The sequence below is a fragment of the Pongo pygmaeus genome, chromosome 7, assembly GCF_028885625.2.
Source record: "Pongo pygmaeus isolate AG05252 chromosome 7, NHGRI_mPonPyg2-v2.0_pri, whole genome shotgun sequence".
In the NCBI taxonomy this organism is placed as follows: domain Eukaryota; kingdom Metazoa; phylum Chordata; class Mammalia; order Primates; family Hominidae; genus Pongo; species Pongo pygmaeus.
This window is the reverse complement of record NC_072380.2, coordinates 155,721,420-155,790,201: the sequence shown is the minus strand read 5'-3', so window position 1 is coordinate 155,790,201 and position 68,782 is coordinate 155,721,420. Positions and strand designations below refer to the sequence as shown.

The 68,782-nt window shown below is 56.4% G+C and overlaps 3 protein-coding genes across 5 annotated transcripts; all 3 read left to right on the top strand.

Moving 5' to 3' along the window:
- The first annotated feature begins 43,924 nt into the window (after positions 1–43,924).
- On the top strand, positions 43,925–47,501 carry LY6D (lymphocyte antigen 6 family member D). The gene is made up of 3 exons (XM_054498825.2): positions 43,925–46,022; positions 46,695–46,793; positions 46,927–47,501. Exons 1-3 carry the CDS (start codon positions 45,533–45,535, stop codon positions 47,160–47,162), a joined length of 825 nt encoding a protein of 274 aa, XP_054354800.1. The 5' UTR covers positions 43,925–45,532; the 3' UTR covers positions 47,163–47,501.
- Positions 47,502–55,481: 7,980 nt separating this feature from the next.
- On the top strand, positions 55,482–61,639 carry LYNX1 (Ly6/neurotoxin 1). Of its 2 annotated transcripts, XM_054499122.2 has the most exons (5): positions 55,482–55,650; positions 56,059–56,158; positions 56,627–56,815; positions 57,027–57,128; positions 57,358–61,639. In XM_054499122.2, exons 3-5 carry the CDS (start codon positions 56,764–56,766, stop codon positions 57,552–57,554), a joined length of 351 nt encoding a protein of 116 aa, XP_054355097.1. In that variant the 5' UTR covers positions 55,482–55,650; positions 56,059–56,158; positions 56,627–56,763; the 3' UTR covers positions 57,555–61,639. The 2 variants fall into 2 exon arrangements, with proteins under 2 accessions (XP_054355097.1, XP_054355096.1); XM_054499121.2 differs by lacking the exon at positions 56,059–56,158.
- A 1,330-nt stretch (positions 61,640–62,969) lies between these two features.
- Positions 62,970–68,471, top strand: SLURP2 (secreted LY6/PLAUR domain containing 2). 2 transcript variants are annotated; one of them, XM_054499123.1, is made up of 3 exons: positions 62,970–63,043; positions 67,669–67,773; positions 68,068–68,471. In XM_054499123.1, the coding sequence occupies exons 1-3, from the start codon at positions 62,992–62,994 to the stop codon at positions 68,202–68,204; spliced, it is 294 nt and encodes a 97-aa protein (XP_054355098.1). In that variant the 5' UTR covers positions 62,970–62,991; the 3' UTR covers positions 68,205–68,471. The 2 variants fall into 2 exon arrangements, with proteins under 2 accessions (XP_054355098.1, XP_054355099.1); XM_054499124.1 differs by having other exon boundaries at positions 68,222–68,467.
- The last annotated feature ends 311 nt before the right edge of the window (positions 68,472–68,782 follow it).

Here is a 68,782-nt window from a genome sequence, read left to right as displayed (position 1 = left end):
CAAAGGGCCTTTCAAATGTGACTTTTAACTCTGGATTGATTTGCCCGGTTGTCACATTCTGAGCAGCCACAACCTACTGCATCCCTTGTAGAAGTGGAAGTGACCTGATTTTTTCCTGACTTTTCAAGGCTGTATGTTTACATTTGCATCCAATCATTCCTATATGGGAATTCCTTGGGAATCTAACTTGGAGATTTTGTTTCTTCTGCCTTTGCTCCTGGGGGCTTAATCACTTCTGTGCCTCTGGTTGTCAGTGGCACTTTTGTATTTGTCATTAGTCAACCGGAGGCTGGGGTTCTGAGTGGAGGGTATGTCCCCCTCCAATGATGGTTTCTGTTGGCTTCCCAGGATGAGGATGACTCGTGACCACTTGCAAGTGGTTTTTCTGCCTGGGGTTTATGATCAGATAGTCATATACGTTCTAACTCCAGCCTGACTGATGATTCTATGGGCTTATGCTTTGCCTAGTATTGGAGGTGTAAAAATCTCTGGATGCCTGATCTAAGGGGCCTGAGGCAGGATGTCTTTATTTCCAAGGTCAGAAGACAGGATGGGTTGCCAGAATAATCTTTATGTGGAATTGTTGTAATCTAGAAGACACAAACTTTACCATTAAGTTAAACAAGCAAAGGCCAAAGATTACTAATAATGAGATAAATATCAAAGGTCCTAGGAAGGGCAAAAACCAAGTAAGACTCAGGAGGATGGTTTTTATAGTTGAGCAGCTGTAGTCAGGATCACAGCCTTGGTTATATTTATGCAACCGGGCAGCTCGCTCATATATTTTACGTTCATCTTCTTCTATTTGACCTGAGGTGTTTACGTAAGTGCAGCAGGTTTTATTGCTTACAGTGCATACTCCTTGTTCAACCAATAAGTATAACACTCTCATGCTAATCTATCATCAATTATTATATCTGCAAAGGAATCAAGGGAGAGTTTTAATGTTTCTAAAGTGTCTCCTGTTTTATGAGACAGTGCATAGAATGAAGAAGTAAAGTTTTGAAGAGTTGCCTCATGATAGGTAAATTTTCCCCATGGGGTTGGTAAGCCAATGGCAGCCTCAACCCCAGCCAATATAAGGCGAATTGCCCATTTAGCTCTCAGGTAAGTGATGTTATATAATTGTACATTATAGGGTGTTGCCTGTCTTATTGTACATTGACCCCTGAACCAAATGTTATCAATACGCTGGTAACCATTGAGTTCATGATCCCAAATGAGAGACAAGCTATTTATATGCTGATTAAATAGGTGACCACATGACCATAGGTATCCACTGGGGGTGCAAACCTGTATGGGATGAGAGTTGTTAAGGAGGCTGAGTAGGAGGGAGGGACTAAGCCTGCTAGTCATCTGTTTATTTCCAAAACAACAGCTTTAGGTATTCTAAGAGTTCACAGGTGTTGGCCATGGTATCTTTCTCAGGTGCCTGTGGGGACTCATAAGAAATGGGCTTAATCTTAGACAGGTGTACCCAGCTAGTGAGTCCTTGAAGTTTAACGGCAATGGGGGAGCTTAACAATACCTGATGAACCCCTCCATCTTGGCTGTAATTGATCCTCAGAGGATCCTTCTTTCCAGGTTTTTAATAAGATGAAGTTTTCTGGTTGAACAGAGGAGCTATGAATATTCATGGAGGGGTCCTGACGCAAACATATTTAAAAACGTTCCTGTAACTTACACCTCTGTCTACCCTGGGGTGCAGACTTCGTCCCTGCCTGGCAGGGTCTTCGATCCAGTCTGTTTTGTCAGTCTTATGACCTCTGTTTTAATTTTAATGCTGGTCAGTTGTGCCTGAATTCCAAGGTGGGGGAAAGGTATAGTGAGGCTTGTCCATGCCCTCCCCACCCCCTGACTACCAGCTCCACTTCCCCTCCTGGCCTAAACTAGTTTTTCAGGTTTTTGGCCTAAGGGGGCCCCATTCTGCTGGGGATGGGGTGCTTAGGATTTTATTTATTTATTTACATGCATTTTCCTCCTTTTTTGTCAAGGTATGCCAGAGGCAGTGTCAACGGCCACGCTTCTATTTTGTCCCATGTGGACACTGGAGTGGGAGTGGTGGACAACCTGCCCTGGGTCCATCATGCCCCTTGGCAGAATTCCTGTGGCCAAGGGACTTTGAGTCAAAAGACTTAGAGCCAATGAAGTACTCTAGGCCAGATGGGACTGTAGGTGGGCAGGCACTCATTAAGCTTAAACCCCCTTCAGCAACATAAGAACCAAAAATCAAAAGCCAAAAGGCAAGGTTACAAAATTGGCTTCTTTATACATTCTGTGTATGAGCTACTGTCATCATGGTTTGTGGCAATTAGCTACACAAAACACAAGCACTTTGTTCAGCCATTTAGGCATTTGTGTGCTTGTCCTTTATTTGGAAGCTTTGAACTCATTTTATTCCTCGAAACTGGCCCTGAAAACACTTACGACACTCCCTGGGCCTGGTGGGAGTAAATTTTGGAGGTAAAAGAAAATATAAAGAATTAAAAACATTTTAAAGAAAAAGGTCATAAGCCCTATCTAATTTTGAGAATGCCAGGAAATAAGTTAAACATTTAAATTATTTAGTGTAAAGGCATAGAACAAATTATATTATTTCAGATAAAGGCAAAATTATTAAATGAATCATAATGTTTTTGAATACAGGCCTGTCCCTGTGTCTCATGAAAGCCGTTTACTTTGTCCCCTTTGCCCAGGTCTAAAGACGAGGCTTTGATTAACTTGAGTTTTTGTCAGATACTGGTGGAAGTCAGTGCCTTCTTTAGACATGTGTGCCCAGGAGTCAAGGGCCTACAACAGGTTATTAACTGAGCACAAGGATTAGTTAACAACTCCTGATAAGGGCAGTTTCAAGGGGGCTGAAGGGAATCCTTTAACTAATTTTCTTCCAATATATAATTATCAGGCTGGAGGTGGTGATACTGGAGTTCATGGTCTACCTGGAAGCTATACAAAGATTTTATAACCTCACAGAGATTAATTTTTATAGGTTTAATAAGCCCTAGCAAGGACACTAAATTGGAGACTTAATTTAGGATTTTGATTTTGAGAATATTTGTTAAAGATGTTAAAAGGCTCAAAACATTTGATCAAAACAGAATCACAGGTCATTGTAACAGTTATTCATTTTGAAGGGGTGGCCTGCCCCTCCACACCTGTGGGTGTTTCTCATCGCATGGGATGAGAGACTGAGAAAAGATAGAGACACAGAGACAAAGTATAGACAAACAATAGTGGGCCCAGGGGACCAGCGCTCAGCATACGGAGGACCAGCACCGGCACCGGTCTCTGAGTTCCCTCAGTATTTATTGACCATTATCTCTACCATCTAGGAGAGGGGGATGTGGCAGGACAACAGGGTGATAATGGGGAGAGGGTCAGCAGGAAAACATGTGAACAAATGTCTCTGCGTCATAAACAAGTTTAAGAATAGGTGCTGTTCTTTGATGTGCACATACACAAACATCTCGGTGCATTAAAGAGCAGTATTGCCACCAGCATGTCTCACCTCCAGCCTTAAGGCGATTTTCTCCTATCTCAATAGATGGAACGAACATACAATCAGGTTTTACACCGAGACATTCCATTGCCCAGGGACTAGCAGGAAACAGATGCCTTCCTCTTATCTCAGCTGCAAAGAGTCCTTCCTCTTTTACTAATCTTCCTCAGCACAGACCCTTTATGGGTGTCGGGCTAGGGGACGGTCAGGTCTTTCCCTTCCCCCGAGGCAATATCTCAGATTATCACATGGGGAGAAACCTTGGACAATACCTGGCTTTCCTAGGCGGAGGTCCCTGCGGCCTTCTGCAGTGTATTGTGTCCCTGGGTACTTGAGATTTGAGAGTGGTGATGACTTTTAACAAGCAAACTGCCTTCAAGCACTTGTTTAACAAAGCACATCCTGCATAGCCCTAAAACCATTAAACCTTGAGTCAACACAGCACATGTCTCTGTGAGCACAGGGTTGGGGGTAGGGTTACAGATTAACAGCATCTCAAGGCAGAAGAATATTTCTTAGTATAGAACAAAATGGAGTTTCTTATGTCTACGTCTTTGTACATAGACACAGTAACAGTCTGATCTCTCTTTCTTTTCCCCACACATTTAACCAAGAGTAATAATAAAAAAGACATTACAAGCAATACAGAAAGTCATATGGATGTAAAAATCTTAAGCCTTTTAAATTTCAGGTTTTTTTTTTTTTTGCAATAGAAAACCTAATAAAGACAGCATAGGAATTATCTTGATAAAATATAAAATCTTGCATTTTTAAAAAAGCCAGCTGATAGGCTGGATGTGGTGGCTTACACCTGTAATCCCAGAAATTTGGGAGGCTGAGGTGGGCAGATCACTTGAGGTCAGGAGTTAAAGACCAGACTGGCCAACATGGTGAAACCCCATTTCTACCAAAAAATACAAAAATTAGCTGAGCATGGTGGTAGGTGCCTGTAGTCCCAGCTACTGGGGAGGCTGAGACAAGAGAATGGCTTGAACCCGGGAGGCAGAGGTTGCAGTGAGCTGAGATTGTGTCACTGCACTCCAGCCTGGGCAACGAAGTGAGACCCAGTTGCAAAAAAAAAAGTAAAGCCAGCTGATAAAAAGGCAGAGAAAACCTTCTGCAGTGAGACTGCTTCTTCTTACAGGAAGCCCATTTAGATAACCTGGAAGACAAACTTGATGAAAGAAGTGCTTGAATGCAATCAGACACAGGAACAGTGTGTTTAAGGTTATGAGCATATGTGACTCTTAGGAACAGCATAAGAAGTTTTCTGATTACACTGAAAATTTAGACACAGCAAGAAAAGCCAAGAATATAAAATCAAGTTATACTAGAAGAAAACATTGCTTTTCTAGACCTTCAAGATAAAACATTTTAGCATCAGGCCATTGCAACAGTTAAAACTGGAGGAAAAAAGGGGTGCAGGAGCTGACAAAAAAGGCTGAAGGAGAAGGTCATCATCTCAGGCCTGCTTAAGGAGAAAAAACTGAACGAGAGGGTCATGATCTCAGACCTTTTCAAGGAGGAAAAAGCTGAAAGCAGTGAGACAGAAAAAATGGAATGTCTGAAATATTGAAATATGGATCTGAGAAGTTTTCGAGAGAAACAGTTTATAAAAGTGAAAGTTGGCCAGATGCAGTGGCTCACACCTGTAATCCCAGCACTTTGGGAGGCCAAGGCAGGTGGAACAGGAAGTCAGGAGATTGAGACCATCCTGGCTAACATGGTGAAACCCCGTCTCTACTAAAAATACAAAAAATTAGCCAGGCGTGGTGGTGGGTTCCTGTAGTCCCAGCTACTCATGAGGCTGAGGCAGGAGAATGGCGTGAACCCAGGAGGCAGAGCTTGCAGTGAGCCGAGATCGCGCCACTGCACTCCAGCCTGGGCAACAGAGCAAGACTCCATCTCAAAAAAACAAAACAAACAACAAAAAAAGTGAAAGTAAAATTTCTTGTAATGTCATTAAGAGCAAATCAGTGCCTTAAGAACATTTTGTTTTAACATAGGAGACCAATTAGAAAGACTATTATAAGTGGCTTCCTTTTAATAATAACCAACTTAATTACATACGAAATTTCTTTCATAAATTCCCCTTCATGAACTTGACCCTGACATACACAGACCATTGAAGACATGCTTGGACTTTCTGCCTTGCCCAAACTTTCCCTCTTTCCTAAATAATCAGCCATTTTATTTTAGGACAAAAATTTACCATACAAGATCCTTTTTCATACAACGTTATTCTCTTTTCTTGATAACCTTCCTTACCAAAAATACATCTTCATATCTATAACTTTTATTCACATCTCTCACTCCCCTACTTACTGGCTCTTTTCTAACTTGTTTTGTAAGTAACTATTTTCAAATTCATCATTTGAATTGACCTTTAGATAACTTCTGAATTAGACAAAATTATTTTTCTTCTCAATAAGACTAGTTCCTGGGAGGCTTTTGGCCTCCAACATTGCCCAGAGAGATGCTGAATTAAATAGCCCAAAGAATGAAAATCACCAGGACCAGAAGGAAAATGGCAGGTGTAAACTTCAGAGCATGCAAGCTCAGGATGACTGATGTCACTAGTGAGGCACAGACAGCAAATACGCAGCTGACAAAGGGGACAAGAGGGACCTAGCAGTATGTGCTGACAAATATCCCTCTGAGACTCAAACGGGCTCTCCATTGGGGTGGCACTGCAACCCTGGGCCCCTAAAGGCCAAAAAGCCCCATGCAACCGGGTAGTGGCTGACCTGGAGGATCCCTGGCTCCAGGCTCCCCAGCAGATAGAACCCAAAGGACCTCACACGTTGGGGTGAGGTCTGTTAACCCCTAGTCCCTAGGGCAACATAAAGAAGCATGAGAATCCCTGCTTCTCCCGAGGCTCGGAAGGCTGAGCACATTGCACACGGGAAACTGGAGCGGGAAGGGACGGGAAGGGACAGCTAAGGGCACTCATTCATCTGTGAGTCTGCAAACCGAGGAAGCAAGAGATCCTACACTGTTTGCCAGATGTTAGCACTTTATAGATAAGACCCTTCCACAATTATAGAAACATGTTTCCCACAGCATAAACTTTTCTTAATTGACCCAGACATACAACAAGCAATCCAAGGAAAGCTGTGGACCAAAGTTTTGGTAAAGTAGTCTTTAAGGAAGTTTGGTTTAAAAAAAAAAAAAAACCTTTCCATCATTTTTTTCTTCAGTTTAAATGAGTTTTTAATGTATACATTTTAGCCAGAACTGGCTGAACTGTACAAGAAAAGACAATCTCCAGGTAGCCTTGAATTAGTAATACCAAAAACAGTGAGTCTCACCTCAACACCGTGAGATAAGCAGAGTTGCCACTCGGCATCAGATTAGTAACAGCCGATCCAAACAGGCAGAAAAGAACAGAGAGAAACACATAAAGAGCATTAGAAGCCACCACTGGAAGGCGGAAACTTCTGGGCCAGCCATTCGGGGCTGCCCCAAGGCTGCAGTACAGCAAAGCAATGAGCTGGGAAATGATGAGACGTAGAGCTTTCCCATCCCCAGCAGAGGGCACAAGGTGGATTAGTTCAGATCACACACTGACAAACATCTTGCAAAGAGACTTCCATTGTTCCAGATATACCCCAGGGCATCTAACCTTGTGGGCCAAGCCTCTAACCTGAGTTTCTAGGCGAGCATCCTTGTCTAAGCATGACATAGGATGCCAACAGGATCCCAACCCACTCCTCTTATTGCTAGCCTCTTCCTAGCCACTTTCTTCTAGACGAAGAGTTAAATCAGGCTGTAAAATACATCATTAACTTAGGACAAGTTCAGCAGGCCATCTTCCAATATGATAATAAGATGTGACCTCAGCTGGGTCATGGAGTTTCAGATCATTCCCCTGCTAGCCCAGGTGCACAGGTCCTACTCAAGACATGGCAAAAAGGAAGCCCAGAGGCTCAGTTCACTGAGAAATGAAAGGGTCCATACCAGGTTTCCTTGGCCACTCCATCAGCTGTACAGTTGGAAGGACTTGTCTGTAGAATAAAACCTTTTGCTTCTCCTGATGGACGACAGGCCTGCTTGGAGAAAACAGTCTACTCCCATAAACCTATAGAGGACCTCAAGTATTTGTTCAAGAAGCTGCCTCTGGAAGACAGCAATAGTTAAGTAACATCCTTATATAAATGATATATACCAGGGGATATGCAGACTATCTTCAGGACCCTGGCTTGCTACCCCCAACTGCACAATTCATAACCTGAACCTCTCCATTCTCAGTGACACCAGGGGACATTCAAATTTGGGCTCCTCTTGGAATTGTTTTCCCTTGAGGCCACCCTAATAACCTCCTGTGGTCCGTTGCCTGCTTTCCTTATACTTTTCCTCCGTTGGCTCAGGCCTATTCTTGTAGAGACAATGTGTGATTCACAGGTGAATGTGCCTTGGGATCGATGGGGATAAATGGAGTAACCACAACTGCACCTCCCAACATCAGGCCACTATCTGAGCAAGGTAAGGCCCTGGCATGGTGCTAGCAGGAATAGGCCTGACTATTGGCCTAGCAGCCCCTTGGGGAGGCCTGACATGGCAGATTGGTGATGTAGTGGATCAGACTGGGCAGGCTTTAGAAGGTGTGAAGCCTTCCCTCAGTTCTCTCGATAACGTGGTGTTGGATAACCATTGGCCCTTGATTACCTAATGGCAGAACAAGGAGGTGTATGCATAGTCACCAACACCTCCTGCCATGCTTAGATAAATACTACAGGGCAAGCAGAGGTGAACATCTAAGCAATCTACAATCAGACAATATAGCCACACTCTCTGGGTAAAGGGGGCCCAGCAGAGGAGTCAGTTCCGAATGCTGCCTCATCACCTCTCTCTCTACAAGTTGGTTTCTTCCTTCCTTAGGACCATCAGCGGCTATCCTTCTTTTGATTTTTGGACCATGCTTGTTTAACTTCCTGGGAAAACTTTTGTCTTCTAGATTGCAACAATTTTACCGACCGTGCAGTGCTTCCAGTGTGTTCCAGAAGCCCTCAGCCCTAGCACATCGTCCCCTTAAGCTGAGAGGAGTTCCATTCCTCTCAGGTAAAGGTAAAGGATATAGGAACGACACTCGCCTCCAGCAGGAAGTAGCTCCAGAAGAGACCTTTGCCCAAAACCCCTTAAAATGAAGATGAAATCTCTCGGGGGAATGAAGCAGGCTGGCTGGCTTCCTGTGGTGATCTGGTCTAGGGGAGAAAAACAAAGCCCCTTACTCAAGCTCTAGCTCACCTAACTTTCAGCCAATCAACCCCCTGAAGCAGGGGGCTAGGGACTTCCCTGAAGCCCCACATGTGTAGTTAGACTTAAATTTCAACCTGGAGTTACCCCTTCCTCATTTTAATGGTAAAAATCACACACAGAGGTGGAGATTTAAATTGCTAATGCCACATGCCATGTATGAAGAAGCATGCCAGCCACTGCATCAGTGCTAGAAAAATACCTACCTTGCTGGGAGAAGATGGAATCCAGGCTGAGAGCAAACTCCAGCCAAAGATGTGCAGCCTCCAAGCAGGCACAGGCATGAGGTAGCCAGGCAGGGGCACGGACGGTGTCTGCTGGCATGGTTTTATTAGATCTGCATGAGTATTGCCAAGGTTGGCTGCCCAGGGCCCCTGTGGTAGGGAGGATGACAATGACATGGACGGCAACCAAAGACCTCACACTGGGAGAGCACAGCCAGGCTTAGGAGCAGGATTCTGTTTCGATGCTCATCAGTAGGTCTTCTAAGCTGCCTGGGACTACGGGAAGCACGTTTTCTGTGCAGGAGCCATTTCCCACCATCTCAGGCCTACATTCTTGTCACCCCCATGGCCCCCAGGCTGTGTGCCCTTCCTGTGAAAGCTGCTGGCCCTGTGGACGCCAGTCAAGGCCACTGTGGCAAATACCCAGCACAGTGTCCAGCATGTGGGAAGTAAATAAATACTTGCAGAGCAGATGAATACATGAATGCTTTACCTTATACAACCTCATACAGGCTGTAGTGTGGAAGCCTTACCTGCTTCCTGCTTGCAACCCCAGGGTCCCAGTGTTAGGACAAGCCCCAGCCCACATGCCAGCCCAGCCTCTGCGGCAGAATCAGCAAGGTGGTGCTTTCCACAGGCATTCCAGCCTCCAGAGGCGTCTACAGGCCCCCCCTGGGCCCACAGGCTCACAGAGCCCTCCAAGCACCAGGCTCTGGGCTGAGTCCTGCAAGCTCGGGGAAAGCACTTCCTTTCTGCTGAGTGGACTCAGCACATTGTGGGTGGCCTTCCACTGCGAGAGGTGGAGCAATGGGACCTGAGGCCACCGGCATGTGTCCACTGAGAAGCAGCCTGCCTTCTCCCTTGCTGACTGGGTCGGGTGCCTGAGCTCACAGATGCAGAGCTCTGGAAATGGAGACCCTCAGAGCCATGCTGGTGAAGCCACCTGAGGCCCTCCTCAATGCCGGCCCCTGCTGGCATCCTCCAAGCTGCAGGAGGAAGAGATCCAAGGGTAATCTCACACCTGCTTGACCCGCTTTGTCCCCAGCCTATGCCCTCTCCCAACCTGGCAAAGGGGTATGAACTCAAGGTCTAGGCCCAGCAGAGGAGCCCCACACCGCCCGCAAGTATGACCTTGCCTGTCCCTTTGCTCTCCCAGGTCCCAGTGAGGCTCTGCACCTGGACTGGACAGGAACGGCCTTGTGCAGGCTGGCCTTGCTGGATGGACCCGCACCCTCCCTCTGGGCTCCTGCACCCTACGCTGCTGCCCCCACCTGGGCTGTAAGCCCCGCCCCTTGTGCCTCTGCTGTCCCTTCTGACCGACCTTGCTGTGGGCAGGCTTTCACGGGGTCCTTCTGCACATGCAGGATTTGGCCCAGCCCCGGCACAGGGCCCAGCCAGCCTGTCTATGACATGGGGCAGCAGGGAGGGGAGGGAATGAATGAATGACTGAACCAAGGACCCATCATGGGCAGGACTAAGCTGTAGGGAGGCAGCACTGCCCTGCTTCGAGGGATCTTAGGCTCCAGAGTCAGGTGCAGAGCCTGCAGGGCGTCTTGGTTTCTGACCCTAAGGGATGCAGGTGTGGCCTTCCCTTCATGGGTGAGGTTGTATGTGGAAGATACAGCAGAGGTTTGCAGGGTGGGCCCTAAGAAGGCCATTGGGGAGACTGGGCACCAGTCCAGCTTGCACCTAGGGACATGACAGCTCCACACCCACTTATCCCCAAAGCCAAAAGAACCCCAGGAATTCAGGGACAAGAGGGCTCTGGGTGGAGTCACGGGAGGCTTCCTAGAGGAGGCAGAGGAGAGAATCTGAGGAGAGGGTAGCATGAGGGAGACCTGCAGGCAGGGCACAGCCAGTGGCAGTGGCAGGCACCTGATCTTGGCCAGCATCCAGGCATGGGTGCTGTGGGACTCACTGTAATAGGAGTGTGTTCGGGCTACCTGTGAGCCAGGCTTTTCTGGGGGTGGGCTGTGGGAGTGCCTGAAGGGGTCCCAAGGCCCATGAAAGCTGGAGGCTGGGGTAGACAGGCTTTGTGGCGTGAGCTGGTGAAGAGGCACCCCTGCCAAGCTACTCATGGCTCCACACTACCTCCTGCCTCAGTTTCCCCAAGGTGCTCAGGACAGGAAGCACAATTGCTCGGAAGAAAGCCCTCCTGAGGTGGTTCCTCTGTGAGCAGACGTGCTGTCAGGAAGACCACATCCTGCCCTCAGGGCCCTCGGCAAACAGGGACAGCTCTCCAGCTGGCAGACCCAGCCCAAGTACCCACTCGCCAGCCCTGGGTCACACCCTTGGTCCAGGGGGTGTGCGCCCGGCCTCCCCTAGATGTTTTGGCTTTGCCTACAGAGGTCACAGTCCCTTCGGGAAACTCCTGAATTTGTCGCAGCTGGGTAGAGTCCATCTCTGTACTCTCCTCCCACCAGTGGGCAGCATCCCACCTCTGCCCCTTCTGTGAGTCGTACCTCTGGCCCTTCGGTGAGTTGTGGCCATGGTCCAGCTGCCCGTGTGGCCAGTGACGTTCATTCAGCAATGGTGACAGCTGTGTCTGAGGGTCCCACAGAAGTGTGAGGGGGGATGCCACTCCAGGGGTCCCCAACAGGCAGCAAGTGTGGGTGGCCTCACAAAGCCTGTTCAGTTTAGGAAATTCTCTCCGGAATACTCCTGGAGAGGCCACAACTCCCACTCCAGCTCTTAGCCACGTCCCCCTCCTGCCCACCTCCCCCAGGGCGTCCCCTAGCCAACCTGTAAACAAGGACTACAACTCCTGTCTCCTGGCCCAGAAGGCAGCTGGGGTCTCTGGGGACAGCCTGCTGGGCTCTGCCTTACCCTCCCCAGGCCTGTGAGGGGCACGGGGACTGTCCTGGCCCACCCTGGGCTGTGCCTCAGGCCCCAAGACTGTGCAGCCTCTGTGGCTGCCTGCTTCCCTGAAGGGTCTTTTTTAGCTGGGCTACGGGGAACAGGACACTTAGCCATTTGCTTCCCAGAAGCCCAGCAGAGGCTTTGGGGCCCAGCGCTATCAGCAGCTTCCCCCTCAGTACAACTGCCCCTTGGCACCCAGCCCCTCTCTGTTCTCCCACCCCCTCTCGCTCCCAAACTGCGCAGCTCTTGGCACCCCCTTCTTACCACCCCAGCACTTGGCAAACACATCTAGAGGAGGCCTTTGCTAAAAGGAGAGTCTGGGCCATGGGTCGGCACGGCCCTGTGGCGTCCTCCAGAGGAACCCTGGCTGTGGGCTCCTCTCCCTCTTGCTGACTTCTAGACATCTGGAGTGAGGGTCTCCAGGGAGGTCATGCCCTGGCAGGCCAGAAATTGGGAGCCTCATGAGGGACTCTGAGAGGGTTGAGTGGTTCGCTCAGGCCCCACATCCACAGGACGGACTTAGACTTGAATCCACTGCCCTGGGCTTCACCAGGCAGGTCCCCTTCGGGGAGCGACAGCCCCACCCCAAGGCTGAGCCAATGAACTCAGGATCTGAGTGGACCTTGGGACCTGCCCTCCAGACTTGGGCCTTCAAATGTTTCAAACACTTTCCAGCCTATGGGCTCTCATTTCACCAACAGAGCCTCCGCGGCTGGCCAGTAGAGCAGGCAGCATTTACCTATTTTCCAGGCAAAGTGAGCCGTGGAGAAGAGTGGAAGATGGGAGACGGGCCAGATCTGAAGCCTGTGGGCCCCAGAACCACCGAGACCTCAGGGGTGCCTCCTGCCAGTCAGGTCCCCAGGAGGACCCAGCATGGACAGGTTGCAGGTTACTCTCTGATGAAGCTCGTGGTCCCCACAGTCTGCTGGGCCCCATCACAGACCCCACAGCGTGCCAGGGCCCGTGAGCTGTGCTACACTCTTCTAGATGTGTTTGCTGGGTGCTGGGAGTGGTACGAAGAGGGTGCCGAGAGCCGCGCAGTTTGGGAAGGAGAGGGAGAGGCGAGCGGAGGCAGGTGGGATGGTCCCACCCTGCAGGTGAGGGAACTCCAGGTCCTGCCCAGCTTTGGCGAGCAGCGGACGGGTAGCAGAGGAGGCTCTGCCCAACATCAGGGAGCAGCGGGCGGGCAGCAGAGGAGGCTCTGCGGGGTGCCCAGTGCAAGCCAGCCAGCCACAGACCTCCTCCTCCCCATCCTGCCCGGCTCCGCAGCTCCCTGGGCCTGGGTCCCTCTTGCCCCTGTCTTCCTAGGTGACTTGGATCAGGCCCCCACAGCCAACACTTCCTCTTCACAGCACCGTCCCCCTGTTTCTCTGGGGTTTTCCTTGGTCCCAGGACTCTGCCACACACACACATGCCCCTTTAATTCTGGGGACAACTTGGGTCTGGAGGGATCATGATTCCCACTTCATGGATAAGGAGGGATCATGATTCCCACTTCATGGATAAAGAATGTTAAGGAGAGGAAGGAGATGGCCATGCAGCCCACACTACAAAAACCTGGTCTGCCAGAGCCCAGAGCCAGGCACCTCAGCACACAGTGTGGTCGTGGCAGGGGAGCCACAGGCCCTACCCTCCTCCCGCCTGGTCCGTTGAATCTGACTCCCCGAAGCCGCTGGGCCTCCCTGGCCCTGCTCTTGACGAGACGCAGCGGAGCGGCTAAGCTCTGGAATGGCCCTCATCTCCCCTCCGGAGGCAGGACAGCTTCCTCCCTCCCTCCCACACCAGCCTCGGTCAGTCGCGGGGGAAGCACCGGGGGGCTGGACCAAGCCTGGTGCACTCTGGGGTTGGTGTGTGAGTGCAGTCCGAACGGTGTGCAGGTGCGTGCACAAGTGTATGTGTGCTTACAGGTGTATTCACACGCAAATTTGAGTATGAATGTGACTGTGAGTAAATGTAAATGTGTGTGTGAGTAAATGTAAATGTGTGTGTGTGCAAATGTTTGAGAGTAAATGTCAGTGTATGTGTGAAAGAGGATGTGTTATGTGTGAGTGCACATGTGAGCCATGTGTGTCACTGTGATGTGTGAGTGTACTTGTGTGTGTATGTGTGTGAGTAGATGTACGTGTGAATATGCTTGTGTGAGTGCTTGTCTGAGTGTGAGTGTACTGTATGAATGCATTGTGTGTGTGAGTGTGCTTGTGCAGGAATGTACCTGTGTGCATGTGTATGTCTGTATTGTGAATGTGTGTGAGTGTGCACGTGAGTGCAGTCTGTGTGTGTTGTGTGTGTGAGTGCGTGCGTGTGTCTGTGTGTGTATTGTGTGTGAGTGCACATCAGTAAGTGTGCATATGTGTGCACATGTATGCATATGCTTGTGAGTGCATGTCTGTGTGTGAGTGTGCATGTGTGGGAGTGTGTGTACATGTGTGCGTGTGCTTGTGTAAGTAACGTCTATGTGTGTGAATGTGTGTCTGTGTGTGTATTTTGTGTGAATGGGTGCATGTGTGCATGTGTGGGTATGTGTGTACGTGTGTCCTTGTGCTTGTGTGTGAGTACACGTCTGTGTGTCTTGATTGTGTATGTGAGTGTATTTTGTGTGTGTGAGTGTATTGTGTGTGTGAGAGTGTGTGTGTATCGTATATGTGTGTGAGACAGGAAGAGGAGGAAGAGGTGCGGGGCCGAGGCCGGGGGCGTCTGCAGAGCAGATGGGGGCTGTCGTGTAGCGGGGCTTTGGGTGTACTGGATGCTGTGGTTCACACCGGATGCCAAAGCAGGATTTCATGTGCAAGAACATTTTGCCAGAAAAGCCTGTGAAGGATGAGAGGGAACAGGAGTGGGAGGCGAGAGCTGTGGGACTCCGCATAGCTCTGACAGTTGCAGAAGGAGGGGGGCCTCCTGGGTGGCGGGGCCATTTCGAGATGTCAGCCAGCCTCAGAGACATCCCAGCCAAAGCTGCCCTAAGAGGAGGCCACAGAGGAGCAGCCCCCGCCATGCCCCGTCATTGGCTGGGAGCACCATAGGGCTGGCAGGTGGGGCCAGCTCCTCTCGGCTGAAGGACCCCGAGGGTGCACTGCCGGGGCTGCCCAGCGGGGGTGCTGGTGGTTCAGTTTTGAGTTTGGCTCCGTTCCCACCCTCTGCTTGGCTTCGGACTCAACTCTGCAAGCCACATTTCCACTTTGCCAGCAGGGGCTGCAAGAGGGAGCCTGAGTGATGGTGACGTGGAGGCTGTCCCTGGGCACCGCCTTAAACAGGGCAACTCATCTATCTCACGGCCAGGCTCTGCTCAGGGGGGTGCTGAATTTCCACCCCACTTCGTGGGCAGAGAACTTCAAGGCAGTGTGCTCGGAGACGGAAGCCCTTGCAGATGTTCCCTGCCTGGCTGGTGAGCTCCTAATGACCCTTCCTGGGCCACCTTCAGCGCCCCCAGCTGTAGGCTCTGCAGGAGCAAGCCACGGCTCAGCCCTAGTCTGCAGGGAAGGCAAGCTGAGCTGTCCCGGGTGAGCCCTGAAGCCTGCTGGGAGCTGAGAGAGAAGCCTAGACACCCTTGTTTATCCACTTTGCCACCTCCTTGCTCCTGGAAAATACCAGCCACACCCCAAGCTCAGGAACACAGGCATCCCTGCATCCTGGCTCCTGGCTGACCAGATCAGCTCGAAACATGTGCACCCAGCCTGCCTGGGAACCCAGAGTGAATAATCTGTGTCCTCCACCTCCCCGCCCCAGTCTCTGCTCCCAAAGGAGCCAGCACAGCTCAGGGAGGGGCCAGCCTGGACATGCCTGGGCAAGCGTTCATGGTGCAGCTGTGTGCCACACTCAGTGAGCCTGGAGCCCAGAGGCTGGGATCCTTCAAAATGGGTTTCCAAAAGCTGGTGTACTCCCTGCTCCAGGAGGCCAGAGGCAGCAGGGAGAAAGGGGTTGCAGGGACAAGGTTCTAGGTGGGAAGGAAAGAGGGGAAGAAGCAGGGTGGCCAAGAGCAGGTGCTGGGACACCTTGCAATGCCCAAATTTTTACTAGTGCCTCCCGGCTCATGCCCTTTTAAGAGCCCCATCAGCCTGAGCCCCCAGCTGCTCTCTGATCCCTTTGTGAAGTGCTCTGTGTCTCTGAGCAAACTGTCATTCCTTTGCTTCCCCCAAACTCTGTTCCTAGATCCTAATACATCTTCCAATCACTATGACCAGGGCCAGGGCTGAGAATGTGAGCCGTGGCAACCTGAAATAATGGAAAGGATCAGAATCCAGTCTAAATTTATTCAAGTGCAAAGCTGAGAATGACCATCCAGGTAACACACACCCCAGAAGAACGAGGTCAGTGCTCCGAAGCTGGAAAGTGAAGGTCTTGCTTTTCTATACAGATAAAACAAAGACATTTAACAGGCTTACCTTTTTTTTTGTACAAAGCCAGTTTATGAGATTATGAGATACAGCAATTTGATTACAACTTGTTTTCCTTTTCCAGTTTAAAAGTATATTTAACATTCCATCTTAGACAACGTGATAGTCGTGAAGTCTTTGTCTAGGAGAAGTAAAAGGGAAGTCAGTCTATAATGAGATCAACAGTGAAGAGGGAAAGTGGTCTTCTTTGGCACCCTGTTGTCTTTTACAACATACTGCAAAATGATGTAGGTAAAGAAGAGGCTAATCCATAATGAGAAGAACAAAGGTTACAGCTGCCTGTTTACATGATTCAGGTCCTACAGTCACACTCCTTTAAGTCTCAAAATAATTTAAAGTTCCAGCAGCTTTGATTTTGAATTACTTAATTTTTACAGCAGGATCAGCATTAATTTATGTCCAGAGTCAGGTCACAGTGTGGGGTCACACTCAGGACGCAGCTGTGACCAGAGTCAGAGATCAGTGTGTGTCCAGAGTCATACATAGTGCAAGAGCATGACCCAAAGTGTGGAACGGATCTCAGTATGTGATCAGAATCCTGGCTCAGTGTCAGATCAGGGCTCAGTGTGTGACCAGGATCGGGGCTCAGTATATATCCAGGACCAGGGCTCAATGCATGATCAGAGTCAAAACACAGTGGAAGTAGGTTCAGGGCTCAGTGTGTAGCCAGGGTCAGAGCTAAGTGTGTGTCTAGGGTCAGGGCTCAGGGTGTGACCAGGGTCTAGGTTCAAGGCATGCCTGTGAGAACATCTACTGTGGAATGATGACTGAAGGGCATGAACTATGGCCTTAGCTTCATTATCTTGGCATTTTGTCTCCTGAGACAAGCCATTCCCAGGTCTTCTTCAAGCTACCAAAGACAGAATGTTACTGCCTGCATGGCAAAACAAGACCCAAGATGTGGCCTTCTGGGGACCAGGACAACAGCTGCTCTAAGCATGTGGCCTAGGAAGTGTGGCGATTGCCCTGAAGAGCTCTGCCAGCCACACTAACCCCACCATCGAGCCCCTCACTTCTATAGGCATTGCCACATTTTTTATAGAAACTTATTACTTTTATAATTGTTTTAGATTTACAGAAAAGTTGCCAAAGATAGTACAGACAGTTCCTATATTCCCCACACCCAGACATCTCTATTTCTTTCTTCTCCTTCTCCTTCTTCTTTGACAAGGTCTCACTCTGTTGCCCAGGCTGGAGTGCAGTGGCGCAATCACACCTCACTGCAGACTCAACCTCCTGGGCTCAAGTGATCCTCCCGCCTCAGCTTGCCAAATGGTTGGGACTACAGGCATGCACCCCCATGCCTGGCTAATTTGTTATTTTTTTGTAGAGATGGGATCTCACTATGTTGCCCAGGCTTGTCTCAAACTCCTGGGCTCAAGTAATCTTCCTGCCTCAGCCACCCAAAGTGCTGGGATAATGGACGTGAGCCACCTACCCAGCCAAAATCCCTGTTTCAACATCTCATATTCCTGTGGTCCATTTGTTACAATTAATGAACCAATATTGACCCATTATTATGAGCTGAATCCACACTTGATTCAGATTGGCTTCATTCTCCCCTAATGTCTTTTTCTCATCCATTACCCTCCAAGAGCCTGTGTGGTACACACTCATCATGTTTACAGAGGCTCCTCTGGGCAGTGACGGTTTCTCAGACTTGCCTTGTTTTTCATGACCTCAACAGTTTTCAGAGGTACTGGTTGAATATTTTGTGGAGTGCCTCTCAGTTTGCCTGGTGTTTTCCTCGTGGTTAAACTGGGATGGTCGTTTTGAGAAGACTGAAGCAGAAATGAGTCACTGTTTCTGTCACCACATCAAGGGTAGGCACTGACATTGGGATTCACCACTGTTGATGCTGACCTTGACCACTTCCATGGTGTCGTATCTGCCAGGCTTCTCTCCTGGTAATGTTTCTTCCCTGATACAGTTTCACTGTGTCCCCACCCAAATCACATCTTGAATTCCCACGTTGTGGGAGGTGCCTGATGGGAGGTGATTGAATCATGGGGGCAGGTCTTTCCCATGCTGCTCTCATGATGGTGAATAAGTCTCATGAAATCTGGTGGTTTTAAAAATGGGAGTTTCCCTGCACAAGGTCTCTCTCTTTGCCTGCTGCCATCCGTGTAAGACCTGACTTGCTCCTCCTTGCATTCTGCCATGATTGTGAGCCCTTCCCAGCCATGTGGAACTGTAAGTCCATTAAACTTCTTTCTTTTATAAATTGCCCAGTCTCTGGTATGTCTTTTTAGCAGTGTGAAAACAAACTCATACATTCCCCCACCCCATTTCCATGCTGTCATGGTTGGAAGGAAGTCGGTAAGTGCAGCCACATCTGAGTAGTGGCAATTTAAGCTCCACTTTTTCAAGAAAAGCATCTATGTAAATTATTTGGAATTCTTGTGCAGAAGATTGGTCTTTTCTCTCCAATATCTTTCTTTCTTCAATCATTTATTGATATCATTATGGGCTTGTAAACATTTATTTTATGTACAGGATTATAATCCAATACTGTTATTTATTTTGCTGCTCAAATTGTTCCAGCTCTGGCCATTGGAAGGGTTTTCAGCTGCCTGATCTATTCCTTTCACAATCTGCACCATTTGGGGTCTTATTTTTTTAGGATTTTCTTCTTTTCTGGCCCCACATGGTCTTCCACAACCCAAATGTCCTTCAACTGATGAACCAATAGACAAATGTGCTCTATCCACATGGAGTACGTTCCGTGGAATCAAGCACTGACATAGGCAACAACGCAGTGAGCCTTGAGAACTTGTTGCTCAGGGACAGAAGCCAGGCACAGAGGCCACATAGTGTATAATCCCCTTTACATGAAAAGTGCAGAACAGACAAATTCACACGGAGGCAAAGTGAAGCAGGGGTTGCTAGGGGCTGGGAGCAGGGAAGCTGGCACTGATGGCTGATGGGCACAGGTTTCTTTTTGGAGTAAAAACATCCCAAAATTAGATCGTGATGATGGTTGCACAACCCTGCGACTATGCAGTACTAAAACCACTGAACTGTTCACTTTAAATGGGTGAATTTCATGACATGAATTATATATCAATAAAGTTTGGTTTTGGTTTTGGTTTGTTTTTAAAGGTACTTCGGCCGGGCGCAGTGGCTCACGCCTGTAATCCCAGCACTTTGGGAGGCTGAGGCAGGTGGATCTCGAGGTCAGGAGATCAAGACCATTCTGGCTAACATGGTGAAACCCCGTCTCTACTAAAAATACAAAAAATTAGCCGGGTGTGGTGGCGGGCACCTGTAGTCCCAGCTACTCGGGAGGCTGAGGCAGGAGAATGGCATGAACCCAGGAGGCAGAGCTTGTAGTAAGCCGAGATCACGCCACTGCACTCCAGCCTGGGCGACAGAGCAAGACTCCATCTCAAAAAAAAAAAAAAAGTACTTCAGGCTCATCTTGTGTTCCCCCATTCCATCCCTAGAATCAGCCCTTTCTCCAGGTAGTGCTCATTCCTGTGAGTGGAGAAAGATGTCAGGAGTCAAGATACGGGTGCTGGGTGGGTACTACTGGTTGCTGGGTGGGTACTGCTGGTTGCTGGCTGGGTTTTTGGCCTCCCCATCCACTGCTAAGCCCACCCCAGAGCAGCCTTCTGTGCTGGTCAGCATCGCTGTCACTCTTTTTCTTCAGACAACCAATTGCAGGCTTGGAGAGATTGAGGGGCTGGCCCAACACCCCACAGCATGGGCATGAGTGGGGCTGAGACCTGAACCAGGGCTGGTGGCTGTAGATACCTTTCAAGATGCCCCCGTCTCTCCCTGCAGAAGGAACTGGGATTCCTTGTGTCCTCTCTCTCTGGTTCGAGCCCAGGCCGTGAACTCCCGAGTGACCCCACATTCCCCTGGCACAGGGGCCCTCATGGGGCACATGGGCATGGGAGCCCCACGCCAGCATCCGAGTCCCCAGCACAGCTCCTTTCCTGCGCTTGCTGCCGGCCGAGGGGCCTTAGTTGAAATCCTGACTCCTCCACCTGCACCTGGACTCAGTTTTCCCTGTGTGAATTGGGCAGGGAGGTGGCACTGGCTACACTCCCAGGATCCTCCTCTACTCGGACAAGCTCACGCCGCTAGGGCACCACTTGGGCCTCACCCACTCTGGGCCAGTGACTGGGGGGCTCCAGAGGGTGTAAGGGGCCCTGGGCAGTCTCAAGGGGGTTTTGTGGGGCTCTGCGGGCATCAGGTGGAAGAGGAGTGGCCCGAGTGGGCCTTGAGCTGTGATCTATGAAGTACTTCCTCACTGTGAGGCCAGGACAGGGATGCCCTCCACCCATTGGTTAGAGGACAGGACAGGGATACCCTCCAACCATTGGTTAGAGGACAGGACAGGGATGCCCTCCACCCATTGGCTAGAGGCCAGGACAGGGATGCCCTCCGCCCATTGACTAGAGGACAGGACAGGGATGCCCTCCGCCCATTGACTAGAGGACAGGACAGGGATGCCCTCCGCCCATTGGCTAGAGGCCAGGACAGGGATGCCCTCCGCCCATTGGTTAGACGACAGGACAGGGATGCCCTCCGCCCATTGGCTAGAGGCCAGGACAGGGATGCCCTCCGCCCATTGGCTAGAGGCCAGGACAGGGATGCCCGCCACCCATTGGCTAGAGGACAGGAGAGGGATGCCCTCCGCCATTGGCTAGAGGACAGGACAGGGATGCCCTCCGCCCATTGGCTAGAGGCTGCCGTGAGGTGAATGCAGGTTTCCAGCTACCGAACTGGGCATGAAGAGAACAAGGTCCTGAGAATCTCTAGAGACTCAGTGTGGCTGGCATGTGCCCACTGCAATTCTGAGGCCTGGGTCTAATGCCCCTCCAGCACTTGTCCCAGCACTGGCTAGAGAGAGGCAAGGCTGAGAGAAAGGGAAGGATGGAAGGAGGGAAAAAGGGAGGGGTGGAGGGAAAAAAAGAGGGAGGAAAAGAGGGAGATGTGGAGAGAGGGAAAGAGAAAGAGAAAGAGGGAGGGGTGGAGGGAGGGGTGAAGGGAAGGAAAGAAAAATGAGTGGCTGGAGGGGTGAAGGGAGGGAAATAGGGAGGGGGTGGAGGAAGGGAAGGAGGAAGGAGGGCAGAGAAAACTGGAGAGTGAGAAAGAGGGAAGGGTGGAGGGAGGGAAGGAGTGGGAGTGGAGAGAAAACTGGAGGGTGGGAAAGAGGGAGGGGTGGAGGGAGGGCTGGAGGGAGGGAAGGGCTTTCAGAGGGAGGGAGCGGGAGCAGGACTCATCCATTCGTTCACTGAGAGGTCTAGGGCTCCTAAACGGGGTCCCAGGTCCCTTCCTGGAGGCGGGATTGAGCTCCTCCGGGCTGGCAGGTTCCTTGCTGGGATGTTGCTCCTGCAGGACCTCACCCATGCCCCTGTTCCTTCACCTGCCCTGCTCATCCCTGAGTCCCCTCTCAGCCACCCTAGGGAGCTGAGTCCAATGCCAGGCTGGGGAGGCCCCATTAATTATGGCCCTGAGAGAAAGCCTGGGCTGTATTTGGAGAACACCTAGCTTATAAAAGAGTCAGACTCAGCTTGTAAAATGCCTGATTAGCTTAAAGAGGAATGGCCCAAGCCTTCCCCCAGGCAGAGGAAGCCAGGGCAGCTGGCAGTAGGGCAGCAGGCAGTGGGCAGCAAGGCTTCATTCCAACGCCCACCCCCAGCCCAGCCCAGGGCAGCCCCTGCCCTCAGCTCTTCCCTTGGAGCCTTCCCTGAGAGCCCAGAAGGATGGCCCTTCTCCTACACGCCCACCTTGTGGGGGCTGCAGAATCTTGGCTCCTAAAAGGCCTTTTGAGAAATCATTGAGTTGAGCATTTCTCAGAGCCTTCTGCTGAAGGAGAAACAGCCTTCACAGACTCCCAAGAATATAGACGACAGTTTGAAAACTGTGCACGGGTGCACGTGGTGTGCACGGGGTAAAATCCAGCTGATGCCCATACTGAGTTTCTGGGATTCACTACGCCCTGGCGTGCCATCTACACAAGCTAGTCCTCTACTCTCAAGATCCCGCCTCTGTGCTTGTACTTCAAAATGCAGCCCAGCCCACCTGGCCTTCTCCAGGAAGGGGTGGCTGGCCCTGCACAGCCAGACTGCAAACTGCCACCCCACTGGTGTCATCTGGCTGTGACAATTTATGCTAATGTGGGTCCCACCACACACTCAGACTCATACACTCGCACACACTCACACACACTCATACACCCTCTCACACTCACACTAACACTGTTTCTCACACACGCACTTATACACACACTCACACACATACTCTCACACTTAGTCACACACTGTCACACACACAGTCTCACATACTCTCACATCCTCATACTGACACACATACACTCACTGACACTTTCACACTCATATTCAATCTCACATACACACTCATACACATGAACTCAACTCACACTCATACACTCACACTATACTAACACTCACACTCACTCACATACACACACATGCACTCACACTCGCATCCTCACACTCACACTTTCACACTCACATTCATACACTATGCTCACTCACACTCACCCTCACACACTCACACACACTCATTCACATTCTCACATGCATACGCACTGACACACTCACCCTTTCACACACATACACTCACCCTTTCACACACATACACTCACCGGCACACTCACCCTTTCACACACATACACTCACCGGCGCACACACCCTTTCACACACATACACTCACCGGCGCACACAGCCTTTCACACACATACACTCACCGGCGCACTCGCACTTTCACACACATACACTCACCGGCGCACTCGCACTTTCACACACATACACTCACCGGCGCACTCGCACTTTCACACACATACACTCACCGGCGCACTCGCACTTTCACACGCACTCACCGGCGCACTCGCACTTTCACACGCATACACTCACTGGCAAACTCGCACTTTCACACGCATACACTCACTGGCGCACACGCACTTTCACACACATACACTCACTGGCGCACACGCACTTTCACACATTCACTCACATACACTCATACACATGCACTCACACTCACTTATACACTCACACTAACACATTCAACTCACACACTTACATTCATACACACACACTCATACACTCATTCACACACATATTCGTGCACAAACACACTCACACATAGCATCACACAGTCTTACACACTCAGTCTCACACACTCATTCACTCACATACACACACTTAAACACATGCACTCACACTCACACATACACACACTATACTAACACACACACTCTTACATCCACACTCATACACCTTACACTCACACACTCATACACTTATTGTCATTCACACACTCATACACTCACACACCTCCATACACACACACACTCAAGCTCATACACTAACACACACTCACACACACGTTCATTCACATACTTATACACATGCACTCACACTATACTAACACACACTCTTATGTCACACACATTCTCACACTCACACTCATACACTCACTGTCATTCACACTCACTCACACTCATACACACACACATGCTCATACACTAACACAGTTTCAGACTCTCATACACTCACACTCTCACAGTCTTACACTCACACAGCCTCACACACAGTCACACTCACACATGCACCCATCTGCCCCAGCCCCTGTCCTGCCTCTGCAGCGGAAGGGGCCCAGCCTTGTGTGGATTGGTTACTACTCAGGGCAGGGGGAGCCCAGCACCGGGGATCTCTCCCCAGCCCACTGCTGCTGCTGTGACCCTGCCCCTTCTTAGCTTTCACAGACTCAGAGCCTTGTGGCACTGGGATGGGGGGAGGAAGGGCACGTCACAGTCTGTGCCATCCACGGTGGCACTGGCAGCTCACCATGCCTTTCTTCCTGGGGCAGGGCCCTGCAGGGAAGCTGGAGAAATGCTCCCTGCCTCAAAGTACCCATAAGGGGCCTCCTGGCAGGTGTGCATGGAGCCCCTCTCCCCCTCCCTCAGAGGCTGTGTCAGGGCCTGCAACGCCCAGCCATCCTGTTACACCATGGGTCTCGGTTCCTCCCACCAGCCCTGACTCTCAACCTCACCAAGGGGTGGGTGAGGAAACCTTCCCAGGCCTGGGCTGAGGACTGAGGTTGTGTCTGCAAAGATGCCCGCCCCAGAGTCCAGTCCCTGTCCCACGGCAGCTTTGCAGCTCACACGCTGCCATGACCCATGGCCAGGAAGCCGCTAAGCCCAGAGGTGACCTGGAGTGAGCAGAGCAAGAGGAGCTGAAAGGAACGGATCCTTCCTTTCCATTGGGGGTCAAGGCAATGGGAGCCCACATGCCATGTGTCCCCAAATATGTAAGTTTCCAAAGGAGCTAAAAAAAACAGTTAAAATAAAATACTGTTAACAAGTATACCATCAACGCCACAAGGAAAGCCTGGTGTTCATTCAAATTCTAGACTCCTTGGCCTTCATGCTGGGAGATGGCTGCAGAGAGAGCCAGTCCCAGCCCTGGAACTTGCCTGCCCCCCCCACATCCTGCATGGCCCCCACCTGGGCATCCAGCCCCACCTTCCAGCCTTGGGGTGGGTGCCCAGCAGCTTGGCCTAGCTTCCGAGGGTGGATGGAGAAGAGGGCCCTTGGGCTCTTGGGTCTGTGCAGAAGTTGGGAATGGGATTCAGGCCTTCAGGGGCACCTCTAGGGCACAGGTCCAGACAGACAGAGGGGATACAGAGTGCTCCAGACAAGGAAATCTTGCTGATGGCGCAGCAGGGGAGAAGCGTGTTCAGGGTACAAGGGAAGGCCTGGGAAAGGCTGAAGGTGAGTGTAAGTGTCTCATGCAAGGGGTAGAGAGGACTGGAGCCAATCCCAGTGGGGAGGGCAGGCAGGGTGAGGAGGGCGAGGTGGAAGGAGACCAGAAGGGGAGCCATCCTGAGGCAGGGAGACATTGGGGGTTGGAGGAGAGACTCCCAGGGGATGTGAGCTTGTGAGCTGCTGCCCCTCAGCCTCCAGAACCCGAGAGACCCTAAGGATAGAAATGGGGCCAGCCCCACTGTAAACAGGCCATGTCCTGTGCCCCTAGAATATCCCTGTCACCCCACAGTCCCCCAGGCCTGGCCTGGGGTTGGATGGGCAGTGATTCAGACATGGCCGGGCTGCCCTGTACACCCTGGCTCTGCCACTGGCCCAAGCTAAGCCTACCGTAGATAGGCAACACCACCCCCAGGAGCCTGCCAGGAATGCACCATTCCAGGCCCCACCCAGATCTCCACAGCTAGCATTTCAACAGGATCCTAGGTGATTTGTGTGCACACTAAAGATTAAGAAGCACTGGCTCAAAGCTTCCAGCATTCAGTGCCTCAGTTTCCCCATTAGAATGGGTTTGGTGACCCCTGCCCTAGTGCAAGGCACAGTGCAGAGGGGAGGGGGCCATACATACTCAGAAGCAGCGGGGAGGGGGCCGTACATACTCAGAAGCGCACTGGGCAGTCCCCCCAGGCTGCAGAGGTAGAGCCATGGCCCTCTGAGAACACCCAGGACAGGGCCCAACCTGCAGGGAGTAGGGGCCCAGAGGCTCAGGACCAAGGGACAGCAGGGAGGGGGGCACAGGTGCCTTCTGAGAGTCCTGGAGGTGGGGCAGAGTGAGGCCTGGTGGCATGAGTCAGGCCTGCTCTGCTATCCCCAGCGCACCTTCCGGCTAAATTACCAGGTCTGGCTCAGTCGCCGGCCACCATATAAAGGTGCCTTCGCACTGTGTCTCCCAGTCCCTGGTGGAAAACCCCGCGATGAGGCTTCTCCTGGTGCTGCTGCTTCTGGCTGCTCTGTGTGCTGCCCTGGGTAAGACACTGGCCACACCAGGGGAAGGACAGGGGCAGGCGGCTCCTGGGCTGGGCACTCCAGGGCCGGGCGCTGGAAGGGCAGGCTTTGCCAAGGATCATCAGCCTGGACTGGGGGCTGCAGGGAGTTGAGGGAGGCCTCTTCCTATGGGCACAGCTTCTGGTGTCTTTGTGGCTTGTGTGGGTAAAGCCCCGATGCTGGTCCTGGGTTCCAGCCTGGGTTCCATCCCCCTTTTCCCAAGACAGAGGGGAATTCTTGGGATGTTGGACTCTCAGTGCTAAAAAAGAAAGTCCTAAGAAGACCAGGGCTAGTTGGTCACCGCCCTTCTAGCCCCGCTCTGCCCTGACCTTGATGACCTGGCTTTGGGGCCTGAAAAGAGGCCGGGAGGCAGGAGGTGTGGGTGGGAGGGACAGAGCATGTGATTCTCAGCTGAATAATTATCATCTAGCGATAATTAGCCCCATCAGCTTCTCCTGAGCGTGGGGTGAGGGTAGGGGGGAAGTGGGAAGGGCTGGGGACTTTGGAGAGCAGCCCCAGCTTGAGGAGGGGCCTGCAGTGGGAAGGCTGGAAAGACAGATGGAGGGGGCATCAGGAAAGGGCAGGAGTCAAGGTCAGGCTGCCCAAGCTGATCAGATCCCTCCAGCCCCTATACGGAACAGCACAACCCTTCCATATATCAGGGCACAACCATGGGAGAGAAGGGGCCAAGGGTGCTGAGTCAGGACATGGGGACACTGGCCTGGGACGCCTGTGCTCTCTGGGGCTTACTTTGCTTTTCTGGGAAGTTGGCCCATATGATGCTGACGGTCAGACAGCACCTGCTGGGAGCTGGTCACTGCTCCCAGGATCTAATGAGGGTGACCCCTTCATTCCCATCACAGCCCGAGGGCGTAGGGACTACCAGGATCCCTACGGAGAAGTGGCGGTAATGTAAGGTCCTTGTTCAGAGGAACCTAGGAGTGTTTCCCGGCCCCACCAGCACCAGGAACCCAGCTGTAGGCAGGGAGAGCAAAAACAGTCAGGGTCAGACCCCAAGAACATGGATATCAGCTGCACAGGTGCGGAAGATGCCATCACCCCACACAGCAGGCACCCACTCTCAAGTCAGAGCAGGTGTGCTTTTCCCAGGGAACTGCTACAGGACACCCCCATCAAGACCACTCTACAGGAAGCCTACAGGGCACCCCTTACAGAAAACCCCTACAGAACATACCTAAAAGACACCCCTACAGAACACCCCCTAAACAACATCCCCTACAGAATACCCCATAAAGGACACATCTACAGGACATTCCCTACAGAGCACCCCCTACAGGACACCCTTACAGGACCCCTGTACAGGGCACTGCTACGGGACACTCCCTACAGGACACCCCTTACAGGAAACCCCTACAGGACACCCCTGCAGAACACCCCTAGAGGACACCCCTACAGAATATCTCTACAGGACACCCCTACAGAACACCCCCTACAGGAAACCCCTTCAGGACACCCCTACAGGACCCCCGTACAGGGTCACTGCTTCAGGACACTCCCTACAGGACACCCCTTACAGGAAACCCCCATAAGACCACCCTTACGGGAAACCCCTAAAGGACACCCCTAGAAATACCTCTTACAGGACACCCCTACAGAACACCTCCTACAGGACACCCCTACAGGATACTCCCTACAGGACACCCCTTAAGGGAAACCCCCACAGGACACCTCTTACGGGAAACCCTTAAAGGACACCCCTAGAGAACACCTACAGGACACCCCTACAGAACACCTCCTACAGGACACCCCTACAGAACAACTCCTATAGGACCCCCCTACAGGGTACTCCCTACAGGGCACCCCTACAGAACACCTCCTACAGGATAATACCTACAGGATACTCCCCACAGAACACTCTCTACAGGACACCACTACAGGACACTCCCTACAGAAAACCCCTACAGGAAACCTCCTACAGTACACTCCCTCTAGGACACTCCCTACGGGAAACCCTCTACAGGACACTCCCTACAGGACATTCCCTACAGGAAAACCCTACAAGATACTCCTACAGAAAACCTCTATAGGACACTCCGTACAGCAAACCCCCTACAGGACACCCCCTACAGGACACTACCTACAGGAAACCCCTACAGGACACCCCTATATGACACCCCTACAGGACACCCCCTATAGGACACCTGAACAGGACACCTCCTACAGGACACTCCCTACAGGACACTCCCTACAAGACACTCTTACAGGAAACCTCTACAGGACACTCCTTACAGGCTCCCTACAGGAAACCCCTACAGGACCTGCCTTACAGGAAACCCCTACAAGATGCTCTTACAGGAAACCTCTACAGGACACTCCCTACAGAAAACCCCCTACAGGACACTCCCTACAGGACACCCGCTACAGGACACTCCCTACAGGACACTCCTACAGGACACCCCTACTGGACACCCCCTATAGGACACTGTACAGGACGCCCCCTACAGGACACTCCCTACAGGAAACCCCTACAAGACACTCCCGTAGGAAACCTCTACAGGACACTCCCTAAGGGAAACCCCCTACAGGACACTCCCTACAGGACACCCCCTACAGGACACCCCCTACAGGACACCCCTACAGGACAACCCCTATAGGACGCCTGTACAGGACATCCCCCACAGGACACTCCCTACAGGACACTCTGCAGGACATCCCTACAAAACACTCCCTACAGGACACCCCCTACAGGACACCCTTACAGGACACTCCCTATAAGACACCCCCTACAGGACATCCCCTACAGGACACCCCTACAGGATACCCCCTATAGGGCACCTTTCTCGCTACCTCCACCCCTAAGTCCTGGTACAAAAGGCTCAAAGATGCCTTTCCAGGCAGCACAGCCTCCACACCAGGATGTGGTGTTTCTGGCTTCTCCACCCACTGTCACGCCCTGTCACAGCTCCTGGGGCCTCACACCCTGAACAATCTGGCCTTCCCTCTTCCCTGCTGCACCTTCTGTCCAAATGTCTCTCCTCCAACTACAAATAGAAATCCATCCACCCACGTCCCTACAGGGCCACCGACTCCAGGAAGCCTTCCCAGATCTCCCTGCCCTCTATCAAAACTGTGTTCCCTCTTGGCCAAGTGTCTCCCCAGGGCATCCATTGTACCTTGCCCTTCTTCCATAGGTCCCCATGACTGTACATCTCAGCCTTGTCCATGGAGCCCGTGGACCCAGTTCTCAATGTCGTTGGAAGCTGGGGGCAACCACACAGCACACAGGTGCCAGCCAGGAACACAGCCCACCCATGTTCCTCCCACTTGCAGCCTGGACCAGGGCCTGGCTGCAGACCCCTACATGGCTGGGGTATGGGAATCACCAGCAGGCTTCAGGCAGATAGCCCTCTCAACAGCCCTTAAGCACCTTCTGTATGTGAAGTCCCCAGAGCCACACCTGCCCTAGGTAAGGCAACCCAGCTGCCTCTGGCTTCCCTGCCTGGAGCTTCCTGCAATCCTTTTCCAGTAAAGAAGGGTGGGGCAGGGGCCAATGTTTTGTGCATTTCATCATTTCATCCTCCCAAAAGACCACAGTATGGGCTGTTATTACTCCCATTTAGTAGGTGAGGACACTTTGATTCAGACAGAAGATGGGGACAGTAAGAAGTATAACACAGGTCACCTTGAAGTTACCCCTCCTTGTATGCGTCGTGCTGCCCCATCCCTTCTGTCCGCCATTTGCCACTCTACCCATGCATCCTTCCATCCACCCACTCGCCCATCCACCCACACACCCAACCACCCTTCCATTCATCCATCCAACCATCCACCCACCCACCCATCCAGCCTTCCATCCATCCATCCACTCTTCCATCCTCCCACCGATCCACCCATCCACCCACCCATCCACTCATCCATCCATCCACCCACCCCTCCACCCTTCCACTCGTCCACCTGCCCATCCACCCACTCACCCACCCACCCACCCACCCATCCACCCTTCCACCCATCCATTAGCTCTTTCATCCATCCACCCACCCACCTATCCACCCACCCGTTCACCCTTACATCCATCCACCCACCCATTTATCCACCATCCACTCTTCCACTCATCCACCCACCCATCTACCCTCCCATCCACCCATCCATTCACCCATCCATCCATCCATCCACCCACCCATCCATCCTTCCATCCATCCACCCACTCAGCCATCCACCCACCCGTTCACCTTTACATCCATCCACCCACCCATCCATCCTTCCATCCATCCACCCACTCACCCATCCACCCACCCACCCATTCACCCTTCCATCCATCCACCCACCCATTCATCCACCATCCACTCTTCCACTCATCCACCCACCCATCTACCCTCCCATCCACCCATCCATTCACCCATCCATCCATCCATCCACCCACCCATCCATCCTTCCATCCATCCACCCACTCAGCCATCCACCCACCCATCCACCCTTCCATCCATCCATTTGCTCTTTCATCCATCCACCCACCATTTACCCTTACATCCTCCCACCCACCCATCCACCCACCCTTTCACCCATTCACCTGCCCATCCATCCACCCTTTCACCCATCCACCTTTCCATCTACTCACTCACCCATCCACCCTTCCATCCACTCACCCACCCATTCACCCTTCCATTCATCCACCCATTATCCACTCTTCCACTTATCCACCCACCCATGCTTCTGACCATCGATCCATCCATCCACCCACCCTTTTATCCACCCACCCACCACCCACCCATTCACCCTTCCATCCATCCACCCACCCATCCACCCTTCCACTCGTTCACCTACCCATCCACCCACCCTTTCACCCATCCACCCCTTCAATCCACTCACCTACTCATTCACCCTTCCATTCATCCACCATCCACTCTTCCACTTATCCACCCACACATCCACCTACACTTCTAACCATCCATCCATCCACCCACCCACCAACCCATCCACCCACCCATCCACTCTTCCATCCATCCATTCACTCTTTCATCCATCCACCCACCCACCCATCCACCCACCCATTCACCGTTCCATCCATCCACCTACCCATCCACCCACCCATCCAGCCACCCATACACCTACCCATACACTCTTCCACTCATCCACTCACTCATCCACCCACTCATCCACCCATCCACCCACCCATCCACCCACCCATCCACCCACCCATCCACCCACTCATCCACCCACTTCCAGCCATCCACCCTTCCATCCACCCACCCAACCATCCAGCCTTCCATCCATCCACCCACACATCCAGCCTTCCAGCCTTCCATCCATCCATCCACCCGTCCACCCTTCCATCCATCCACGCATCCACCCTTCCACCCTTCCATCCCTCCACCCACCCACCCACCCACCCACCCACCTAACAACCCACCCCTTCATCCATCCATCTTTCTCCTGATTTAGCTGATGCGGTTCCACTACATTCTCTAGCATCCCCAGTCCTCTACCCAGTGGCAGTATCAGAGGGCAGGGAGGCAGATGTGTGCATGAGTTTACAGGTGCTAGGGAAGCCGTGGGAAGAAAAGTGGCTGGGAAGACCCTTCGCAAGACCTGGGGCAGCCTACACCTGCCCCACACATATCCCTCCCTCATGCTGACAGCCTGACATTCACACACACAGGACAAGAGGGGACAGAGGGAGTGGTCACCACCACAGTCCCCAGCCCTTTGGCCCATCCCAGGGGACCCAGAGGGTCCCCTGGAGGGAGGGTGGAGGAGGTGGCTCAGAGGGGCAAAGCTGGGTGGGCTGGGAGCCTGGCGCTCAGCCCCAGCCCCAGGTTCAGACTGAGGGGCCTGTGCTTCCTCCCCCAGCACAGGCCCTGCACTGCCACGTGTGCTGCGGCCACGAGCACTGAGAGTCCCTGGTGGAGTGTGCCCCGACCGACAAGTACTGCGTGATCACACGGGCCAGTGAGTACCCGGGCCTGGCCCGCCCACCCAGCCCTGCCCCACTGGGCACCTCCCCACCTGGGTGCCCCTGCCCTGCCCTGGTCCAGACCCCAGGACACCACTGCCCTCCCAAAAGGATCCCACAGCATCCACACCCTGCAGGCCGTCAGTGGCAGCAGCTAACGCACCTACGTTCATCATCGCATCTTTCTGCGAGTGTTAGAGGAAACCCCACAGCTCCCCAGCAGTATTCTCATAATAGAGCCAAGAGGGGGCTTTACAGTTTAAACCAAAGGGTGCCCGTTTAAAATACTAGGGCAGGAGAGAGCACGTGGTGTGTATGCGGAAGCCTGGAAAACGCAGCCCTCCTGGGAGGTGCCCCCATGTCCCTCTCCGCCAGCCTCTGCCTTGGGTGCCTCTAGCTGAGCCTGGAGCTCTGCCCTCCTGACAACACACCCTTTCTTTCCTCTGGCCTCCTGTGGACACTTCTTCATTTAGGTCTGGTTCTTCTGAGCTGCAGGCTGAGCGGGGTCCCAGAGCTCACATGTAGGGCAGTGGCAGTGACAGGCAGGGTCGGTATTCAAAGGCTGGAGGAGCCTGGGGCTCATATCTGAATCCTGAGGACCTGGGGAGGGTGGGAGGGAGGAGGCTCTCTGCAGAGGCAGTGGAGACCCTGAGAGTGTGAAGCCTGAGAAAGGGAAGTGGGGCCGGAGACAAGGAGGACCCTGAACTGAGGAAGGTCCTGCCCCTGAGAAGGAAAGAGGCCGGGGATATGGTTGGAAGGGGCAGACTGATGGGCTCACACCCAGGACGGCCACATATGACCTGTGAGACCCTGGAGGCAGAGTCACCCCTGAGCCTCAGTGTCCATGTCTGGGAAGGGGATGAGGGATCTCTCTCCTGGTGGGTCTCTGTCACCATTGGGATCATGTCTGTGGGGGCCTCTAGCCCCCATAAATCACAGCTGTTGTGGTTCTTGCACAGCTCTCCCAGACTCCCTGTTCTGTGCAGGGGAAGGGGTGTTAGGGCAGCCTCCCTGTGTGGTCCTGGGGACCCATCCTCTGGGCCAGTTTCCTACAAATCCCAATGACCACAAAGTCCCCTCCAGCTTAGACTCTGAGCCACCCCATTTTATGGGGAGACACAGCGTCCCTCCCAGGGTGCCAAGGTGCCTGGCCCTGCCCAGAGACCCCAGCTGTTGCTCTCAAGGGCTAGGGGTCGCTCCCTCCCCACTCTGGCCACACCTGACGCAGGGGGCGGCATGGCGAGAAGCTGCTCTTGCCTCCATCCCCCAACAGCTGCCCGTCGAGCGTCTAATGTGGGCCCCACACTGCAGTGGGCACTAGGCAGGAACAGGGAAGCCCAAAGCCCTGCCCCGTGGAGGGCCTGCTGTGGGTGGTGGTCAGAAAACAACCCCCAAGCCACAGGCAAAGCCAGCTGGAGAGGGGCCAGGGGCACTCTCCTCCCCGGGCGCCCCTCGCTGGAAGCCTCAGCGCTCCTCCCATACCCCCAGGGCTGCTGTCCCCACCCTGTCCCTCCTCTAGCTGGCCCCTCACTGTGCCTGCTTCTGTCTGTCCATCTGTCTGTCTGGCCAGGCAGCGTTTCCTGACAGAGATCCCCAGGGCCCATCCTCCAGGGGCCTCAGAGGTTACAGCCAAGCCTGACATGGGGTAATGGGGTGGCAGAACTGACACATGGGGTGGGTAGCCGGGAGGACAGCATGGACAGCATGCCCCAGGGTCCGAAAGCCTCTGGCAGGCATGCATCCAGGCTTGGGCGGGCAGAAGAAATCTACCAGGTGCCCTTGTACCCACCGGCAGTGACTTCAGCCGGTGACTCCGGGCCCTCGATCTGCTGGAGTCACTCCATGTGGGTGGAAGAGCAGGGGCTGCCTGGCCCCCTGAGGGTTCGGGGGCAAAGGGGGAAGGGCCTCTGGGTTCAACACCAATGGGTGCCACTACCGACCACGCAGAGCGCCAGGCCCCGAGTGGTTCTGTCTGACTTCTATTTGCTCCCTAGCAAGCCGGCTGAATGTCCCTATTTCACAAGCGAGAAAACAAGAGCCTATGGCCCACGCTCTGACGAGGCCTCACTCTCCCTGGAGCCCAGGGCCTTCTCTCTCCAAACCATCTGGCCAGTGACTGGTGGCTGGGCCCGTCCCAGGTCTCCCCAGGGATTAATCAGAGACGGGGCCAGCTAACGCTGCCTCTACTCCATTTTACCCATAAAAATGAACCTCCTTACTTAAGAATGGAGGGTAGGTTCACTAACCATGGGACTTACGTAAAGAACTGCACACCGGACAAGAGGTAAGGGGTCCCTCTGTGGAACCCCTGCCGGCTCTGATGCTCTCTTCAATCCAGGAGCAGCTTCCTTTCATCCAGACCTGGCAGCAGCTCTGTCTCTCTGCTTTGCCATGGCCAGGAAAGGGCTGGACAGAAAGTGGCGCTAAACCCTGCTACTAACCACACACAGCTATGACTGCTGTGCATTCGGCATCGGCCGTGCAGCCCCACTGCTCTGAACACTCGTCAGGAATTTATTCCTTCAACCGAAAACAGTGGCGATGAGGAAACAGAGGCATAGAACTATCAAGCATCTTGAGATAGAAGCCCCCATCACCACACCCAGCTTTCAACAAGAAGATCCTTGGGTCAGGGTCACAGCTTCCAGAGTGTTCTGAGCAGTGCAGGTTCAGGGAAGCAGCTCCCCTTTACCCAAGGCTGCTGGGCTCTGAGTGGCCCCCACAGCGCAGGTGCAGAAGCTGGGGGAGTCTCACACAGGCAGCAGTGCTGCCTGAGGCCGCAAGCCTGCTCCTTCTCACCTGCTCCCTGGGGCCCCTGGCCGACCCTGCCTCCCTTTCCCTTTGGGACATGAGCCTCGGCAGCTGAGCAGCCTGCCCAGTCCTCATCCCCCGCCATTTCCCGACTTGGACGAGCATGGGACCTGGGCTTTTCTTCTGCTCCCTGAAACTCTGCAATGAGACTGGGGAGGGAGGAGCCACTCAGTTGCTCCTGGCCTCAGATGTCACGGAGGAGCCTGGTCTGAGGAGAGACAGGTCCCCTTATGCCAGAGGAAGGACCTCGCCCACAGCAGAAGGTCTCTCTGAAACCCACTCCTCCAAGCCGCCACCCCAAGCCCCGCAGGCAGGGGCCTCCCCAGGGTCTCCCAGCACGCACAGGCTGTGCCTGTGGTGCTGATCGATGGGTCCAGGCTTTGGGCCTTCCCGGGGCCGGGCAGCCGGCACACAACACAGGGTACCCACAGAGCCTCCTCCTCTCTCCACAGCCAGCCCCGGTGGCATCCTGGTCATGAAGTCCTGCTCCCCGACGTGCCCCAACAGCACTGTGTCCTCCGACAGCCGCGCCTTCTCTGTGTCCTGCTGCCAAGGTAGCCAGTGCAACCACAGTGCAGCCGCAGGCCCGGCGGGCAGCCCCGGGACCCTGTGGGCCAGCATCGCAGCCAGCCAGCTGTGGGCCCTGCTCCGGGCAGCCCGCTGAGGCCTTGCGCCTGGAGCTCTCAGCGTGGGTCCCCTCAGCCTGACCAGCTCCCACACACCCAACCCGGGGCAGCAGGGTCCTAGTCTCAGCTGCCACGCCCCCTCCCTCCTTTGCCCAGGCCACATCCAGCACCCCCTTGGCCCTGGAGAGAGAGGAAGGACCCCACCCCCTTGGGCTCCTGCCCTGGTGAGGGAGCTCTACCCCCGCCCCAGGGAATTGCTGATGGGATGCCTCAGAGGGGACGCCTGCTTCAAGATCAACACTTGCAGAACACTTTTCTGGGTTCCTGGGACCCCTGGCCAGCTGCGAGTGGGAAGAGCCCCCCAGTTCTCTCCAGCACCCTCTATCGCTATTTCAGAGGCTAGGGGTTAAGGGACTCGAGCCGGGGTTTCTCCCCTCTCCCACACCCAGCCTGACAGAACTCCCCCGTGCACACACAGCCGTCAGACCCTTTGGGCCTCCTCTTCTGCCCACAGCGGCGCTGGAAGAAAGCACACGGCTCAGGGGTTCAGGCATTGCATCCCTTTGACTCTGTCCTCTCCGCCAGCCACCCAGTTTTCACCCCATCCCTCTTTCCCTCCCTTCCTCTCTCCCTCCATCCATCACAAACCTGCCCAGGGTATCCTTGCAGCAGAAACCCTGAGGAGGGGCCTGTCCCCAGGGCTCTCGCTGGGGGTTCAGTCTGCTGGCCAGTGTCCCCAGCCCAGGGACCCTTGCCAGCCCCATCCAGGTGAACACCGGCCTTTTAAATGGTCCCCTGGCTGCACACTGTCAGGGTGGGGCAAGTCACCTTGGGGCTTAGTGTCAGGCACTGGAATTGGGGGGGTCTCCATTCTCACTGGGTGTGGGGGGATCGTCCTGGCCCCCCCAGGCAGTGACACCTGCCAGCCCACCCCAGAATAAAGCTGCAAGCTCTGCCTGTCCTCATTCTCAGAGATGCCGGGTCCAGGGGGTATTTCTTGTCCCTAGTCAACTGCGCCCTGGGAAAAGGGAAGGGCCCCTGCAATTAGAGGTGGGCAGGGGGCGCTTTACAGAGGGGAGGGTGGAATTCTTGGTGTCGAGGTTCAGATGTGGGAGAAATGCTCATGTCTTATTACCTGGGAATCCTGAGTCCACACTGAGCCCTGACCTTCAGTGCAGGTCAGACCTTCAAGGCAGAAACATACATGTCAGTCCCAGGTGGACGGGTTACCTGGGGTCCTCTGGGAAACCCTTCTGAGCCTTGGTGTCCCTTGTCTATGCAGCCCCAACACAGGCCCACATCCTGTGTGCTTGGTCCTAAGCCCTGCAGGGTGCCCCCACACCCCCGCAGCCCTATGTCTCTGGTCGGGGCACGGGACTCCTTCGACCACCCTGGACAGGCCTCTCAAGGCCACATCTCCTCCCGGGGCTATTCCAGGGTGGCAAGACCAGAGTCACCCCCTGCCCAGGGCTTGGCTATAGGGACAGACGCAGGGCCCTTCCTCAGGAAGCCACCCAGGTCCTGGTGCCCACAGTGCTCTCAGGGTTTCTCTGCTCCTGTGGCCTGGGGGGGCCCTTCCCTGGCCCAGAGGCCTCCTCTGTCCAGGTCTTGAGTCCTCGCCCTGCTGTTCTGCCCTTTCAAGCTTGGAAGCCAGGAAGAGATGTCCTTTCCCTTCCCCGACTCCTTTATCCCTCGCCTCCCTTCCCCAGGTGATGGGCACAAACTTCCAGGCTGGATGAGCGATGGTGGGCCTCCTGCCTGGCAGAGCTTGTTCCCACGGCCCAGGCACCTGAGCCAGGAGCCATCATGCTGGCTGGGAGCCTCCCTAGGAAGGTGTTTGCGTCCTCTTTGGGAATCTGAGCAGGCAGGTGTGCAGGCCAGATGTCCAGCCTCCCCTGCGGCCCTCAGCCTCAACCTTCCACACCTGCCAGGCCTCCAGGCAGTGAGCCAGGCAGGATGTTCCCACAGCCTCCCTGGCCCGGGGCTGCTGCCTGCCGCTGGACTCCTGCTCCAGAAGGAAGAAGGCCTCCCAGCAGCGCCTTCGGCCTGCCTAGTGCTTCCTCTCAGCCTCCCGGGGCTGCTGCCCCCACCCAGCCTGCCACTGGTCTCCCAAGCCTGTGCCCATGCTGAAGAAGCACTCTGCAGGGAGCGCTGTGCTCCCAAGCACCCAGGAGCAGGGAGCTCGGGTCAGCTGGAAAAGCTCCAGAAGCTCCTGCTGCCTCAGCGGGCTTCTCCCCCGTTATCGCACCTTGAGCTGTCTGGAGGCCAGTAGAGGGCCGAGTGGGTTGAAGGGACCTGAGCGAACCCCCTGGGAGCCAGGCTCTAGGATTCCTGCGGGCTCCCCAGCACAGCTTCCCGCAGTCCCCAGCTTGCTGGGCTCTAGGGATCCACGGGGAGGTTGGTGTGGGGTCAGGTGCTCTCAGCCATCCTGAGAGGAAAGTTGGAGTTTTCTTTTCTCAAGGAAGGTGGGAATCCTGACTCCTGCCTGAGGAGCCTTCCCAGGCAGGCTGACTCAGGAGGGGCTCACCCTGCAGGGCAGGCCCCACCCTGGCAAGTCCCAACAGAAACCGCATCTGATGCCACCCAGCAGCCCACGGCCTCTGCCTGCAGGAGCCTCTGTGTCCAGAAGCTAGGCACAGCAAGGAGGCTGTTTCCACACAAAGCTGACCACAGCCCCTCTCCACAGGGGAAGAGCTGGGGCACAGGGAGCCCCACTCCTGGGTTGGCGAGTGCTCAGCAGGACCCCTGGGCCCTCCGGCTTCCACATCACTAAGTCAGCAGCTCTGGAGGGCACCTCCTGCACACCAGGCATCATGGCTCTCGGCTGCTACGGTGACAGACTGTCCCTGCCCTTGAGTGGGCACAGCAGGCAAAGTGATAAGCTCATGTGGGCTGCAGCGCCTGGCCAAGGAGTGAGGGAGGCAGAGGGTAGGAGAGACAGGCCTCAGGGGCCGTGGCTGGGGCCCTCTGGAAGGCGCCAGTGTCTCTGACAATGGGGTCAATGTGCAAAGGCCTGGAGGTAGGAAAAGGCTTGATATCCTGAGAGGAGACCCAGGCACCGAGACAGAAGGGGGTACCTGGCCCCCCGAGATGGACAGAGCACACAGACAGCCCAGTCAGGGCCCAGAGGCAGGACAGGGAGGCTGAGAGTGCGGGGGAGCACTGAGGGGGTCCAGGGGAGGGACTGCATCCAACCCAAGTACAGGGTAAGGAGTGGGGACTGCAGGGCAGGGCGGGGCAGGCAGAGGCAGGCACAGCCCCCAGCCAGGAGGAGGCAGGGCCAGATTGGGGCCAAGGGAGGGGCAGAGGGAGGGTGGAGATGTAGGCCTCTGGGGGCCCTTGCATGGCCGCTGCGGGTTTGAGGAGGAGCAATTTGGGGGAGAGGTGGGGCTGAATGGGTTGGAATTAGTTACCCCTGAAATACCCGAGGGAGGTCTGGGTCAGGGAGGAGAGGCCACCAGGCTCAGCAGGGCACAGGCTGAGATGTGCAGGGCAGTGGAACCCAGAGCCAGCATTGTGGTTAGACCCTGCTGTCAGCAGGGCCAGCTCTGAAATGAAGGTGGGTGGGGCTTTCTCAGGTCCCTTCAGTACCGACCTGGCTCCTTGTGACCTGGGCTGCCAGTCAGAGCTGCTCCTCTGTCCCGGGCACAGCCACATGGGCTCAGGGGCTCCTAGGCCTCCATGCTCCTTCCACTCGGCATCTCCTGCTCCCCAAGGACCCACCCGCTTCCCTTCTTATGTAACACCCTCTTGATCCCTTAAGCCCCTGGGGTCCTGGTGAGTTCCCTGGCAGGGCCCGGCATGGGCCTCTCTTCCTTCCCCTGGAGGCCTGGCCTGGTACCCAGTGAGGACTGCAGCAACACACACACCTCCTGCAGAGACAGCCCACCCCAGGCCCTGCCCAGGACCCAGCATCCAAGTGGGGTCCTCAGGGCCCCCAGGCTGAGCAGGGAGCAGCCATGCTGGGCCGCTCCAGCCTCAAGGCTCAGCAGTCACCTGATCCCAGGAGGAGCAAAGACAAGCCTCCTCCACCCAGGTCATGTGGTGACAGCTCACACGGCCCTGTGGAGGTGCTGGTGCCAGCAACAGACTGAAGACAGGGCATGCAGCGCATGAAAGATAGTTCTTTCATTCCTAAGGGCTAGGATCCATGATGTCCCCCCAAGTTATCCTGTAACCTTTAAAAAGTATGTGTCTATGGTCTGGGTGTTGCCAGCTCCAAAGCTGCTATGACCTACTGCAGACCCAAGGGTCTCAGAACCCTTGCCAGGCTGGACTCCTTGGCCTTTGAGAATTACCATTTTGTCAGGGGCAGGTGTGGGTGAATAGAAAAGGAAAAGCGGAGAGAGAGACAGAGAGACATCATTGTAACTAACTCCTAGAGGACACATAAGTGGTATAAGGACAGTGCCCACTGGTGGGAACACTGAGTTGGGGACAGGCCCTGAAGGGACAAAGCCACTGCAGACCACCAAGTAACCCTTGCCTGAGAAGTGAGGAAGGCTGGTCCGAGGTCTTGCTATGACTTCCCATGAGGGAGCTGGTCTGCACTGACTCATGATGAGGAGTCCTTTGGTGGGATAGGTACTCCCACAGGGCAAGGGAGGGCCACAGGCAGAGTAAGAAGAAGAATGCCTGTCCTGAGGACAGGAGAGCAGGAGTGAAACAGCCCACCTACCAGGAAACCCTCTGGAAGGATGCACTCAATATCTTGGATATTTTCCTTACGACCAAGAGAAAGGTCACACTGCGCCATCAGCACTAAAGTCATCCTATGTCTCCCGAGGTGGTCAAAATGTCTGACCCACTTGCCCAGAGGGGGCAGGATGGATGGAGGATGAATGAATAGATGGCTGAATGGAGGATGGATGGATCGAGCATGGATGGATGAGTGGGTGAATGGATGAATGGAGGATGGATACAAGATGGATGGATGGAGAATGAATGGATGAGTGAATGGATCAATGGAGGATGAATGATGGCTGGATGGATGATGGGTGGACGAGTAGATGGATGGATGAATGATGAACGGATGGAGGACAGATGGGTGAGTGGGTGGATGGATGGAGGATGAATGATGGGTGAATGGAAGATGGATAGATGAGTAGATGGATGGGTGGAAGATGGAGAATGGATGGATGAAGGATGGATGGAAGGAGGATGGATGGATGGAAGGTGGACAGATCAGTGGATGGATGGATGATGGATGGATAGGTGAGTGGATGGATGAATGGGTGGACAAATGGTAGATTGATTGATGGATGACTGGATGGATGGAGGATGGATGATGAGTGGATGGAGAATGGATGGATGAGTCAACGGATGGATGGATAAGTGAATGAATGGATGGGTGGACAGATGGTAGATTGATTGCTCGATGAGGGATGAATAGATGGATGGAGAATAGACAAATGAGTGGATGGATAGATGGGTGGGTGGATGAGTGGAGAATGAGTGGGCAGATGGTAGATGGATGGAAGGATGGATGGATGGATGGAGGATAGAGGATGGATGAGCAGGTAGGTATTGGGAGCAAATGAAGGCAGGGGAGTGAGGGAGGAAAGTGAGGTGGGCCCTGTGTTCACCAGCCTTGAACCTACCTTATGCAGCTAAGGGTTGGCAGCCACAAGTTCCAGGCCACAACAGGAAGTAGACTGAGCTGTGGCCTAGCAGAGGGGAGAACCCAGGAGTTCAGCATTAACACGAACCCACGAACCCTCTGACCTTCCCTAGAACGCTGGTGGAAGCATGTCCTAATGTGTGAAAATAACCCCCGTCCAGGGCACCTGATTCTGATGCAGGTTCCTTGGGTCTTGCAATTCTAGGGTTCTGTGTTCCGCAAGCCCATGCTAAGAGCCTGCAGTCTTGGGACTCTGAGGTCCCCACAGTTGTTTGTACTATGGTTCCGTGGCTCCATGGCTGCACTCCTCTGCTAGCTCTCTCCCCCTGCCGCAGGATGGACACAGTTCACACCCTGAGGGATTCTCCCTCATCGCCCAGACTTTGGCACTGGGCACCCTTGACTAGCCCCCTGAATGCCAGTGCCTCGCAGGGACCATGCCGGTCCTAGGTGCTGAAATGGTGCCTCTCCCAGGGAAGGTGCCAGCCCTGCCTGTGGGCACCACCAGCCAGGCCTGGGAACAGGTTTGTTTCTCTTGGGCCTTAGAAACCTAGGGCCCCAGTCCAGCCCTTGCTGGGAACAAGCTGTGACCCAAGGTGGAAGGGTTTCTCCATCCACGAAACTGCTCCCTAGATTGCCCCCCTGGCAGTGCAGGAAAGAGAGATCTGGAAAGGATGAGGGGCCTGTGTGGAGGGGCAGAGCCGGCCTCCAGCCCTGGCCCCTGGCCCGGCCCATGGACACTAGGTGTACCCTGGGAGAGGTGGCTGGTAGCCAGGGTCCCAGGGGATGACCTAAGACTGGGGCAGGGCCAGGCGTTCCCCGGGGAAGCAGGTGAAAGAGACCTTGCCTGGGATTGTGGCGCCATGTGTAAAGGTGACTCGGGCACTAGAAGGAGGAGTGGGGATGCCTGGGTGTGAGGGAAGGGCCCAGGCCCAGAGGCCCGGCCCAGCTGTGGCTCCCGCTTGCTGGGTGATGCTGGGCAAGGCCAGGCCCTTGCTGTCCATTTGAGGCCCCATCTGTGCAGGTGAGGGGCTGAGAGGAGCAGGGAAGCCTCTAGAAAGACACCATGCACTCAGCCGCTCAGCTCAGGGCAGCCACCTGCCCCTGTGGGGGAAAGAGACAGAAAAGGGGCCTGGCACCTGAGCCCCAATGCCCTTTCTCCACACCCACCTGCTCACCAGGTGATGGCCACACACCCTTCCCTGCTTAGACAGCTCCACCCAGGTTGGTCCTCCCTCAGCTTCTCAGCCCCAGACCCTCAGCCTCTGCATCGTCACACCCCTGCTGTGGGTCCCACAGAGGCAGCAATTGTCTGTTCTCGCTGCCCACTGGTCTGCAGGCCCTGGGACCTGGGCCCTGTCCCTCTCCTCTCTTGGTCTCCGTTATACCCAAAGTGCCTTGCATACGGCTGGTCCTTATAAAATGTTGAAGAATGAATGAAAGAATGAGTGAGTGAATGAATGGAGTGCCTTAAGGCAGAGGGATGCATTTTGGAAACCCTGGGGTGTGGCTGGGATTCTGGCTTGCCCAGGTGACAGCCTGAAGGTGAAGAAGCCCCTCCCTGTGCCCTGGGGCTTCCTAGCTCCTCCAGCCCAGACAGCTCCTCCAGCCCAGGCAGCTCCTCCAGCCCGTGGCCCCGCCTTGTCCACTGGGCACCTACTCAGACAGCTCCTCCAGCCCAGGGCCCTGCCTTGTCCACCGGGCATCTACTCAGCCAGCTCCTCCAGCCCGCGGCCCTGCCTTGTCCACCGGGCACCTACTCAGCCAGCTCCTCCAGCCCAGGGCCCTGCCTTGTCCACCGGGCACCTACTCAGCCAGCTCCTCCAGCCCGCAGCCCTGCCTTGTCCACCGGGCACCTACTCAGCCAGCTCCTCCAGCCCGCGGCTCTGCCTTGTCCACCGGGCACCTACTCAGCCAGCTCCTCCAGCCCAGGGCCCCACCTTGTCCACCGGGCACCCATTCAGCCAGGACAGGGCCCAGGGCTGGGCAGGTGGAAGCCTGGAGTACGGTGCTGTGCAGCCCTAAGCCAGGCGCTTCCCTCTCTGAGCCGCCACACCCTTGTGTGATCCTAGGGGCCCAGCACAAGGTAGAGGGGGCAGAAGGTGGGGGAAGGCGCATGAGCAAGGAACTTCTGCTCCAGACAGAAGCCTGGGCTTGTCCCCGTGCCGGGTTTCCTGGTTCAGGGAGCAGCGGGCAAGGCTAAGGGGGTGGGGCGGTGGTTTTCCCTGCCCCAGGCCCCTTCGTCGCCTTTCCCAGGTGTCATTTCTACTGCCAATACCCTGATGGTACCAACCAGGCCCAGGGCACCAGCTCCAGGGGCTGAGTGGGAGGGGTGGAGTGGGGGAGGGCCCAGACTCTAGAGAACAGAGGAAGAAGGAGGGGGGAAAGGCTGGTGGTGATAGTGAGAAGTGCTTGAGACCCCACCAGGTTCTGCCCCACTCAGGGAGCATCCCCGCACTTGCCTGGAGCTCTCTGGCCCTCACATCCTCACCAGTGAACGAGCACTGGGCAGGGACTGACATGAGGGGCCACAGTGTCTCCTCTCCGCATTCCAACTCCTGGCTCCGAGGCTCTAGTCAGGTCACTGCCTACAAGAAACCCTCCCTGACTGCACTGTCCCCATAAGCTCAGCTGTCCAACGGCTCCTGGCATCAGAAGCACCCACTTTCTCCTGAAAGTGAACTGTGCAGGGCTGCTGTTCATGCTTTTGCTAGGACCACCCGGGATGGGGAGCTCATCCTCGTGGGTAGCCCTGCCAGGTCAGAGGCCCTCCTCCCACAGAACTGGAACCCTGCTCCGGCTCCCATGCCTGGCAGGGACGCAGCCACAGTGACGCCTGAGGGGTCCCACGGGGGTGAGCCAGGTGTGCAGGGCCCTCCTCCAGCCCCAGGTGTGGGGAGCACACTCCCCCGTGGCCCCACACTCAGACCCCACTCTCAGGCCACCTGACATCCTGGACCCTCCAGCTCCACCAGGCCAAGCAGGAATTCCAAACCTGTTTTTCCAGCAGCTCTCATGCCCCTGGCCACAGTGAGTCACCCTCCCCACCTGCCATGCCCACCAAGTCACCACCCTGTCACCAAGCCCTGAGCTCTGCTTCCCAAGGCCCCTGGAAGCACCTTCCCCCAAGCTGCCCATGCCTCTCACTGTGACCCATGGACACAGAGCCTTGGAGCTGGAGGAAACCTCTCTCTGGGTGGGGGCCTGGACCTTTGGGTCACCTGCCTTGGCAAGTGAGACTTCACACGTCCCCACCAAGCTCCAGCCAGGGCCAGGCACCAGATGCAAATGTGGGGCTTCCCCAGGGGGCTCCTGCGCGCACCCCTCCTGGTTTCCAAAGGCACCACCAGATAACCCCTCCTGTAGGTGGATCCTCCAGGCCCCGGCACTGTGTCAGGGAGAGCCCGGCCAGGAACATTCGCAGGAGATATTTGCTGGGATCCCCGGCATCGGAGACGTGGGGCTCAGCAAGGGAGAGATGCCAGGAGGAAAGGCCAGAGGGTCTGTCTCAAGCCCAGGCCTGACTGGCCCCAGTACCCACGGTGCTCCAAGAGCCTCAGCCCAGCCCAGGACCACCCTCCCTGGAACTGGCCCTGCCCTTCCCTGGGCCTGTTGTTGTCTGTTCATCAGCCATGTGGCAGCGGCGGCAGGAGGCTGGGCCCAGGGCTGACCTCCATCTGTGCCCCTGCTCCCACTCATCTTCAGCCTGGCCAGGGCAGGGGCAAAGCAAGTCTGTGGGCCCCTCCGCACCACTCAGGTGGGTGCTGCCCAGTACAGGCGAGTGGCAGAGCGCGCTGGGCTGAGCAGGTGGATGGGGGCCCCAAGAGGTGGGCTCCTGCGCTAGGCGGTGGGTGCTCAGAGACCCCGTCTCCAGGAAAAGAAAGTCCCTCCTGTGAGTATAAAGAGGGTGAAGGTGGGGACTGGCCTCCACTCAACGGGCAGCAGACCAAGAACCTGCTTTGAGGCCCTGGGTGCTGGGGCCCAGCCCCAAGGAGTTCACGGTTTTGGGGAGACTGGAGCTAGGACACCTAGAGCAATAGTTACAAAGTGGCCGGGATGGCGCTGCCCCCAACGTAGCAGGAGGGGCCTGGAGAGTGGGGGAAGGAATCCCACGGAGAGGGCTCCTGGGGCCCTGCAGGGTGGGAGGTAGGGCTGGTAGAGACCAGGAGGGCTCAGTCTCTCCCCGCACAACGAAGGGTGGAGTTGCTGCCTCCACAGCCCGGGCCTTCCGCCCACAGGGCTCCCCAGGCAACTTCGAGGACCGGGTCCTCACAGTCCTCACTCTGTCCAGTGCTCACCTCACTGCTGCCCCAGCTGCCCTCCCTGCCTCGGAGTGGCCTCTGCCTCTGCCTCTGCCTCACACACCCCATCAGCCCACAGCCGCCCCAAGCCCTTGCAGCTCAAGGACCTTCCGCATCCCGGGCAGCAACCCTGAGCCCAGGGCCAGGAGGGTAGGACCAGCGCCTGCTCTTCCTCCCTCCCCCGCCCTGGGCACCCACGGGCACCCACGGGGCACCTGGCACAGGCTGCAACGCTATTGAGGGAACTATGGGGGGAATGCAGGGACAAAGACACAGGATGGTGATGGATGGTGGGGGGTGGGGGGCGGAGGGTAGCGGGTGGCAGGTCAGAGACAAAGTGACGCAGGAACAGACAGCAGCGAGAGAACAAGACCCACAGAAACAGAGAAGTGAAAGCAGGAGAGATGGAGGCGCAGCGGCAGGAACAGCAGGGCCAGGAAGCCACTGGGCCCCGTTGCGGAGGGCAGACCTCTGCCTCGGGGGCGGGCAGCAGATGCAGTGCCCAGCGACAGCCAGGCTGGTGGGTGTGGGCCAGGCAGGGTGGGGCAGGTGCCCGTCCTGGGCTGACGCTTACACAGAGCCCTGCGGAATGCCGCTGGCTGGCGGACTGCCCACCCCCGCCCAGCCCGTGCCTATAAGGCCTCAGCAATGCAGGAGCCTGCACTGCTCCCAGACGACATCAGAGATGAGGACAGTATTGCTGCTCCTTGCAGCCCTGGCCGTGGCTACAGGGCCAGGTGAGGGGCTGGGCCAAGGGGACGGGCGGGTGGGCGGCTCTGGCCTGTGTGGTCATCAAATACTGGGAGCCTGGAGCTGACGACCTCTAGGCACAGAGAACCCCGATACTGTGGGTGCTAGACTCTTCAAATTTAAAACAACATGGAGCCCGAATCTTAACGAGTGTCAGATTTACAATGTTTCAGAATCTGAGGATCTTAGAACTGATTCCTGGAGTCACGGACCCTGAGAGAGTGGAGCAGGGGGTTTTCTTGAGATGCTTCTCACTGGGAGGGCGGCCATCTAGTCCCTGCCACCAGCCCCCCCCGGTCCCCAGGTCTCCCCCAGCACAGCCCAGGCCAGCCCAAAGGCTACCAAGCCCTTCCTGTCATAGGCTCAGAGCACAGGGGACAACAGCCAGTGTCCTCTCGGCAGTCGCAGAGCTCCCTGAGGCCTTGGAGGAAAGGCTTGCAACACACCCTAGACAAGGGCAGGGCAGGACACCCCTTCCAAGCCGGCCCAGGCTGGAGCACATGTCCTCTGAGGCTGCATTCAGGGCACAAGCCCTGCCAGGACCCAGGGCCCGGGTTGGGGGCCTAGGGCAAGGGCAGCAGGGCCTCTGTCCAGGAGGGGTCTCTGCGGGTGGGGGAGGCCTCTGTTGGGCCTGCTGAGCCCGACTCCCTCCCTGCCAGCCCTTGCCCTGCGCTGCCACGTGTGCACCAGCTCCAGCAACTGCAAGCAGCCTGCGGTCTGCCCGGCCAGCTCTCGCTTCTGCAAGACCATGAACACAGGTGAGTAGCATCTGTCCAGGTGTCCCTGGGGCTGGGGGGACATCCCTGGCTGCTGTGGGTGCTGGCTGGGAGGTTGTGGGGAGGTGGGGGGCAGAGGCGGCTGCCGGGCCTGACCACACTCACCTGTGCGCAGTGGAGCCTCTGAAGGGGAATCTGGTGAAGAAGGACTGTGCGGAGTCGTGCACACCCAACTACACCCTGCAAGGCCAGGTCAGCAGCGGCACCGGCTCCATCCAGTGCTGCCAGGAGGACCTGTGCAACGAGAAGCTGCACAACGCTGCACCCACCCGCACCGCCCTCGCCCACAGTGCCCTCAGCCTGGGGCTGGCCCTGAGCCTCCTGGCCATCGTCTTAGCCCCCAGCCTGTGACCCTCCCCCCAGGGAAGGCCCCTCATGCCTTTCCTTCCCTTTCTCTGGGGATTCCACGCCTCTCTTCCCCAGCCGCAACGGGGGTGCCAGGAGCCCCAGACTGAGGGCTTCCCCGAAAGTCTGGGACCAGGTCCACGTGGGCATGGAATGCTGATGACTTGGAGCAGGCCCCACAGACCCCACAGAGGATGAAGCCCCACCACAGAGGATGCAGCCCCCAGCTGCATGGAGGGTGGAGGACAGAAGTCCTGTGTATCCCCGGATTTCACACTCCTTCTGTTTTGTTGCCGTTTATTTTTGTACTCAAATCTCTACATGGAGATAAATGATTTAAACCAGTGTGGTTGTGTCTGTGCTATTTTGGGACGGAGGAGGCGAGGGGCTGATATCAGGCCACACAGGTACCCTGAGCCTCCAGCACATGTCCCCTGGGGCCAGTCATGGGGCGACGCCTGAAGTGGCACCGTCCGTCCCCACCCTGGGAGGGGCAGGCTGCACAGATGCCTCCCCACCGCCCCAGAGGTGGAGGGCACTCCTGGGGTAAGGCCTGAGTAGGAGCACAGGGTAAGAGGGCTCGCAGGCCCCTCCCACACATAGCACCTAGGGGAGAAGGAACCTCTCAGCCTTTCATCCCGGGTCATGTCCCTGAGACTGGTGTTCAGGAGCCTCCAGAGAGGCCGGCTTGGGATACCCCAGGCCCAACCCCAGCTTTGGAGCCAAGTAGGCACTGACTACCTACAGCCATCGCCAAGACAAGTCCAGCTGCCCAGGGAAAGTTTAGCCACCGCCCAGGAAAAGTCCCATGGACCCCATCCATGGGAACCCAGCAGCCCCTTGGCCAGACCTCACCAGGGTGAAGCTAGACTGGGCGGGGAGTATGACGCAGGGAATATGGGCCAGATGAGGTCGCCCAGAGGCAAGGAGGGTTCCACAACCACTGCGTGGGTTCTGGCTGTATTTCGGGGATGAGGCTGTGACTTGCAGTGAGAAGAGGCCCCCAGCAGATGCTCCAGCAAGGGGCCCTTCCCCTTCTGGAGAGGGCCAGAGGCTCCCGCAGGCTGACCACACGTCCCCGGCATGGGAAGTCTCAGTCCTCACCCGGGTCACAGCAGAGCTCTGCCTTCCCCTAGGGCAGCTCCCTCACAGGCCTGGCCTGGAAATTCCATGGTGGCAGAGCCCCCTCTGGCCGTGGCCAGCAGACGGTGACGTAGCATGGGTGGCCGCTGGTTAGGGGTCAGTGGTGCTCCCTGGCCCTGGGTCCAGGCACTCAGCTCTTTGTCCCACGCACCATGAGACCAGCACCAGCACCATCACCACCCCCAGTTCCAGCTGAGAGCCTGGGGGCGAGTGGGGTGCTGGATGGTTACTGGAGGTGAAGCGTGATTTGGAGAGGCCTGCTCTTAACGCCTGTCCATCCTGCCTCCCCCGGGACCCAGGGCCACTGTGCAACCCCATCCTGGAGGGCTGCCTGCCCAGCCAAGGCACTGCGACCCAGGACTGGGTCTGGGTGAGCTTCACTGTGTCCGCCTTGGGATCCCCTTTCTCTACACCCAAGCCCCATCTCCCCAGGGTGGCCAAGGTGGGTCACTCCTTGCCCTGACTGAGAGACCTTAGGCTAAGCACTCCACCTCCGGGAGCCTCCATTTTCCTCTACTGGGCACCCACCTGGTGCAGCCAGCACCCCATATGCTGCCTGTGACTGTAAATGGTGGCCCTGGCCTCCTGCAAACCCTCAGCCCTCCTCCCAGCCACTGCAGGACTGCAGGCATTTCCCGTTTCCCCTCATGGGCTCCTGGGGCCCCAGACCCCACCTAGTGCTCCTGCCCTTGGCTGGAACTGGGGGTGGTGATGGTGCTGGTCTCATGGTGCGTGGGACAAAGAGCTGAGTGCCTGGACCCAGGGCCAGGGAGCACCACTGACCCCTCACCAGCTGCCACCCATGCTACACCACTGTCTGCTGGCCGGGGCCGGAGGGGGCTTGGCCACCATGAGTTTTCCAGGCCAGGCCTGCGAGGGAGCTGCCCTGGGGGAAGGCAGAGCTCTGCTCTGACCTGGGTGAGGCCTGAGACTTCACCTGCCGGGGGCGTGGGGTCAGCCTGAGGGAACCTCTGGCCCTCTCCAGAAGGGGAAGGGCTCCTTGCTGGGGCATCTGCCGGGGGCCTCATCTCACTCCATGTCACAGCCTCATCCCCGAAATACAACCAGAACCCAGGCAGTGGGTGCGGAACCCTCCCTGCCTCTGGGCGACCTCATCTGGCCCATACTCCCTGAGTCATGCTCCCCGCCCCCTCCAGTCCAGCTTCACCCTGGTGAGGTCTGGCCAAGGGGCTGCTGGGTTCCCATGGATGGGGGTGGGCCCAGGCAGTTGGACTTGCCCTGGGTGGTGGCTGTGGGTAGTCAGTGTCCCCATGGCTCCGAGGCTGGGATTGGGCCTTGGGTGTTCCAAGCCAGCCTCTCTGGAGGCTCTTGAACCCCAGTCTCAGGGACATGACCCAGGGCGAAGGTGTGAGGGGGCCCCTTCTCCCCTGAGTGCTGGCATGCGGGAGGGGCCTGCAAGCGCTCCTGGAGGTCTGAGTACGAGCGCCCCCTGGTGGCCACCAGAGAGCCGGGAGCTGGGGCTCCTGCACAGGCAAAATCAGCCCCCGCCAAGGCCGGTGCCGCTCATGGCCCCATCTGTGTCCTTTTCCACTCCACTCTGGACAGGTGGCCTGAGGCCTGCCAAGCGCCCACGGCAGGGTGTGTGAAGGCACCTGGGCATGGGAGTCGGGCAGACAGCAGAGGGGTAGGAGTGCCCAGGCCAAAGACCCACCCATCCCCACTTCCGTGTGGGGAAACTAAGGCTGGGCAAGGGAAAGTGACCCCTGCCACTTCACGGCAGGCTGGCTGCAGGAATCCTCATCCAGGGCCCAGGGAACGGGAGTGCTCTGTGCCCAGTGCAGCCTAGAGGCAGGCGGGAATGCCACCTCCCCCTCCACTCCCACCCCTGAAAGTCTGGAAACGGGGGCTGTGGCCACCAAACTCTAGGAATGAAGGAGGAGGGAGTTCTGCTGACGGGTCAGGGAAGACTGCAAAGCAGCGGTGGGTACAGGGACAATGAAGGCAGCATGGGTGAGGCTGCATGCGGGCCCTGGACAAAGGCCCAGAAGTGGAAGCGAACCTGCAGGATCCAGAGAGGGCTAGGCTGCCCATGTGGCTGCAGTGAGGCCTGGGAGCTGGCAGGACTCCCGACCAAGCCCAAGGACAGTCACAGCTCATATAACCCATTACTGCCCTCTGCCCTGCACCTCCAAGGGTCCCCAGCTCAGTCTCCCAGCCTCCAGGCTGCTTCTCCGTGACCCTGCTGGACAGCTCCTCAACTGTCCTGGACACAACCTGACCCCAGCCCCAGCCACACCAAGACCCTGTCAGGCATCATCAACCCCACACAGGGCCTGCAACCTTGTAGGTGTGGACAGCGCAGCTGGCCAGAGGGGGCCGACAGCCCTGCCCCCATGTCCCTGGTGCCCCTGAAGGAGGAGCTCCCTCTGCCAGAGCCCAAGCTCAGAACTTGCAGGGAGATGTCTTAGGCACAGGATTGAGGGGTGGGGCCCCGAGGCACAGCCACTGAGGTTCCGCCAGCACCCAGGTGGGGCCCCAAGGCACAGGCACTGAGGTTCGGCCAGCACCCAGGGATGGGGCCCCAAGGCACAGGCACTGAGGTTCGGCCAGCACCCAGGGGTGGGGCACTGACCCTGTCATGGGGTGCATGGCTGACTCTCCTGGCCCATCACCAGGATGCAATTTTCTCTATGCCTTAAAAATGGAAATGCTAAAAGCAGTCAAAGCACAATGTCCAGACAGCGGGCAGCTCTCAGGGAGACTATACAAAAGCAACTGACCAGGTCCTCTGAAAAGGGATCCTCCCTCCACCTGCTCTGAACTTCTGCTCTCCTCACCGTCCAGTCGGGCCTGAGCTCCCACCCGGCCCCCTCTGGCCAGCTGCGCTGTTCACACCTACAAGGTTGCAGGCCCTGTGTGGGGCTGATGACGCCTGACAGCGTCTTGGCTGAAAGGCCAGGTGGGAGAAAGGAAGGAGCATTATTCGGTCAGATCAGGGGGGCCCAAGAGCCTCCCTTAACGCCCAGTCTCGACAGCCAGATCCCACAGAGGTCTCGAGGGGCAGCCCCAGCCGCCCACTCCACTGGCCAGTCCCCAGCTCAGGAGCAGCTAGCTTTGGTTTGCAAGAGGTCCTTTCTCTGGTCCTGCTGTGGACAAGCCGGACTGGGGAGGGTTGTTGAGGTCGTCCTCCTGGAGGGGCATTCTCAAACATTGCTCTCATTGATTTTTCTCTATCTTCTTTTTCTACCTCACTTTTTTTTTTTTTTTGCTTTTATTTTTGCTATTTTCTTCATTTTTCTTACCTTGGGTTTGATTTGCTCTTTTTGTTCTAGTTTCTGAGGGTGAAAGTTTAGGTGGTTTTTTTTGGAGAATTTTCTTCTCTTCCAAAAGAAGTTTTAGTCCTTTTTTTTCTAAAAGAAGCATTAGTGCAAAATTTCCCTCCAGGGCCTACTTCAGCTGCATCCTTTGACTTTGATGAATTGTGTTTGCATTTTCATTCAGTTGGAAATATTTTCTGATTTCCTTTTTGGTTTCTCCTTTGACCTATAAGTTGTTTACAAATATGTTATTACTCAGTTTCTAAATATTTGATGATCTTTTAGATATATTTCTGTTATTGATTTCTAATTTAGCTCCATTGTAGTCCAAGCAAATAATCTGCATGATTTTAATCCGTATAAATTTACTGAGATTTGTTCTATGGCCCAGAATACAGTCTGCCTTGGAGGACATTATTGGTAAATAAAGGTATGTTCCCCTTCTGTGAGGTGGAGTGTCCTACAAACATCAGGTTGGTCATGTTGACCGGTAATGTGATCCACATCTTCATCCTTACAGATTTTTTGTCTATTTTTATCAGTTCTTGAAAGAGGAGTGTTGAAATCTCTGTTGTGGATTTTCTTTTTCTCCTTTCAGTTCTATCAGATGTTGTTTGTTTTGCTTTGTGTATTTTGAAGCTTAATTGTTAGGTGCATACATATTTAGAATTGCTAAGTCCTCTTCATGAACTTATCAATTTATCATTTGGTAATGTCCCTCTTTTTAAATTTTTTTTCTTTCTTTCTAGTAGAGATAGTGTTTTGCTGTTTTGCCCTGGCTGGTCTCAAACTCCTGGCCTCAAGCAATCCTCCCACCTCAGCCTCCCAAAGTGCTGGGATTGCAGGTGAGAGCCACTACACCTGGCCAATAATGCTCCTCTTTATTTCTGATTATAGTCTTTGCTTTAAACCTACTTTGATATTGATGTAGTCATGCCTGCATTCTTTTAATTGGTGTTAGCATAGTACATCTCTCTCCATCTTTTTACTTTTATCTTATTTGTGTTTTTACATGTCTAGTGAGTTTCTCACTGACAGCATATACTTGGCTGTTTCTATTTTTATCCAATCTGACAACCTCTGTTTTTAATTGAGATGTTTTTGTTTGTTTTTGAGGCAGAGTCTCGCTCACTCTGTCACCCAGGCTGGAGTGCAGTGGCACCATCTCAGCTCACTGCAACTTCTGCCTCCCAGGTTCAAGCAATTCTCCTGCCTCAGCCTCCCAAGTAGCTGGGATTACAGGCACCCACCACCACGCCCAGCTAATTTTTGTATTTTTTAGTAGAGAGGGAGTTTCACCATGTTGGCCAGGCTTGTCTGGAACTCCTGACTTCAAGTGATCCACCTGCCTCAGCCTTTCAAAGTGTTGGGATTACAGGTTAGGATTACAGGTGTGAGCCACCCTGCTCGGCCTAATTGAAGTGTTTAGAGGACATAGTGTCATTATTGCTGTGGCTGGGCTTAAATATATGTCATCTTGCTATTTGTTTTCTATTTGTCTCATTGTTTTTTCCTTTCTCCTTTTCTGCAGTCTCTGTAACATGTGCTTTTATAAATAATTCTGTATCATCACCTTTGTTGATTTATTAACTACAGTGCTTTGACTTTTGCTTTGTCTTTTTTTAGCGACACTTTAGTGTCTTAGCATACACCTTTGACTTACTAGTCTACCTCCAAGAAATAGTAGGCCACTTCACATAGAGTAGAATAAATCTACAACAGCGAACTTCCATTGTCCCTCTCCTGGTCTATTTGTATTACTTTTTTTTTTTTTAATTTATTTGACACAGGGTCTTGCTCTATCACCCAGGCTTCAGTGCAGTAGTGTGATCACAGCTCACTGCAACCTCCACCTCCTGGGTTCAAGTGATTCTCCCACCTCAGCCTCCTGGGTGCAACCACAGGTGTGCCCTACCACACCCAGCTAATTTTTTGTATATTTTTTTTTTTTTAGAGACGAGGTCTCTCTACGTTGCCCAGCCAAGCCTGGTCTTGAACTCCTGGGCTCAAGCGATCCACTCGCCTCAGCCTCCCAAAGTGCTGGGATTACAGGCGTGAGCCGCGGTGCCCAGCCTGTACTACTATTATCATACAATTTACTTCTACATTGGCTATACATTTGCTATAAATTCCTTAATACATTGTTATATTTTTGCTTTAGGTAATCAACTATCTTTTAACTTGATTCAAAAATAAGAAAAAAATTACCTTCTATTTCCTATTTCTGGTGTCATTTATTCCTTTGTGTAGATCCGTATTTCTGCCTGAAGAACTTCCTTTAACACAAAAGTCCCCAACCCCTGGGTCACAGATCGGTTAGGAACCACGCCACACAGCAGGAGGCGAGCGGCTGGCGGGCGGGCAAGGGAAGTTTCATCTGTATTAATTCATTGTGGTCTGAGGCTGAAGCCCGCGACACACTCTGGTTCTGACCTATGCGTTCCTTTCACGCCTCTTATCCCACCAGAGTGTGAGCTCCATGGGGTGGGAATATTCTGGAACGTCTGCTGGTTTTGTTCTTTGCCCTCTCCCCAACTAGGACCTGGCACAGGAGGGTGCGCATTCCCTTTCGGCAAACAGAACCACCAACTGGCCTAGTTTGTTGGGGACCGAAGGATTTCCTGGAACCAGAGCCCGCTTGCCCAGCCTGCATGGTGTATTCTGCACCTCAGGACCGCAAAAATGTTTTAAAGAAAAAAATGAGCTTTAGGGTCGAAGAAAAGGTTTTATTTTTCGTTCTCACATTGGAAAAAAATGAAAACTTTCGGATCCATGAAATTTTATTACATTTTGCCAAAAACAGAACCAATAATGTAAGTATTCAAAGTTATGTAAAGATAATTATTTAATATTAACATTATGATGGTGAGAGGGACCACGGAGCAAGGGGCTGCCTTGCAGACCTGTCTTCCAGCTTTGCTACAGGGACCAGAAGCGGTGGCTGAGCGCAGGCGAGGCAGGCGGAGGCCATGGGCAGCGAGGCCGGCGCGCCAAAGGGCGCCAGTTCCGGAGCTGCTGGGCCTGGGCTGGAGGAGCGCGGAGCTCGGGCCGCAAGGCTGGTGCCGGCCGACAAACGAAGCGGCGCGGGCGGGTGGGCGGAGGCGGCTGCGGGGAAGGCTGGGCTGCCGCGGGACGCGGTGAAGATAGCTTGCGGAGTGTCCGGGCGGAACACGTGGGTCTGACTGTGTGGCTGCCTCTGTATCGCAGATCCAGATGCCTGGACTGGCCTCGGGGTCCCAGCGCTTGCCCGGCGAGCCGGCGGTCCGGGGGCGGGTCCGGGACGGGGCCTGCGGTAAATTCGGCTCTGCGGGTGCCCAGGAGGCGGGGAAGGGGCGGGGCCTGCGGTGAGCTCGGCTTAGTGAGTGGCCCAGGAGGCGGGGCAGGGGCGGGGCCTGCGGTGAGCTCGGCTTAGTGAGTGGCCCAGGAGGCGGGGCAGGGGCGGGGCCTGCGGTGAGCTCGGCTTAGTGAGTGGCCCAGGAGGCGGGGCAGGGGCGGGGCCTGCGGTGAGCTCGGCTTAGTGAGTGGCCCAGGAGGCGGGGCAGGGGCGGGGCCTGCGGTGAGCTCGGCTTAGTGAGTGGCCCAGGAGGCGGGGCGGGGGCGGGGCCTGCGGTGAGCTCGGCTTAGTGAGTAGCCCAGGAGGCGGGGAAGGGGCGGGGCCTGCGGTGAACGGCTCGGCGGGTGCCCAGGAGGCGGGGAAGGGGCGGGGCCTGCGGTGAGCTCGGCTTAGTGAGTAGCCCAGGAGGCGGGGCAGGGGCGGGGCCTGCGGTGAGCTCGGCTTAGTGAGTAGCCCAGGAGGCGGGGCAGGGGAGGGGCCTGCGGTGAGCTCGGCTCGGTGCGTTGCTCAGGAGGTGGGGCCGGGGCAGGCTTGGGGCGGGGCCTGCGGTGAGCTCGCGCGGGGCGGGCTGTTCCGGGGGCGGGACTGGGCTGGGCCTGCGGTGAGCATCCGGCGATGCGGCACGGGTGCTGCGGGACACACAGACACGCCTACGATTAGACCCAGGCAGGCACCTACCGGCGAGCGGCCGCGGGTGACTCCCAGACGCGGCGGTACCTCACGGTGGTGAAGGTCACAGGTGAGGTCACCCTGATAGTCCCGCTCGCGCAGAGAACCCTCCCCTCGACCTGGGACCGCAGTGTTTGGGGCGGGGCTCTCCGTGAGGGGGTTGGGAAGCTCGCAGCCGCAGCCGTGGCCTGACTCTGGCCTTTGGCATCCTAGGGTTGGCCTGGGCAGATGTGTCCTGAGAGACGAATTTGTTGTTCTCGGGAAGGCTAAGTTTAATTTAGTCCTCCAGGACGGAGACCGAGGGCCGAGTATCCCCGCGGGGGTAGGAGAGCCATAATCCAACCCCCACCTCCCCGCTGTAAACCTCTTTCCAGAGAGGGCATTCCCGTTCCAAACACCAGACCCAGCCTGGGAAATGCTTCTTCTTGTCTGGCCCAAGTGCCCTCCTGGGAGGGGCTCAAAATGCATTCCCCCCAAGCTGGGCACAGCTCATCCCTGCTGGGGAGCTTCTGCAGTGGCCGAGGACTAAGACAACCCTAACCAGGGCTCTGGAGGTCTTCTGGAAGAAGGAACCCTAGGTAGGGACACCCCAGGAGCAGAGGGGAGGGGAACAGCGAGAAGAGACCCAGCCCTTGGGCCCAGTCCTGCCATGGCCAGCCATCCGGCCCCCAGAGCTGCAGACCACCTCCCATAGGACCTCTGCACCAACCATCCCCTCCCCTGGGTAAAATCCTTGTTTAGGCCTGGTATTTAAGGCCCCTCTGTCCACCCCTACTCCTTCTCTAGCACTGCCCCTCATCCTCCCCCCATCTCTCCTCCATCCGGCATTACAGGCTGTTTTGAGCTTTTGCAGGTGCTGGTCTCTGATTGAAATGTCCTGATCTCTTCTCCCTTCTTGTCCCATCCCAAGTGTCTCCTCCTCCAGGAGACCTTCCCTGACACCCACTGAGTTAGGTGGCCCCTCTGCCCACCATCATCCCTGCCCAGGCCCCTGTGGGTCCTTCAGGCCCAGTACTGACCACCTGTCTTTGCCACCTGCTGTGCAGGGCTGCAGCACTCCCAATAGACCAGGAGCTCCGGGAGGCAAGGCCGGCCCCACGTCCTCTGCGCACCACCCTGAGTTGGATCCGGGGCTAGCTGCTGTTCACCTCCCCACTCCCACGCTGCCCTCCTGCCTGCAGCCATGACGCCCCTGCTCACCCTGATCCTGGTGGTCCTCACGGGCTTACCTCTGGGTAAGATGGACAAAGGACAGAGGGATAGGCAGACCCACTTTGAGGGCAGGTGGGCTGAAAGTAGGGAAGGAGGCCAGAATTCCCAGCGACCACCCCTCCTTCTAGCCCCCTGCCCTGGGGAAGGTGACGGGCTGGGGGCCTGATGGGCTGGAGGAGGGGCCTCTCATGTTGTGTGACCCCCCTTCCCTTCCCACCCACCTGCCAACCCCAGCCCAGGCCTTGGACTGCCACGTGTGTGCCTACAACGGAGACAACTGCTTCAACCCCATGCGCTGCCCGGCTATGGTTGCCTACTGCATGACCACGCGCACCTGTGAGTCTGGGGGCCCTGCATGGCCCTGCCTGGGGAGCACGAAGGGGAGGTTCTACCCTGCCCCTGAGCATGCGGAGGTCCAGAGGAAGGAGGCTCTCTTGTCCCCAGATCCTGTCTGGGAGCTCCAGGCTGAGGGGCCCTGCCCTGATGGCCTTGGATGCTAGGGTGGGGCCAGCTGGGCCCCCTGCCCCTCTTAGCGGAGCTGACTCACCGCCCCGCCCCTCTGCAGACTACACCCCCACCAGGATGAAGGTCAGTAAGTCCTGCGTGCCCCGCTGCTTCGAGACTGTGTACGATGGCTACTCCAAGCACGCGTCCACCACCTCCTGCTGCCAGTACGACCTCTGCAACGGCGCCGGCCTTGCCACCCCAGCCACCCTGGCCCTGTCCCCCATCCTCCTGGCCACCCTCTGGGGTCTTCTGTAAAACCCCCGAGGCAGACCCACTCAAGAACAAAGCTCTCGAGACACACTGCTGCACCCTCGCACCCAGCTCACCCTGCCTCACCCTCCACCCTCCCTACGACCTCCTCAGCCATGCCCAGGGTCAGGACTGTGGGCAAGAAGACATCTGACCTCCCCCAACCACCACACAACCTCACTTCGAGGCCTTGACCTTTCGATGCTGTGTGGGATCCCAAAAGTGTCCGGCTTTGGTGGGCTGCTCAGCCCCTCGCCTGTCCAGGGCTATTTATGGGAAGGGCCCAGTCAGGCAGGGAGCACTGAGCAGATGGGAGCTGTGGCCAAGCCCACCTTCTGGGAAGCCCTAGGAGAGGCCCCTGCCTCAGTCTGCCCCGGGTGTGCTGGGGCAGGGGGAAGAGGAGGAATGCCCCCAGGTGGGGTGGTGGGGAGACTCTTAGGAGGAAAGGCTCTTCCAGGCCTAGGAAGGCTGTCACGCTTCCTACTAAGGCCAGGAGCTGCCAGGGCCGGTGCAGGATCAGGGCTGTGGGAGGAAGGCCTTTGGCACCGGCCCCTGTGCTAGGAAGTCTGCCAGGCCCACGTTGGAGCCACCCCCTGCAGACTTCCTAGCACAGGGTTTAGCAAGGGGTGTGTGTCCTCTCAGTCAAACCCCTTGACGTTTCCCACCCCCTCACGGGGAGGGCGCTGGGCCTGAGGCTGGCAGGACCTAGGGCCGTGCTATATTTGGTGGGTCCTGGACGCTGACCCGGCCGGCGCTAATCTGGGCAGGGAGGGAAAGGGGCAGGGCAGGTCCCCAACCACAGCAGGACCTTGCCGAGCAAGGCAAAAGACGCAGGACTGGGGGATGCACCCACAGGCTGGGGGTTGGGAGCAGCCAGGGGCTGGCGCGGGCTTGGGCGTGGGAAGGCGGAGCATGCCACCCTCTCATGGCAGTGCGGGGGCGGGGGTGGGGAGGGCGGGGTGGGGAAGGCGGAGACCCAGACCCTCCCCCGCAGCGGGATGCGCACAGTGAGTGGGTCCCTCTGTCACCTTCCACCTGGGACTGCGCCCACTGGGAGGGCAGGGTGGAAGCCCCAGCTGGGTGTGTGGACTCCCAGGGACCCCACCCCAGGCCTGTGAAGCAGGGGTCAGCCCAACACCCACCAATCCGTCCCCGACGCAGGTAGCCCAGGGAGCGCCTGCCCCCGCTGCGAATGGGGCCTTCGGGAGCATGAGACCTTTTGGTGCCAGCGGTCACGCTGCACCTGAGGCCCCCACCTGACCAGTGCTCCCAGCTCTGGTGTCCTGGGAAACCCTTCAAGCCATCCCACGTGGGCAGGATGGTGACACGTCCATGCGGTGGCATTGTCCCGGCCCCAAAGTGTGGCCCTGGTCAGGGGAGCCCCTGCTGGAAATTGCATCCCCAGAGCTTTGATGCAGGACCCCTGGGGAATCAGGGAATGAGAGTCTTCACCCCAGGGGTCTCCTTGTAGTGAGTCTATATGCAGGCCTGCGTTCAGCTCCTGGGGCTGGGGCTGAATGCCCAGCCTCAGTCTCCTAAGAACATGAGGGCGGGAGGGGGGCAGAGTCTTGCTGAGGGCACACCCAGTTCCCGTTGGAGGAGGGCAGTGCCAGTCTCCTGCAAAGGGGCCTTGGGTGGGAACGGGCCCAGAGTGGGAGGAATGGGCATCATACTGGGCTCAGAGCTGGGAAGGAGTTGCTGCCAGCACAGGGTGGGCCTGGACTCCCCTCGCCCCTACCCCCAGTGGTTGTGGCTGTAGCACTGAGCCTGGAGAGCAGGCCCGGGGTGGCTGGGAGGCTGCCAGGTGCCTTCCAGAGCTCCCAAGGGCCTCCACCTGCAAGTGCCAGCCTCAGGGCAGTGCCCAAATGAGGCCCTCTCAAGTCAAGTCAAGTTATCATGCAGCCAGCGATGCCTTGGGATGCTCACTGGGAGGGAGGTGGCTTTGGGCTCCTAAGTCCTTGGGAGAGGCTGGAAGCAGTCACTGCGCGGCTTGCGCAAGCCCATTGTCGGGTTGGGTGGCTTCCTCAGCCAGGGCTGGGAGGGGCTCCAGGATCAGGTCCTCCCTGTGTCACGTCTCAGTGGGGCGATGGGGAGGAGCCCTGGCCACCCATGGCTCAGGGGCAGCTGAGAACAAGGATCTGCTGGAGCTGGAAGTGCCGTGGTGTTGAGGGGTGGGGTGGGCAGCTTCTCACACCTGCCTTCTGCCTCCATCTGTCCACCTTTCCCCCACCCTGACCTGTCCCAGCCCCACACATGGTTCTGCCTGGCTGGCCTGCCCTTGGCACCTGGCGTAGAGCACACAGAAGGCACTCAGCTAATGCTGGGCAGGCCCACTCATGGGGAGTGCGTGGCTGTGCGGCACCAGGGAACCGGCACAGCAGCGCCGGCAGAAATCACAGCAGTAAACTCGTCCGGGTTGTGTGCATCAAGGTGGCAGTGGATGTGGGTCCCCCCACTGCACTGTGGCCCTGAGCACTGTATAGCAGCCCGGCAATAGGAGCCATTATCTTGCCCCTTTGACAGAGGAGGAAACTGAGGCACAGGGAGGTGAAGTAGCTGCCCCACACTAGTGCCTCCTCGCTCACTCACCACCCCCTGCACCACAGTGCAGCCGCTTCTCCCACCAGCTGGGGTTCCTTGGACCCCCAAGCCTGGGAAGGGGGAGGTGAGTTTACAAAATGGAAAGCTTAAAAGGAGAAAAGTGGAACCAGAGGTTTGAGGAGCCCTGAGTGGTAGAGTAAGGCCTCCAGCGCTGCCTCTGGGTGCAGGGCAGAGTGGCAGAGGAGACGGGGAGAGGCACCGGGCACCATGGGGGCCCAGTTCCCACTTGGGGGATCTCCCTGGCAGAACCCAGGGTCCCCTTCATGGGGGTAGATGCCCAGGGCTAGCCGTTGCCACTGTCTGTGTGGACCTGAGTCCTGGACGTGCCCGAGTGACTCAGGAGTGGCTGGTTGGGTGGGCTCTGGCACCCTAGGATGTTATACACTCTGGGAACTGGACAGGAGTGGTTGCTTGGGCGGGCTCTGGCACCCTAGGATGTTATACATTCTGGGAACTGGACAGGAGTGGCTGCTTGGGCAGGCTCTGGCACCCTAGGATGTTATACATTCTGGGAACTGGACAGGAGTGGCTGCTTGGTGGGCTCTGGCACCCTAGGATATTATACATTCTGGGAACTGGACAGGAGTGGCTGCTTGATGGGCTCTGGCACCCTAGGATGTTATACATTCTGGGAACTGGACAGGAGTGGCTGCTTGGGCAGGGTCTGGCACCCTAGGATGTTATACATTCTGGGAACTGCAATCAGCCACTAAAGAAGTCGGAGCTGCAGGCGGTGACCCTGGGGTGGGACCTGGGGACATGGCTGGGTCGGCATGGGGACACCCGGCTCCAGCAGGAGCTCTGGTCTGTCCTGGGGTCTTTGGGGGCAGGGCTGCGGCCCTGGGCAGGCTTCCTCCAGGTGGAGGTCCTGGGGAAGTGGGGAAGCCAGGCCGGCTGCCGCCTCCCCCACTATGTAGCGTCTGATTCGTCATCTCCCATGAAGGCGATTTGGTTCATAATTCCGAAACTCTGAAAAAGGTCAAAAGAAGCAGAGAGGCCCTCGGTGGATATGCCGAGCTTTTCTGCCGGTGCCTTGTCTCACTACTCTGGGTGGTCTGCTCTCCTCTTCAAGCCTCAGCTCACGGGGAGGGCCTGAATCTGCCAGCCCCTCTCAGGATATCCTTCCCTCTGGGCCCTCCCCAGCCTTAAGGAGCCTCCCAGGCAGAAGGGTGGACACAGCCACCTGGGCAGCCCGAGAGACACACGGGGGTCCTGCCTGTGGACAGCCCTGCCAGCTTCCGCCCAGCCCTGAGCTTCATTTGCATCTTGAGGAGTAAGGGGTGGTGAAATGGGAATGCTGGTCCAGCTCAGCTGGTAGTGGGCATAAGTGCCCGCTGAATGGATGGCGTCTCTCCCTCCTGTCTTATGTCCTGGGGTCCAGGTGCTTCCCAGGGCCATGCCCCTGCTGCTAATGCTTGCCCTAACCCTTACCCTAACCAGCGTCCAGCGTCGTCTCACCGAGCCGTGAATAAATCAACAGATTCGCATTGTCTGCGCTTCTCTCCAGCCCCACTGCCTCGGCCTGAGCTCGGGCCTCACCTTTCCACCCTGGCTGGGCTGGCACTCCAGGCTCCATGCAGCCACTCTCCTGCCTACCCTACCTGGTCCAGGCCCTGGGCTTTTCTTGCCTCCAGGCCTGACCTGTCCTCGGAGTCAGGCACAGGGAGGGAGACAGGCAGGGCTCTTGGGGCTTGCTGAGAATTGCTCCCAGTTCCGTGGGAGAGAGGCCAACCCCCCAGCACCCCCTGAGGGGCAGACAAGCCCCTGGGGAAGTCTGGGGGTGTGGGGTAAGGGAGGCGGGAAACCCCTAGGACCCCATCCCACCATCTCTGACCTCTCTGGCTACCTGGTTCCTGACCCCAGCTTCTCAACTGCCCCAGGAAGGAGGGTCTGGATCTGCCAGCCCCTCTCTCAGGATCTCCCTCCTCCTGGGCCCACCTCCCAGCCATAAGGAGCCCCCTAGACAAAGGGGTGGACAGAAGCTGTGTGGGCAGCCCGAGACACACACAGGGGTCCCCGGGTTGGCAGGGCTGACTGGCTACGGACAGGCCCTTTGGGGCCCCAGCCCCTGGCCAGCCTTTGGAGGAACAGCCGATGGCTCCCGCTCTCCAGAGTGTCCCTTCTGGGCTCTTACCTTATCCTTGGGGTCCCTTTTAGTACCAAGGGCCTTTCTGTCCCCCCTGCCCCTCTGCACAGATCCTGGGGCGTTAGTCACAGTGTGACAATGGCCGTGATTCCCTGTACGGATGACGGAGAGGTGGCTCACAACCATGCTATGCTCCCTCTGTGTTCTCCCAGCCCTGGTGGGGTCAGGATGCGAAAGCTCTGGCTTATTTGGAAGAGGTCTTGTCATCGAACTCACTCTAGGGTGGGAGTACAGGTGAAGGCCTCTGGCTTCCACCCAGCCCTGAGCTTCATGTGCATTTTGAGGCGTAAGGGGTGGGCTGGTGGCTGGTGCCCGAGACCCTCCTTCCCACCAGACCCTCCTTCCCACCAGATCTTCCTTCCCAGCCGCTGAGGGAGACCGGCCTGTGGCTGTCACCTGCCTGGTGCCAGGCCATTTTATGAGATCCTCAATCCTGTCAGCCAGAGCTATCCCTACTTTATGGACAAGGAGAGATAGCTCATGAGATTATACAGGCCCGCTCAGAGGCCTAGCCAGCAAGCTTTGGGGCCAGGTTGGCCCCTACCGCCTGGACCCCAGCCCGGCTCCTTGGCTGAGCCCAGCTGCCCGGTGACTCAGACCTGCAGAGTCTGCTGAGTGGGCGAGGGCCAGGGCGGGGTGCCAGCAGGTATAAGGCAGCCAGCCAGGGCGCCGACAGCCCGACCTCACCAGAAGAACATGCAGCTCCACACTGGGCTCCTGCTGGCCGCCGTCCTGAGCCTGCAGCTGGGTGAGTCCAGGGGCTGGGGCCACCTCCTGCTCAGGGCCCCCATCACTCAGCCCAACCGCTGTCCCTCCAGCCCTGGGCTGTGACTGCCCACCTCGGGAGAACCCATTCCTGTCCCCCCACCATCTGCCAGGTGCAGCTTTCCTCTGAAAGCCTCCTGTGATCCTGCAGGCCATCCAGCTCAGCCCCAGTCCCCACACTGGCCCCCACACTTCTCAGGGTGCACAGCCCTTGGCTCAAACCCCCCTCTTCCTCTGCCCAGCCCCCAGACCTCTCCAGTCCACCGTGACACCCCTCACACACGCACCTTCGTGCACGCGCACACACACACTCTGAATTTGCCCCCCTCCAGCCTTCTTGGGCCTGGCCTCCCAGCTGGCTTGTCTCCTGGGGCCACCCTCCCGGGACTCCCTCCTCCCTCTTGCCTGGGAAAACCAAGTCCCTCTGCTCTCCCATCCCCAGTTCCTGCTCCCGGGTCCTCTCCTCAGCTCCCTGCTTTCCTGGGTGATTTTACCCCCTCCCCATCCCCCAACCCTTGACCCCCACAGTGCCCACGTCTGCTACGGCTGGCCCTGTCCCCCCAGCTTCAGATCCCTTGGCCCAGGGCCTTCCTGAGGGCTCCAAGGGGATGACCCCTCAAGCACAGCGTGCACACCTGGCCTTGGCATCCCCCAGCAGAGCCTGAGTGTCTTCTCTTGGCAGGGCATCTCCACCCCCACCCTGAGGTCTCAACAAAACCAGCTGGCCCCTTGATCTGCTGGCTGCCTACACCTCCAAGCCCAAGCAGCCCAGCCCCCCAGGGGCCAAGCCTCTGCGTCCCTGGCTGTGGGTTGAACGACCTGGGCAGCCCCTGCCTCCCAGGCCCTGAATGAGCAGGGGGTAGAGCGTCGGTGAGTCCCTGTTGTTGGCTCAGGTGTCTCTTACACCCCTCCAGTCTCCATCCCCAGGGGCGCCCTCCTGGCCTATGAGAGGCTAAGCTACTGACCCTGAGGACTGCCCCAGGGTCATGAGGGCAGACCAGCTCTGTGCTGAAGGTCCGAGACACACAGGGGCCTGGGGACTCAACTTAACCTGGAGAAAGCCTTTATAACCACCAGGACTGGCCAGGCAGTCAGGTGGCCATCCAGGCCAGGGACGGCACATCACAGGAGCCCCTGCCTGGGTGCCCAGTGCCCACGGACTCCCCTCTGACCCAGAGGCCCTTCCCTGCACCAGGGGTCCTGGAGCCCTTCCTTCTGCTGCAATCCCACCTGCCTCTTGAGGAACAAGCCCCAAGCTGCCTCACTGCTCTTCCCGTTGGAGGACTGGGGAGCCTCTCTCAGGGGCACCCGCATTCCCTGTCATTGATCGGTGTCTGCTGTCTGCCATGCATGGACAGCACAATCGCCCCGAGGGGCCAGCCTGCTTCAGAGCCAGCACGGGGGTCCCCAGTGGGACAGACCTGCCCCCAGCCATGCAGCTGCACCCAGAGCCCATCCCACCATCCTGTTTGTCCTCCATTATTCCTGCCCCCTCCCCCTCCTACCCCACCTCCCTCCTCCTCTCTTTTCCTCCTCCCTCCTTCCCTTCCTTCCTTCCTCTCGTCCTCCCTCTCTTCCTCTCTCCTCTTCTCCCCCCAATCTCCTCTCTCTCCCGTGTGTCAGGCGCCAGACTGAACACCGTCCCTGTGTCCTCACCGTCACCATCGAGCAGCCTTTCCGGTTTGGAGCTAAAACTTTATCTGCTTCCCTCAGGATCTCATTGCTGAAAATCAAAAACCCTCTGATAAGGGACAGAATTATTATTTTTCTTGATAAGCCAACCTGCAACCACCCCCGGAATTCATTCATTCATTCATTCATTCATTCTTTCTGCAAGCCTCTCCTGGGGCTCATTAGGTGCAGGGGAGGGAGCACTGAGGAATGGGTAGAACGCCCTGCTCAGCCTCAGAGGCCCTCATGCTTGGGTGGGGGTGAGGAGGGAGCCCTGAGCACAATCACTTGGAGCAGGGACACTGATGCCAGCTGGGGCAGGATGCTGCAGCTCACGGTGGGTGTGTCAAAGTTGGAACCATTCACTCTGCCCTGGAAACCAAGGAGGCCTTCCTGGAGGGGGTGGCATTTGCACCAGGGCTTGTTTTGCCCAGAGGGCAGAAGGAACAGTAAATTCAAAGCCAGGGAGGCTTTGGGAGGGTGGGCATGTGTAGGGGACAGGCAGGAGCTGGTTCTCTCCACGGCACCCTTGGGCACCCATATCCTCACCTCTTCCTTCTGGTGCCCCATCCTCCTGCCCACCTTCCCTGCTGCCCCCAACCCCAGCCAGCTGTGGCCTGTGGCTGCCAGTGTTGAGTAGAGCATGTCTGGCTTATTGGCTGTCACTAGGTTGGATGTGACAGCCAAGGGGAGCTTCAAGCCACTTTGGTGGGAAGGCAGAGAGGGGCTTGGAGGCAGCTGTCATCACCTTTCTTTCTCGAAGGTGGGGTCTCAGCTTGCTCTCCGGGGCTGGTAGAGGGGTCAAAGCTGATGGCAGAGGCCTGCCCTGGCCAGAACTTCCCATCTGTGTCACCTTCTCCGTGGTGCCTCGATGGAGGATTCCGCCCACAGGACCCAGGGGTGACCAGAGGACTCTGGCCAGTGGCAGGGGCCTGGTGTGCACTGAGGTCTGAGGTCAGCTCAGTGCTGGTGCATACAGAGCCACGCTGCCAGGAACCTGGGCTTGGAGCTGGCACTGACCGGGGCTGACTCCAGCCCTTCTCCACCTTTGGCAACAGTGAGGCGGGGGCAGCCCAGCAGAGATGGGATAGGGCAGGCATGGGCTCCAGTGTCCTGAGGCTGGGCTGCCTGGGGAACCACTCAAGAGGAAGCCAGGGCCTGTGCCTGGTGCCTGTGACAGAGCAGCCCTCACATCCTTATGGTCACACCGTTGGCCTTGTCAGCCTGCAGGCTCCTATGCAGAGAGAGCAGGCCCGGGGCCAGCAGGTGTTAGGGACTCTTTACCCAGTCCTGGGTGTGTGAACCAGGGGTGAGGACAGGGAGGGAGGGAGTTTGAGGCTGAGAAATGGACGGAGGTGGCCAGGGAGGAGAGGACAGAGTCAGGGATGAAGAGGAGCAGAGAGCAGGCAGGGAAGCCCTTGGGGGTGCCCAGGAGAGCTAGCGGGCCTCGGGAGTGGGGCAGTGCCCAAAGCAGAGAGCAGGACTGCTGGGCAGATCCACAGCAGTGCCGGCGGAAGAACAGTGTCTCCCGAGCACGGGCCGTCCTCCTGGATGAAGCGAGGCAGAGCTCGCCACTCCCTGCTGCTGCTTGGGCGCCGCCACTGTAGCGGGATATTTTAAGGAATCAGAGAGACCGAGGGGTTGAGGAGGATATTTATTATTTAGGTGCACCAGCCCAGTCGGGTTGACATCCAAAGGACTGAGCCCTGAACAAAGAGTTAAGTTACCTTTTAAGCATTTCGTGGGGCGGGGGGGAGATCTGTGCAGGGGGAAGCATGTTACAGAAGCGAGAAACAAAGACAGTTATTCAATTAATTGAGACATGCATTACATCGTTTCTTACTTTTGAAGGAAAAACATGTTTTACGACTTGAGTTTATCTGTCTGTGACCTTGCAGCTGCACAACTAGAGAAACAGGGTCTCCACAACGCCTGGGAAAGGAGGAGAGAGAAGGCTCACTAGCCACAGAGAAACACGCAGTGAATTTTTAAAGGACTCCAGTTCTTTCTCTTTCTCAGAGGGAATTGGGTTTTCTTACATACAACTGAGTTTTGGTTTACACATTCTTGTTTTGTTTTTTTTGTTTGTTTGTTTTTGTTTTTGTTTTTGTTTTTGAGATGGAGTCTTGCTCTGTCGCCCAGGCTCGAATGCAGTGGCGCGATCTCGGCTCACTGAAACCTCTGCCTCCCAGGTTCGAGCAATTCTCCTGCCTCAGCCTCCTGAGTAGCTGGGATTACAGGCACACACCACAATGCCCAGCTAATGTTTTTGTATTTTTGGTAGAGATGGGGTTTCACCATATTGGCCAGGCTGGTCTTGAACTTCTAACCTCAAGTGATCCACCCACCTCGGCCTCCCAAAGTGCTGGGATTACAGGCGTGAGCCACCGCGCCCGGCCTACACATTCTTTAATTTCTTTTAATTCCTGTTCCACCACATCCTGGTCGCCCTTGCCCTGGGCTCCCTGTGGAGGCAGGAATGGCCCCATCATCGCAGCCACCAGAATCTGGTCCCGGGGGTCTAAAGGGTCCCACTCAGTACCCAGAGGCAAAAGTGGGCATGGCCAGAAAGCACGTCTCAGAGCCCCTCCACCTCCTCCACACCCCCTACCCTGGGACCCCAAATAGCCCAGGCTGCTGCATCCCCACTGCCCTGGGACATCGCACTGCAAGCCAGGGCTGCCTGGCCCCACCCTTGCCCAAGGCTCCTTCCTGGGCAAGGATGCAACCAGCTGGCTCCAGCTGCAGGGCTGCCAGGCACCTCAAGGTGAGGGACAGGGGCCCAGCTCCTGAGAAGGCTGGATCACAGGGTCGGGACACTGGCCGCTGAGAAGGGGCATGGGCTGCTGGGTGGAGGTGAGTGCGTGCCGTCACTGCAGAAGGTGGCCCACACCTGCCTCCCGTCAGTTTGTGTCCTGTCTGTCCCCATGTCCGCAGCTGCAGCCGAAGCCATATGGTGTCACCAGTGCACAGGCTTTGGAGGGTGCTCCCATGGGTCCAGATGCCTGAGGGACTCCACCCACTGTGTCACCACTGCCACCCGTAAGTGGGAACAGCGGTGGGCTGGCCACACCCTTCTTGCCCAGGTGGGAAGATGTGGGCTCAGAGGGTGACAGAGCCTGATCCAGGCACCCAGTAAGTCAGAAGCATAGCGGGGAGTGTCTGCCAGCGAAGCCCAGGGAAGGGTATGAGCAAAGGGCCACGTTTGCCCCAGGAGGGCCCATATGCTTCATGTACCTGGGGCGTCTGACCCTCAGCTCAGTGGCAGATGGGGCAGCAGGGTCTGGGCAAACCAGAGCCTCAGGGAGCTCCATGGTTTCTCTCCTGCCTACTCAGGGGTCCTCAGCAACACCGAGGATTTGCCTCTGGTCACCAAGATGTGCCACATAGGCTGCCCCGATATCCCCAGCCTGGGCCTGGGCCCGTACGTATCCATCGCTTGCTGCCAGACCAGCCTCTGCAACCATGACTGACGGCTGCCCTCCTCCAGGCCCCCGGACACTCAGCCCCTACGGCCCCCACAGCCTGGTGCCAGGGCTCACGGCCGCCCCTCCCTCGAGCCTGGCCAGCCCACATCTCCGGGCCTCTGCAGCCACCGTCCAGCACCACTTGTCCTAGGGAAGTCCTGCGTGGAGTCTTGCCTAAATCTGCTGCCGTCCAAGCCTGGGGCCCATCGTGCCTGCCACCCCTTCAGGTCCCGACCTCCCCACAATAAAATGTGATTGGATCACGTGGCACAAGCTATCCAGTGAGAGTGGAGTCCTGCCGTCCTGGGCTTGGGGTTAGAGTGGAGTAGATTTGGGAGTGCCTCGCTCCCTCACCCCAGGCTAAACCCTACTACCCCACCCCCACTGGCCCTTATCACGGAACAGGCCCTCCCACCTCCAGCCAACTGTCAGGCCTGAAGGGCACAGGGGCCCAGGCCCCCTGGGCAGCTGCTTCTCCTGAAGCAGCCAGAGTGGGAGTTGGGGCTGGGGCACACGAGGAGCCCCCCACCCCAGAGCGTGAGTTGGGAAACCTCAGAGAAAGGACATCCCGGCTGAGACGTGGA

Bases quoted from the DNA above. Each gene is read 5' to 3' on its own strand.
- LY6D (XM_054498825.2), top strand. From the start codon at position 45,533: ATGGGGGGAATGCAGGGACAAAGACACAGGATGGTGATGGATGGTGGG. The intron at 46,023-46,694 runs GTGAGGGGCTGG...CCTCCCTGCCAG, and splicing joins GGCCGTGGCTACAGGGCCAG to CCCTTGCCCTGCGCTGCCAC. The intron at 46,794-46,926 runs GTGAGTAGCATC...ACCTGTGCGCAG, and splicing joins CTGCAAGACCATGAACACAG to TGGAGCCTCTGAAGGGGAAT.
- SLURP2 (XM_054499123.1), top strand. From the start codon at position 62,992: ATGCAGCTCCACACTGGGCTCCTGCTGGCCGCCGTCCTGAGCCTGCAG. The intron at 63,044-67,668 runs GTGAGTCCAGGG...CCATGTCCGCAG, and splicing joins CGTCCTGAGCCTGCAGCTGG to CTGCAGCCGAAGCCATATGG. The intron at 67,774-68,067 runs GTAAGTGGGAAC...CTGCCTACTCAG, and splicing joins CTGTGTCACCACTGCCACCC to GGGTCCTCAGCAACACCGAG.
- LYNX1 (XM_054499121.2), top strand. From the start codon at position 56,764: ATGACGCCCCTGCTCACCCTGATCCTGGTGGTCCTCACGGGCTTACCT. The intron at 56,816-57,026 runs GTAAGATGGACA...TGCCAACCCCAG, and splicing joins CCTCACGGGCTTACCTCTGG to CCCAGGCCTTGGACTGCCAC. The intron at 57,129-57,357 runs GTGAGTCTGGGG...GCCCCTCTGCAG, and splicing joins CTGCATGACCACGCGCACCT to ACTACACCCCCACCAGGATG.